The sequence below is a fragment of the Sorex araneus genome, chromosome 2 (genome assembly GCF_027595985.1).
Source record: "Sorex araneus isolate mSorAra2 chromosome 2, mSorAra2.pri, whole genome shotgun sequence".
NCBI classification, from domain to species: domain Eukaryota; kingdom Metazoa; phylum Chordata; class Mammalia; order Eulipotyphla; family Soricidae; genus Sorex; species Sorex araneus.
In genome coordinates this window covers 155960300-156032388 of record NC_073303.1, presented here as the reverse complement: position 1 = coordinate 156032388, position 72089 = coordinate 155960300, and positions in this window count along the sequence as shown.

Genomic DNA, 72089 nt, shown 5'->3' with positions numbered 1-72089 from the left:
GAGGGAAAATGTGCACTGGTGAAAAGTTAGCTGTCAGAACATTAGCTGCATGAACAAATTTGCAACTGTATATCTCATGTTGATTAAAAAAAAGAGATTATTTTTTATCAAATTATAACATATGATAGAGATAAATATATAGATAATGATTAGCACAATTTCCTAAAATTGATAGATAATAAACTTTGGGACACAAGTGCAAGGCTTTATGTAGATTTGTAGCATAAATACAAGTTGATCGTACAGAAATTTGGAAGATATAGTGAAAGTAAGTTAGAAATCTAATGATTCAAGTCAGTGCAATTTACTTCAGAGTGCTTTTTTAAAATAAGAATCAAGATTGTCAATAGTGTTTTTTAAAATAAGAAACAGGATTATGATAGTGAGGGGGAAAGATATGGTAAAAGTCTGAGTAAAAAACTCAGTGAATGGGAAAATAAAATCACTTGTATCACCTGTTATACCATTGATCTTTGATTTACGTGAGTGAGCGCCAGTAACATGTCCATCCATCCCTGTTGCATGCTAGTGTTGCCCAATGGTATCTACTCTCTCCAGAAACAGGAAGATCCTCAAACTATTTGTTCAGGGTTTTAACAAAGAAGTCTGACCATCTTGTTGGTAGGTGGCCAACAGTCTTTTGACATCCCATGGAACCCAGTCAGTATCAGCTCTAGTCCAGCAGTCATCTCTGAATCGCATTACATGTCTGGCCCATCTGATTTTAGATGCCTTGGCAACTGAGACAGCGTCCCTGATTCTTAACCATCGATGGAGGTCAGAACTCTGGATTCTTTCTCTCACTTGAGTGAAATGTGACACTCCAAACATAGCTCTTTCCATTCCTCTTTGGGATACCCAAATAGCATTCTCATCCTGTTTTTGTAGGGCCCAGGTCTCTGAGGTGTATGTATGTTAGTGCAGGAAGAACAGTGGAGTCGAAAAGATGTGCCCGGAGCCGGAGGTTCTTCGTCCTCTTAACAACTGCTTCTAAGCTCTTGAAGGCGTTTCGCGCTGCTCTCTTCCTCCTGCGCAGTTCTGGCGCCAAGTCTTTCCTCATGTTGAGTTCTTGACCCAGGTACACATAGCTGCTGCATTCGGAGATGTTCATTTCATTGAGAATAAAAATATACAGGAAATACAGTGAGTTTTCTTGTAGCCAAAGGAAACACAGGAGAAATTCCTTCGTGCAGAGCCAGATTAATACAGTATTCATTATGATGGAAAAATTCCTTCATGAATTGATTTGATAAAAGTCTAAAAGCTCACCTTAAAACATGAAATGTATTCTATTACTGCCTACAAGGGAACTAAATGAGGCATCTTCTTTTTTACTTTCCTCTACCTTTCACACTAGCTTAATTTCTGTTCTCTGAATAAACCAGAACTTGTTACTGCCTTGGGAATTTTATGCTTCAAATATTCCTACCCGAAATATATTTTCTCCGTAGATTTACATATCTATACCTTCTCATGTTTCAGGCCTCAGTTTAACTGCTTTATTTTTCACCCTTTTCTTTTTTTCCCCCCAGAGATATGATAAAACCGTTAACCTGTGCAAATATACCTAGTAAGGGGACAGACAGAAACTCTGAGGGAAAAGCTGCCCCCTTTGCATGCAGCTGATCTCAGTTTGATGCCTTTTCCTTAGAGCACTGCTAAGGGTTAACCCTGAGGCCAGAATCAGGAGTAACCCTTGAACTCTGCTGAGTGTGGCCCAAAATCCAAAACTACAAAGACTCCTAGCAAGCAACTTCCAATCAAGAGATGAAGCTGTTATTATAGATATTTATTGATGATATATCTACTCTATTAGTATATAAATTCATATTGATAGCTGCCACATTTACCTTGTTTATCATTAGAGACAAAGAACACAGAACAGTGCCTGAAACATTTTCTTTTCATTTCAGACTACATCACCCAGCAATGCTCTGGGGTTACTCCTGGCTATGCATGGTGGAATTCCTCCTGTGAGGACCTAGGTGACCATATAAGATGCTGGGGGTAGGACATGGGTCAATCCCACACAAAGCAAACATCCTAACTGCTGTACTATATCTCTGGTCCCTGAAAAAATAAAATATGAACTTAATAAATACCTGTGAGTCACTAGTGCATTGAATTTCCTTAACGTATATACAAATCATGATTAAGACTTTTCTAGGTATAATGAGAACAAAATTTGCATAACAAAATTTGCCCCCCTGTGCAGTTGAATATTAACACAACCTCAAGTAAACCAGAAGGAATGTCTAGATTGAAATCCTTTTGATGTTTGCAATGAAATCTGTAGTGCAGCAAATTTCTTTTCCAGGCTTTCTATAGTCCCTAGCTTCTTTAGCTGTGGATTGCAATACTGTACAGAGCTCAGTAACTAAATGTGGTGGTCCTGAAAACTTTGGCATCAGTAAAACGTTTATGAATGCACAATATAAAATTAATCCAAATTGATTCATGTAATTGATCTAAGATGTTTTGAGCAGTGCTTGTCCTTGTTACATTTCTTTTTTTAAAAGGAGGTAAAGGTAGAAAAAGCTTACAATGCCCTGTCAAAATAACTCACTTTTTAATGGATCTTAATGTGATACTTCCATAGTTCTAATGTTAGGAAACAGCCTAAATACTTAAGCAATTCTAATTACTTGCCGTGAATAAACCCTGTGGTGTAGAATGACCTCCAGTAATTGCTAGCATGACACAAACTGTGATTTTTTTCTGGTCCAGGAAACAGAAATATCTACTGGCATTACCCATCCATCATTTTCCAGAATCTGGGCCCCTGATTTTTTTTTTTTAATATAAGACTTGGAAAGACTTGATCTTACTCTCTCCTGGGTACTATCAATGCAATAATCTTAATGGGTATATTAACACACATGCCCAGCAGCCATGTCTTAGATTTCCTATTGCTCTCTGGCTCCATGCACCCTTCCCCCATTCACAGTGCTAACCTCAAACACAGTGTCATGTGACCTCATATTCTCTTCTCTGATTACCTGAGGAAAGTTTTGTTTACTTTTAGCATATTCTATTTTCATAGCTCTTCATTAGGAACACCTGGTATGACTATTATAACATCTGTAATGTGAGTTACAGTATAATATTTAAATATGAGATTCTGTTGCTTTTCCTTTTCCATGTTCTTTCTCTCTTTATTTCTCACATAATTTATCCAATGCGGGCTCTGTGCTAAGAATAGTAATAAGCATTTAGGACAGAGAGATGATTATTTGGGGATCTAGCCTTTCAGTTTACAGTTAAAGGAGAAGATAAATGTAAACAGACAATACTAAATACTATATCTTACTTAATATACAAAGGGATGTATGGGAGGACTAAACTGTGGACAATAATTCTGTGGCAAATTTGCACTTTAGCTGAGTGTAAGCCTGACCTGCCTTGGATTGACTTTTCTCATTAATTAGCAGAATTCATAGACCTAATCTGAAGCCTCCTTAAACTTATATGACACCTAATATTAATAAATTTCTTTCTTAGAGCATAAAGCCAAGCTCCCGATACCTCTGCATAAGTAAATTAGTAACATTTTATTTTATTACAATATGAATATCTTTATAGGAATAATCAATCTTATAGGGGTATCTTACCAGGCAATAGTAAAATGTCACTGTGACTTGAGCATGAGTCCTTCTTTAAGACGTGATTTTGAAGAAGGAAGAATTTAGAACCTATTAGGCGTAACAAAATAATTGAAATTTCTTTCTCAAGAAATATAATTCCCATAGATACCTCCCACCCTATTTTTTGTTGTTGTTCTTTTTTCTTTAAGAATGGAATCAATTTAGACACTTGTTTTGTCACTGATGCAGGTTGAAGACAGGAGTCCCAATAGCTGAGCCATAATTTTCCCCTATAGCTTGGAGGATAATGGTTGGTTTCCCCTTCCTCCCTGGCCACTGTGAACTTGTGTTTGTTGATTGCTCCCCGACCTGATAATTATCTTTGTCTCTTAATCAGACTGACTTGTAAATATTGTCTTTCTCTTCTCCTTAATGTCCTTTGCATTGTTAGCTATTTCAGAGCAATTACTTTATTTTTTACAATTTTTATACATTTTATTTTCATAAGGTACTTCACAATAGCTCATTATAGACAGTATTCAAACACCCACCCAGCCAGTGAGCATCTTCCCACCACAATAAGAGGAAAGTGTGTGAAAGTTGTTGATTTCATTCTGGGGCCATTTAAACCCATATAAGGGAATACAAGCAAGCAAGTTAAAGCCAAACACATGTGTGCTGCTTTAGGTACATCAGAGGACTAGAGTATAAGAGGTTGCATGGAGCCAATGCCACCACATGCTCCAAGAAATACAGCATTTCTCTATTCTGGGAGCTTTGTTTTATAGTCTCTGGATCTTGGCCATTGATGAGATTACATGACGCCTAGGGTAGTTTGGCAAAATACTGGAAAACTGGGGATCTGGGTAGAGGAGGCCCAGTCCCGATCGGAGCAGGTTTGGAGACCTCAGCCACGGGTCCATATACCTGAGTTCCTCTGCCGGTTCCTTCATATGTGAAGCTTATCCGAGCATGGGGAACTGTGGTTGGGGAGGTGTGCTGAGAGGATAAAAAAGAGCGGCTGCAGGGAGAAAGGGGGGATGGATTGATGATTGGAGAAATGAATTGGTTGTTGGATTGTGGAAGTAATTGATTGAAGGTTGATGCAGGGAGATTGAAACAGAGATAGCAGAGAGAGAGAGAGAGAGAGAGAGAGAAGACAGATATAGCAGAAAGAAAAAATTGCACTGTTAGACAGAGACAGCAGAGAGAGCGACACACAGAGAGAGAGGGTTGGAGAGAGCTGGGACATATGAGAGATTGAATAAACAGTAAGTAATCAGCAACCAACTTGGCTCTTGTTCTTCCTTTGTTTGTCCAAAGCAACAGCCTTCCCCGGTGGAGAAGTGGCTCGAGAGCACCAAATACCAATGGTGAGAGAGAGCCTCCTGGAGAGCCCACAAACATCCTTTAACATATAATCCCCGAGCACAGGAGTGCCTGGAATTTGCTTTTACAGTAGCTTTTGTGAAATTGGGAGGCATGAGAAGGTAGCCTGAAGAACGGTGTCTACTGCTTCCCTCCACCATCTGGTCACCCAAAGAAGTGCCTGGGAAAGCTAGGAATGCAGAGAGACAGCCACGAGCAGACTCAAGACACAGACTTCACATCACACCAGAACCATTAAGCAGTTCTGGAACCTCACCTGGGTTCCACCTGTTTATCCTGTATAGAAAATGTTCCCAAAGACTACCCTATTTCATGGGGAGCCATGTAATCCAGGCTGGAGTGAGGAATTGCTCTTTGCAGGGAAAGAAAGTCAGTCCTAAATCTTAACCAGACTTTCCAGATCCAAATTCGTCCTAGAAAATAATTTCAGAAGGATATGAATATTGAGATAAAATGAGTTTATTTTGAAAATCATATGTGTGTGATATGCATTCAGGAAAGAACACAGATTTCTTCAGAGTGAAAAAGGTGAAATGTTCCCTAAAGGAAGAAAGTAAGCATCTCAAAGGAGATGTTGCAAAATGTGCACACTTCTTCTGCCAAATTAGTTTATATGCAGTTTTATCAAGCAGCTCCCTAAAGTCCATTGCTAAGGTGCTTGCCAATGGGTAAGCTTGGAGTTGTTGATGCATTCTCTTTTGCTATTCTTAGCTTGGCTTGTATACTAGAGGTGCAATGTCTCCTTCTAGGCATCCAGCCATGGTCTGGTTCTGAAATTCTGCATCTCAGTGGTTTTCTGTACTTCTAATATGGGTACTCTGTCTTGGGTTTTGTACCTTTGGGCTGGTTTATGTTCACCACAATGTTTTTCTCAGAAGACATTACCAGGGCATCCCTATCTCTTCCCTCAACAGTCAGTCACCAAGAGTTAATTTCAGTAGATACTTAGCACATAGTAGGAATTAAATAAGCAAGTATTTGTTATATTCATGAAGGACCACATATTTTTATATATCATACTTTGTTACCTAAATTATTGTATAAATTGTTTTTACTTCAGGTGAGGATGCCTGTTCACTTTCTAAATCAAGATTCTTAAAAATCAATTTATTTTAGTGTCTGAAATAAAGAATGTGAACATAAAAATATGTGAACCTGGTCATTGACATTAATAAACAAGTCAATTGTACTGATTAACACACAAATAAAAATCTCAAATGTATATTGAGCTTTATTATTTCAAAATATTCAGATATTTTATCTCATTTTGTACTTACAATGATTCTGTAGAATTATTATTCCTAATGTATCACAGAAGGATCTAACTTGAAACAGAATAAAATTATAAATTCAGTGTAACAGCTCATCAATGACTAAAAGAAAAGTGGAATCAAAGTCTCAGTTCCAAATTTTTTATTAATTTTAATTTGTTTTTCTCTTTAATGATTACATTTTTCTAAAAATTAAATGAGATTTTAAAATTGCTTATTTTAAAGACAAGATCATTGGTTATACGAAGGGCTGATTAGGCAGTGAATCTCAAAATGGTAGTAAGATAACTAGAAAGATTTTTAAAGGAAAAGTCATAAGAATCAATTGTGTTCTTTCCTAGCACCACCCAAGGAAACTCTTCGAATGGCCTCTGCTATCTCTATTTTTATACTTCCTGCCGATTCTGTTAATCAAGTGAATATCAGATTCCCCAGGCTTTTTGTTGTTCCTGATGATTTTCTTTAGTAAAATTCTCTTAGTCTCTATACTTTTCAGGAGTGTCTTTTTTTTAAATTTATTGAAAAGAAACAATTAATAACTTTTCCCTTGGTCCATATTCCCAAAATTTGTGAGTTAAATTATATTTTCAATATAGGTTTTGTCAATTTTCACACATGTGCACTCGTATAACAGATAATCAATAGAAAGTCTAAAAAGGCAAATAAATCTGCATTAATCTTAGACATCAATTGTCCTAGCAATTTTGATGTTGTGTGAACAAAAGAGTATTCAAACTGGTGTAGTAAGTTAATATGGAAACACATTATTTGTTTGTAGAAAAAATAGAGGCAAACAAATAATTTGTCTCAAGCTATATATAACTAATTCAACACATCTTTCTGAGTTGGCCCATAGCAGAGTGTTAAGTCATGAAGAATCCTTTCTCATCCCATATGAAAGTTGAATTTATAACACAGAGAACTCAACTTGGCCACCAGTCTAATAAAATATTTTACAGGTGGTCTGTATATCTGACAAACGTTGGAAGTTACCTGGAAGCCAAATATAAAACCTGACACTGAGTCAGGTGTATTGTCTGTGACTCTGACACCTGGATATTCACTTCTGCCTGCAAAGAAATAACTGAATCCATTTATATTTCAAATAAAGTGTGTGTGTTAGTAAGAGCTAAATGGAAACTCGTAAACTGGTTCTCTTCACTAAAACTGTATTTTACCTTCAGTAAGGACTGGAACAACAGCACAGTGGGTAGGGTATTTGCCTTGCACGTGGCCAATCTGGGTTTGATTCCTCCATTCCACTCAGAGAGACCAGAAAGCTACCGAGAGTATCCCACCTGCACAGCAGAGCCTGGCAAGCTACCCATGGTGAATTTGATATGCCAAAAACAGTAACAACAAGTCTCACAATGGAAACCTTACTGGTTCCCACTTGAGCAAATTGATGAACAACAGGACAGTGCTACAGTGCTACCTCCAGTAAACCATTAGTTAAAATAATATTATAGGAACCAGAGATATAGAACAATGGGTAATGATTCATCTTGCACATGAACAACCAAAGTTAAAGCCAATCCCTAGCACATCATATGGACCCCTGTGTCCTGCCAGGAGTGATCCCTGAAAACAGAGCCAGAAGCAAGTCCTGAGCCCTTTTGGCTGTTTATGAGTATCATTTTTATAAGTAACTCAGAAAAACAGATCTTTAATCTGAACACAGGTGGGCATTGACTAACCTGTTGATTGCTGAAAGCAGTCAAAAGAAGACTTTTCCTTTTCTGCATGATGGCTGAGTTGGAACATCAGTTTTACTTGCCTTTTATTTGGGGCTTTTAGACTTGACCTGGTGAATCTCAGGTCATCAGAAGTGGTCTGGAATTATAGAACTAAGATTTCCAGCTAACAGATGACAGATCTGGGATTTCTCAGTTTATAGGCTATTTAAATGTCTCATAATAAATCTATACACACATACACACAATATCAATCAATCATTCAATCCTATTGCTTCGACAGAAATATCACTTCTATGAAATCAAATCACCTGCTATAGATTCTATTGGTTCTCAAGAGAACTCTTACACCATTCAAATGGTGTAAGGGTTCTCTTGCACAATTTTCAGGATAATAGATAGTAGAGTTAAGTTTTTTTTCTTTTCAGTGATCTCAGTGTACAGACATATTTGACAATCTTTCCCAAGGGGGGCTATACCATCTTCCCCAATAGGAGTGTGAAATTATAAGGGGGGTCTGTAGTAGCTTTTGACACATTTGAGAGCTATTTTTCTGTTTATTTTCTCAAAGAAGTTGGATTTTTAGAAGGTTCTAGTAAATTTTTTTTCTGAAGAGGGGTTAGTGATCAAATAATTTTGTTAAAATCTGTTCTATACTGTTACTCAGAAGAAACACAAGTATGAAAATTGAAGAGGACATCACCTATATTGCTCAAGAGAAAGAAAAAGCATTTCTTTACTAAATCAAAATCTAATTTGATATTGTATTTTGTTTTAAATAAACCTATATATCCTTTCTTTATGTGTTGCTCCATAGTTATTAAATTAAAACTGCTTACATTCTCTCAGTCAGATACATAAAAATATGCACACACAGTCATCATAATGAATGGAAGAATCAAGTAAGTAAATTCCTACATCCCAAAGTAACCTTGTTATTAAACTGAATAGTTTGTAAGATAAGGAGACATAGAATTATCTTAAAATAAATAACATCACATGATTTCTTTCATTTTTGTTCACTGTTGCTTACCTCAGAATAGAATATGGCATATAGCAGCCTTTCATTTTTTCTTTAATAAATAAATGAATCTGAGATGTAGTAGCACTTGAGCAGATATCTTGAGGCCTCTTGCATAATGATTTTATATGTTTAAAGACTAGCATTCTGGATGAATGTTCTCCTATTTAAACTTTAAGTATCAATAATAATTGCAATGGTACATTTGTTGTGTTATTGCCTTTAGGAAAATGTTTTCTTATATGGAACAAACATTAACAAACCCACTTATTTTTTTCTTCTTTTTAATCCCGAAAGTCATTCTTTGACTTATTTTTAGGTTATTATCTATGAAAAGAAATCATACATTCATCACCGGTAACGAAAACCAAAATTTCTGAAAGAAGCCCTTTATGTTGCATGTTCTTTTTGCAACAAAAACCACCCCATTCCAAGCTTCAAGCATAATGTTAGCCTAACATAAGTATTTCAAAAGCAAATGGATAGACTACAAAAGAGAAACATACAGAAACCATTAGGTTCTCCCTTCAGTTACGAGATCACAATTAGAAAAATGATTTCCTAAGAACATTTAAGGCTTTCCCCCTGCAATTCCTAGAAAATGCTTTTCTTATGGCACTTGTTGCCTGTTTGGTAATTTCAGTGGAGCCTCACATTGCTGCTTATGCAAAAGGTTTGTCATATTTTTCATTGTGAACTTCATTGTGTTGAATGTTTAAACATTTCCAATTGTATGAGCCTAATATTCTTCCCTGCAAATTTCCACCTGGAATGCATTTTTAAAAATATTAGAAATGGTCAACAAATCAGTTTAGCATATGTCCTCTCTGCAATTCAAATAACAACTCAAAATATAAATCCAGGCAGTTGCCTCATACACAAATGCACCAGACTCATGTGTACTTGTATATGACAGAAACACACATTTCATCTAAATTCAAGAAAAAAATAATGTGTGTGCTTATTTTCCTGATAAAAACAAAAGTGTTGTTAAGTTTTTAGGGAATTCAGTCATTTTTCAGGTCTTGTGGACCATGAAAATGTTTATTTAGTAAAAATAATGTTTTTATTGAGAACATAAGTCATTAAAAAGATCAATAAAATATATAAAATTTATATTAATGGTTTTCTTTTGAATATAGCTATCTTTTATTTTTTTAGAGTTCTACCAAGACTCTAATGACAAGAAATGTACAAAGAACTTTTTCTTCCTTGCCACACTGAACTGAGATAGTCTTCATGCAAGGCATATACTTTACCAGTGAGTCACTTCCCTGGCCTCAGAATACAACTTTTTTTCCATAAGCAAAATTCTTTCCTATAATGTCATAATATTCCAACATCCCCACAGTCAAAACTCTGTTTAGTCCTTCTTTAATCTCAATAGGATTAACAGAAAACTTTCTTCCTGAATGAAAACTTCACATCAAATATAAGAAATTGTTGCAATATTATGCAATTTCAGTTATAATATACTGAAATTATAGAAGCATAGAATAAAGGAAACATTGGTTTCTTGGCATTACTTAAGCTTGGTACTCTCCTCCTGATAGTGTAAAATAAGATTATCAGTCCTCTGTTCTTGATTATATGAATAATCACCACTTAATATTATTTTACGTGCATTAGTTTGAATTCAATACTGATTATTCTTTCTTAAGTAATTACTCATTTGATTTAATATGTTAGCCATATCATTTAATTCTGATGTTTCGACTCCTTTTGCATGAATGGCCTTGGGTAGGCTATGTAGAGTTAGTCAATTTCTGGCACTAGAAATGGATCTTCTGCACATTCATCACTGGTAATGAAAACCAAAATTTCTGAAAGAAGCCCTTTATGTTGCATGTTCTTTTTGCAACAAAAACCACCCCATTCCAAGCTTTAAGCATAATGTTAGCCTAACATAAGTATTTGAAAAGCAAATGGATTCCCCCTATCCATGAGCAGGGGATATGTCATGAACTTTGCATATAAGTGGATCAACATGGAAAGTATCATGTTAAGTGAAATAAGCCAGAAAGAGAGGGACAAACATAGAAAGATTGCACTCATCTGTGGAGTATAAAATGGCAGAGTAGGAGACTAATACCCAAGAATAGTAGCATATAATACCAGGAGGTTGGCTCCATGACTTGGAAGCTAGCCTCACACACTGGGGGAAAGTCATCCCAGATAGAGAAGAGAGCACCAAGTAAAATGTGATTGGAAATCCCGAGAGGGGAGGGAGATGTACGCTGAAAGTAGACTAGAGGCTGAACATGATAGCCACTCAATACCCCTATTGTTAACCACAACACCCAAAATGAGAGAGAACAAATTGGAATGCTATGCCACAGAGGTGGAGTGGGGTGGGGGGGATAGGATGGGGGGTGGGAGGGATACTGGGGTCATAATTGGTGGAGAATGGACACTGGTGGAGGGATGGGTTCCCGAACATTGCATGAGAAAAAAACAAGCACGAAAATGTGTGAATATGTAACTGTACCCTCACGTGACTCACCAATTAAAAAATAAATAATTTTAAAAAATAAAAAAAATTAAAAAAAATGGATAGACTACAATAGAGAAACATACAGAAACCATTAGGTTCTCCCTTCAATTACGAGATCACAATTAGAAAAATGATTTTATGTGCAAACCAACCAATCTGAATTTTTTATCTCCACAACTTCCTGAATTTGACTTTTATCGGACTTTCAAACTGCAGCCCACTATCTACCACTTTTTTCACTCAGAACCAGATGCAAGATCAGTAAGACAATTTTTTGAATCCTAGAGCTTACCAAAAGTATGCAAGTTATGCAGTTCTCCAACTTTATCTCCCATTTATCTCACACTGTTTTGTCTTCCTGCGAAAACCACAATGAAGTGCTTTTATCTTCTGTTTCTTCCACTCCTTTCTTCTGACTTACTGCCACTCCTATATATGCCTCCTTTCTTAGAAAATCTTACATTTTTCAATATTGTCAATTGTTTTACAATACCTAACTAAAAATAAAATAAAGTCTGTGATTTAGTGTACATGGTATGAAAGACATTTGATCTGGGATCACAAATAAAAACGAAAGTTTGATCTAGGATCAGAAATGTAATAAAAAATGTAACAGAATTTTTCAGGTCAAGAAACATTAGATAATTTTCACATAGCTGATTAGGAGACTTGAAATAAAATAAGTAGCAAAGACAAATATGATTCTTTGAAGACTTTATCCCTCAATTAAGATATAATTATACCATAGAGCTTATTATAAAATTTATTCTTAAAGTCATTCTTTCATAAAGTCATATTTGTCCCAAAAAATAAAGTGGAAAAATTGGACATGAGCAATATCATCTAAATATCTTCTCATAACAGACCATTCCTGAATATCAGTTAGTCCCTGCACATTAATTTTCTTATTTCTAAAACTGAAATAAAAATAATACTACAGGATTAAAGTGAAGATTACTTATTTTTATATTGAAGACTATGGAAAACTTGCTAATTATCTACAGATTTCCTCAAAAGCATGTGCCTTTTTACTAAAATTTTTTCTCAAACTTACATCTCTATAAGTTTTACATCCATGCCTATCTAGTCACTATAAAACCAACTTCCCATGTATTTTTAACTCAAAATTCAATTTGACTAATGGATATCCAGCTTCCAAATGGATACCCTTGGGTTGGAGAACATGTGTTAAGTATTCTTTTAGCAGTATTCAAATTGATTCAATTGCAGTTTTTGGAACACTAGATTTCTATTTACTTAAAGTAAAATAGATAAGCAAATCATCCCTAATCAACTTGATATGTGTATAGAAAATACACTTAGAAACTTAATAAGATAACCAAAAGTGACAGGCACCATTTGTGAACAAATATAACTATTAGGGAAATTGGTAGGTAACGCATTTCTTTCTCACAGCATACTCCCTGAACTTGACTTCTGTACAAGTAGGCTTACATATAATTGTTAGATTTTAGAAGTTTTATTCTTTTGGAAAGGAGATACTTTAGAAAGTAAGATAAATTATCTACAAAATAAGTTTTCTTGAAAGAACTATCAACATAATTAACTAACATTTTAGATACACTTTATTTATGAAAAACTACTTTCCTTATCTTAAAAACTTCATGTGCACTAAAACTCAGAGGCAAGGGACATGGAAGACACCCAGATACCCAATGGTGAAAAGGCTAGGAAAATCTTAGTTGAGCTTATGTTTCAATGAAGTAGGAAATAACCGTGGGAATCTGTGAATCACCACCATTATAAGAATTGTTAATAGATGGTGAGAGCTAATTCAGGACCTCTGGAAACATTTTCACTTTTTGTTCATTTATTTGTGGGATTTTCCTTGTTTATTTTTTGTGATGCCCAGAGATAGATGTAAGGCCTCACACAAGCAAGGCATTACTATTGAGTCTCAGAACAAGCCCTGAAAATATGTTCTTAAGATTGAGTAATAACATTGAAATAGAAAGAATCACTGGATGTTATCTGGGGAAAACAAAACCTAGCTAAAGGCAGTACAGCGTAGATGGACTCAGTAAAGCAGTATTTCTCAAACTTTTCCTAACTATATTCTTCTCTCAGTTACTCCTCTGCTTCCTTCACTTCTCACTTCTCTTTTTGATTTCTTATTTATGTGCTATATAGTTCCCCACTTATGGGGTTTTCACTCTTCTCTCCTTGGAATATTCTGGGATAGGGGTTGGCCATATTGTCTCCTATTGAAGAATTCTGATGTAAAGGATAGACGATGGTTAAGACAAGGCATGCATTATGGAGTAAATCATATACATTTTTTAACTTTATTATATAAGTCACCTTTCATTTTCTATGCAGTTGAAAAGATAGATCAAATATAAGCCCACATGTGATTTAATTCAATCTGCATATTTAAAATAGCACTCTTCTAGTTAATTATAAAATGATAAATAAGAAAAAGGTAAACCTAGATGAATTTACACTTGTTAAAATCTATTTGTGGACTTTATTAGCAGTCTTTGGAGGAAACATCATTTAATATACTAGTGAGAAGTTAGAGAAAATAACACAGTTAAAATATTTATTTAAGTGAATATAATAAAATTTCTTGTACTTTGGATCAAGAACTGAGACATTGGGGACCAGAGCGATAGGGCAGGGGGTAGGGCATTTGCCTTGCATGAGATCGACCTGGGTCTGATACCCAGCATCCCATATGGTCCCCTGATCACTGTCAGGAGTGATTCCTGAGTGCAGAGCCAGGAGTAACCCCTGAGCATTGTTGGGTGTGACCCCAAAAGAAAAAAAAAATAAAGAACTGAGACATAAGCTTAAGAACGAAAGATTTCAGGCCTGTGAAGCTGCATAGATTCATTGAAATTAGAATTGTATTATTGGGCTTATGTAGCTGTGCAAATTCACTGAAAGTGAAAATTGCATTATATAAATTTGGCAATGTGACGGATGACAAGATTTGAAGATGAAACAGATCCTAATTTGATTTTCAACATGTTGACTTGGGGGCAACTTTGAGTCATTTCAGTGAAGATATCTAGAGGATATTTAGATCTGATACTCAAAGAGTCATCTGGTCTGGGGATAGAAGTTTATGAATCATCTGTGCATAGGAAATAACTGAAAAGTAAATTCAATATGAATGTCAATGAAAGAATATAGAGTTCAAAGTGAAATGGGTCTTGAGGCAAACCTTTAAGAACTCCAAACACTAGTGTTAGAGAGAAAATTTAAAGATAGGACACATTCAAAGAGGTAGAAAAATTGATAAGGCAATTCTACTTAGAAACAAATAGAAGAAATATCATTTATTTCAGGAAGAGAGTGCTCAAGAGACTTAAGGCCATTGATACAATTAATCTCACAAGTTCAGGGTAAATACTGTGACACTAACAAATCCTAAGTCTAGATATGTTGCTCATGCCTCCATGTGATATATGAGATTTAGGATATGAATGAAAATGATAATAGTGTTTTTATATAGGTGGAATAATAATGTTACAACCAAAAAACTTATTTTTAAACAGATTTTAAAGCCATGGAGAGCCAAAGTCATATTGAACAGTGAATATAGTGATATTCCATATACTTGCTTCTTTCAATATTGTTGGGGGGAGGGTCTGGACACACCCAGCAGTGCTCAGGGCATAGCACTGGCTCTATATTCATGGAGGGGGTCCATTTGCAGTGCCCCAGGGAATTTAAGCAGACAGTGCTAAGGATCAATTGGTATTCTCAATGTGTAGGACAAGCACCTAAACCTTTCTACTATCTATTCAATCCCACGATGTTGTTTGATGAAATGTCTTATAAATTTCCTAAAAAGTATTAAGAGTAACCAAAAAATTGATTTTAAAGATTTAGTCATTTGTTTAGATTTCTTTTCTTATTCGAAGTACATAAAATATGTATCTATCTTTGCCTTTGTTTTTTTCCAAAAATGCAGCCTGTCCCCAAATAATATAAACATTACGTTAATAATTGATTCTCACTGTACACTACTCATTCAAAGTTCCTAGTGTTTCACCATGAACACCAACATATGCATTAGCCTGATTGTCTGTCACAGTATATATTGCAACATGTATTTAAAGGAAAATGATGTTCTATACTAGTGCCTATCATTCCCTGCTTCCTTGTTCTGGCCACCTATTCTAAGCACCTATAGAAAAGAGATATGAATAGATATGTCATAGTGGAGACAGTGTGAACATATTTGTCATAAGTTAATGCCAGTCAGAAACTATCCACCATAGAGGAGGCACTGAACAAGCAAGGGGACACATGCTCTCAGTCGGTGGATCTATGCCAAACTTTGTAAACTAGTCCAGTGGGCACATCAACAGAGTGGTTCAGAGAGCACAGATGGAGACTGCATATGGGTTCACCAGCATGAATTCCTACTTACAAAGTCAGTCTAGCCCTGACTCCTTCTGGACATTCACTCGAGAAACAGACAAAAGTTGTGAATTGCCAATGTGGCATTAAGATCAAATGTCAATTGGAGGTAAATGCAAATTTTCAGTATATGATTATTTTTATCCTGATCCAATGTCTCAGTGGTTGTCTTTATAATGATGGATATTTATTTTTGGTGTGTATTATATTAGCTGGACTGGAGCCATAACACAATGGGTAAGGAGTTTGCCTTGCACACGGCCTACCCAGGTTCGATTCCCCCATCCCTCTCAGAGAGCCCGGCAAGCTACAGAGAGTATCTTGCCCACACTGCAGAGCCTGGCAAGCTACCCATGGCATATTGCATATACAGAATAAAGTAACAAGTCTCAAAATGGAGACGTTACTGGCGCCCTCTCGAGCAAATCAATGAGCAACGGGATGACAGTGACAGTGACAGTGAGTATATTAGCTACCGTCAGATTACCAGAATTTACAGAAGACTGGATTTAAAATCACTGAATACCATATCACACACCACCAATTATGGAACCCATTTAGTAGTAAAAAATGTGGAAGTACTAGACCTAAGTAAATGGAATCTACTGATCTTACATCGTGATCATTTTACCACTCTCAGGGATACTGGAATAACCTTGCAAAGATACATTCAAAACACCAATCTAGGAAGGATGAGGTACCATTTGTAAGAATGCAATACTCATTAAGGCAGAACTCTGAAAGTTACCATTTATCAAGGAGATGTAGTCAAATTTCTGTTGTATTTAAATGGTTCATTACACTTATGGACTTGTGTGCATTAAAACATCCTTGCTTTCCTAGGATCAATCTTACTTGGTAATAATGTATTATCTTCTTGCTATATTGTTGGATTTGGTATTTTTATATTTTTAAAGGATATTCGCATCTATATTCCAAGAGATATAGGTCTGTATTTTTCTTTTTGTTATTAGGGTAATATTTGCTTCATTGAAACTATCTGGGAGAGTTTCTGTTTCTGTTGATTATCTAGAAGATCATGGAAAGGATTGGGAGTAAGTATTTGTTATTTTATTTTTGTTTTGTTTTGGAGCCATAATCTTATTGAGGTGTAAACTTGAAATAAATAAAGGAGAAAATGAGATAAAGTTGGAAAAAATGTCTGGATTGTCAGGCAATTTGAAGATATGGAAAATTTCTGTACTGTTCTTGTGTCAAAGGTGTTTTCCACCTTGGTCTTGAGTCTCCAAGAGTGGATGTATTTTCATATAACTACAGGACAAAATCATTTGTTGAGAACAATCCTTGGGAGCTACATAATCTACTAGAACAAATAAATTGTGAAGCAGATCCTCTGAATCCATGAGATTATTTTTCTTCCTGTCAGATAGATGTCTGCCAATATGTTCTCATGAACATACAATCAATATTTATTTAGATCACAATTTCTTTCAGGATTTAAAACATACTTATATATATATGAAATAGCATGATAATTTCTAGCAAAATATAAGATGCTCATTTTATGTTCTCCCCAAACCCAGAAATATTAAAGTAAGTCATTGCATGCCATCTAGAGTCATTCAAACATCAATTTGGTTCCACTGTACAGTAAAAAAAAATTCTTATATTTCAAATAATTTCATTAGTTCTTAATTGAATTTCAGAACCGGATAAATAGGTATTACAAAATCTTATCTCACCTTCTGGACCTTTTGACAAAGAACTGTTGCTCTAATCTCTCAAATGAATCAGTATATATTTCACTACTCTGCCAGAAAAATCTTAAATGTTCTTTACAATTAACCTGACATAAATGTCTGTCATTACAATACAAATTACTGGACTTTTCGATGCTAAGTAATGTCAGAAATTCCCAATATTTCCTCTATATAGCTTCTTCGATTTGTTTCCAAGATTTCTCATTTATGACATTTCCTCAAACAGAAATAGAAGGACAATGTCTCATTGCAACTATAATTTATTCCGAGGAGTTTCTTAGGTCAAGTTGGTTAACCCATGTATTTTTCACAGTACTATATAAATAATGTCTGATTCCTTATGATATTTATTGACATTTTCTTAAAGGTACAACCCATTTTGGGGAGTAAAAATGCAAATAGATACCATGACTTGAGTTTCAGACATCCAACACATAAATTTCTTAAAAGTAGACTGCATTATTTGTTAAGGGGGATGTAAGTCTTTGGGTTTCATTCTTTCATGATTAAGTGATCTTGACTTCATCTATTTACTAATCTTCAGCTTATCTATTCTGTTTATGTGAACTGAAACCTAGCAGATGGTATTTATCTCTAAGTCAGTGTTCTCTCTTGCACATATACTTCCTCTCTTTCACTCTTCTCACATTTTTCTAAATACATTTTATTCAATAAAATAAAATAAAATATATATTTTTTGTTTCACAGAGTCTCTTGACCCCATTCCTGGCTGTCTTTACCGGGGCCCTTCAGAGGCGGTGCATGGAGTCTCCCTCCCTACCCTGAGCAGAGCCCCAGTAGCTGAAGACCTCCTGAGCCCAATCACAGCCATGCTCAAGGCTACTCTCCACATGACAAGCCTCAAGCACGAAGGAACCAGCAGAAGAACCCAGGTGTGTGAGACCCAGGGTTGAGATCTCACGTATACTCGGATCAAGACTGGACCTCTTCTGCCCAGATCCCCCATTTTCCAGTAGCTAGGCGGTAATACCCAGAAACTAATCTCTTGTAGCCTAGTTCTTCCTCTAGGAGAACTTGGCAAGCTGCTGAGAGCTTCCTGATCACATGGGAGAACCTGGCAAGCTTCCTGTGGTGTATTTATATGCCAAATACAGTAACAATGATGGGTCCCATTTTCTTGACCCTTAATGAGTCTCTAATGCAGCACAGCTGGGAAGGATGAGTAAACAGGCTGCTAAAATCTCAGGGCTAGGACGAACAGAGAGGTTAGTGGGACTGCTCAAGCAAATCGATGATCAGTGGGATGATAGTGATAGTGTGATAGTGATAGTGATAGTGTTTCACAAAAAAGTACCATTAAAAATAAACAGATTAGGAGTCCCAGCCGGGGCCGGTGCTCGGCTCCGGCCAGGTTTCGGCCCAGGTGCCCATGCCTCTGCACAGCCGGTGGATGTGGAACGAGCGGGAATGAGAGACAGCTTTGGGATTTGGGGTTCCAGCAAGTGCTTGCACCCATGTATCGAGACTGTGAACTAACTTTGGCTACATGCTGTTTCAGGAAGGGAAATGATTCATTTTCCAACTTAAATCTCCACGGACTTAATTACTATAATACAGAAATGGTAGCGGCCGCGCGACATTTTATCTCTTCATTCTCATCAGTGGAAAACTTATCATCAAATATTTTCTTGTTAATAGAGCTGTATTCTTGGGGGATAAATTCCAACAAAAATAGTGAGTCTGTTTTGAAATTCTAACAATAGTGAGTTGTGTGTTGAAATCTGGAATGTAATCAAGGTAAAGATTAAAGGAAGTGAAATTATCACTCACAGATGGGGGGGTTGGGGGGTGAGGGGTGGGATGTATACTGTTTTTTTTTTTTTGCTTTTGCTTTTGTTTTTGTTTTGTTTTTGTTTTTATTGGTGGTGGAATATGGGCACTGGTGAAGGGATGGTTGTTTGAGCATTGTATAACTGAGATATAAGCCTGAGAACTTTGTAACTTTCCACTTGGTGATTCAATAAATTAAATTAAAAAAAATAAAAATAAATAAAAAATAAAAACAGAACCTTTAGTATTTTGGAACTGAAAAAAAAGTATGTTAACTAACATTATAAATCCTCTAAACATAATAGAACAAAGATGAAGATGACAAAGAGAGAATGAGTAAGTTTGAACACAAAGACCACATTATTATTCTTTCTCACAATTTTTTTTAAAATTATCTTACTACTTTCAAGTATAGTATCTTTTCCTGTTGTAGAAGTCCTTAAGTATTTCTGAGAGCTGGTTTAGCAGCAATAAATTCCATTAACTGCTAAAAAAAATAAATAAAATAAACAGATTAGGTAGACATATAACAGAATTGGCCAGATTCATGAGCATGATCTGATACAGAAGTTTATTGTCAATGAGGTACATAGCAAACCAAATTATAGACATGATTTAGGCTAAGATTACATTAAAGAATATGCAAGATGATGTTTAGCTAGTAAATAATGTCAAGACCAGATTTTTTCAATTAGAACAACTGTAAAATCAATCGGATCAATATAGTAAATAAAACCTTCTATAAACTAACAAATGCTCTTTGATTGTGGTTACCATGTTTTCTCTTTCCTGCTTCACTTTGGAATTAAGGGTGGAAAGGAATAAGTTAAGCATAAGATTTAGGTAAATTTGCAGTTTGAAATTGGTCCATGGTTGGAAGCTTGCCTCATATGCTGGGAGAGAAGGCAGTTAGGATAGATAAGTGATCACTATGACAAAGATAATTAGAAATGATCATTCTGAATGAGAACTGAACCTGAAAGTAGGTAAAGGAGCAAACATGTAACCTCTCAGTATTTGTATTGCAAACCATAATGCCCAAAAGGATGGAGGGAGAGAGAGACAGAGAGTAACAGATAGAGACAAACAGAAAGAGACTGAGACAGAGAGAGGTAAAGTGTCTGCCATAGAAATAGGCTAGGTAGGGGGGTGGTAGGAGGGAGAGTGGGGGGCATTGGTGGTAGGAAATGTAATTGTAAAGTGAGGGTGTTGGAACATCGCATAACTGAAACCTGATCATAAACAGCTGTAACTCAGCATCTCACGGTGATTCAGTTAAAAAAAAAAAAGTTTAGGTAAATTGATCTCCTGCCCCCAATCACAATCATGCCTACAGAGAAGGGGCTCAGCTTCACAATTCATCTCGTAAAAACATGACACAGTCTTCTGCAAAGGCAGACTTGGGGGGTCGGGGGAGGGTGAGGCAGAAGGAGAAAAACTGGGAACCTTTGTGGTGGGAAATGAACACAGTGACTGGACAGGTATTAGAACACCGTATGATCAATCACGAACAACTTTGTAACTATGTGCCTCATAGTTAATTAATTTTTTTAACTCTGGAGGCAGTTTTAAACAAAGCAGCCAACAGACTCAGTTTGAGAGATGAATGCTATGGCCTGGAAAAGATTTCACGAGAGAAAAGGGGGTAATATATATGGGGATCTACCACATTCCATAGGAGATAGAGATAATAATTATCTTCCATATTAATAAGTTTCCATCAAAACACAATAATAATTGTCAGTTTTACTATTATAGTCTACCTCTTTAGTTTGCTTTTGTCAAAAAATCTTCCTTTTGTCTTCAGTGCTAATGTACAATCTTTAGTAAGTTCCTAATCACTTCATTTGCATTTCTAGTAGAAACGCTATGGATAGGAAATTTTTTTAAATACCAGATGCACGTTTGACACTGTTTTATTGCATTTCCATAAATTTAAGGAGATCATAATTGTTAATTATGTTTTTTTTAATTTCATTCCATTTTACTTTATCTTTTTTTAAGTGATTGAGATTTACAAAGGTTTGACAGTTGAGATTTATAAATATAATATTTTAACACCAATCGCATCACCAGTGTCAACTTCTTTCTATCAGTGTTCCCATATTCCCTCTCTATTCCTAACCTATGCCCAATTCCCCACCTGTCAGCTGGACAGGGAAATTACAAAGTTCCAGTGGTTGCAGTTTAGATACCAATTTTTCTGTGTTTTTGAGTCTATGTTTTGAATGATTGCAAAATTTTAACTACTCTACCATAACCTTCCACTTACCACTTTCTTATGCACTTTATATCACAATACTCCCAGCCATTTATAAATTTAATGATGATGCGTTTTCTTGTGCTTTGTCTGATATATCTCCATCCTTCTGTGCTTCTAATATCACTACTGGTGTCTGTGTAGACAACTTTGACTACCTCAGATAAATTTAAAAACGTGCTTTTCAATGATTTAAATATATTTTCAGGACACCTTATAGAATTTGGAACAAGGACTCCTTATAGAATTTGGAACAAGGACACCTTATAGAATTTGGAACATGGTATTATTTTTTATGTGTCCTTTCATGCAGCCGACCCATGTTTAATTCTTACGCCCCTCTCAGAGAGCCTGGCCAGCAACTGAGAGTATTGCACCCACAGGGCAGAGCCTGGCAAGCTACCCGTGGCGTATTCGATATGCCAAAAACAGTAATAATATGTCTCACAATGAGAGACGATACTGGTGCCTGCTTGAACAAATCGAGGAGCAACGGGATAACAGTGTAACAGTTCTTTCCTGGCAAGTTCCTCATGGTGTATTCGTCATGCCAAAAACATTAACAATAATAACTCTCATTCCCCTGACCCTGAAAGAGCCTCCAATTGTTGGGAAAGATGAGTAAGGAGAGGCTGCTAAAATGTCAGAGCTTGGACGAATGAAGACGTTACTGGCACCTGCTCCAGTAAATAGATGAACAATGGGATGGCAGTAATACAGTGATACAATTCTTTCCTTATCACACTTTACTGTGAAGCATGTGCTTCACTCTCCCGTTGTACTGAATTCTAAAGTGAAATTCCAATTTCCAATGTGATAGTCTTTAGAGATGGCTTTTAGGATATGGTAGTTAGCTCATAAGAGTGGAATCCTCATGATGGAAATTGTATCTTTTTATATAGGTCTCCTATAGCATTTATAGAGATTGCTTTTCCTCTTCATTTTATGTTATAAGATGACATAGCAATCTATAAAAGCTAAAAATCAGGCCAACACTAAGATCTACAGGTACCTTGATTTTGAACTTCCAGCATTTAGAATGGTGATACATACCCATATGTCTATAAGCATATGCATACAGATATATATGCATATGCATGCAGAATTATATATTATAGGTGTATATGTGTACATTTTTTTGGTTTAAAACACCTAGTCATTGATATTCTGATAATTCTTATGTTAGTCACTTAGCCTTACTCACTTTTCCTTCCATTTAGTTAGAAGTAATTTAAAGGTAATTTTGTGCAATATAGTAATCCAAGAATGAAATCAAGCTATTTTTAATGAATATTTTGTGCATTCAATATAGGTGAAACATTCCATGACATAAGTAATAGAGATGCTTTTCTGGATACAATTCCATTGGTAAGCAAAATAAAAGTAAAGATGAACAATGGTAACTATATTGCTTTACAAAGCCTTTGCAGCGCAAAATAAAACATAAATCAAATTAAAAGTGAGCTTACTATGCAGTCAAAGGAACTTGCACACCATGTGTTTGATTGGAATAACTAACCAAGGAATATTAAGAATTCAGAAAATTTAACAACAAAAAGCAAACAATCAATTTTTAAAAATTGGGCAAAAAACTTGAGTAAGCACATCTTTGAGGGAAATATACAGATGGTCCAAAGGCAAATGTAAAAATGCTCATCATCACTGATCATCAGGGAAATGTAAATTAAAACCAAATTGAAATACTACTACTCACATGTGAAAATGGTATACATCAAAAGAAGCGATAACAAACTGGGCTTCTGAGAGTACAGAGGAAATGGGATGTTTCTGCACTATCGGTGAGAATGTAGAATTTAGAAGACACTTGAGAAAACACTGAAAGTTCCTTAAGAAACTAAAGATAGTATATTATACATTGTGTACTTTATTGTTATTGATTTCATTATTCAGTCCATGCTCAGTGGTACTCTGAATTTACTTTTGGCTCTTTCCTCAGTAATTACTCTTAGCAGTGTTCTGGGTACTAAACATGGTGTTGGGGATTGAACCACGGTCCACCACTGCAAGTCCTCAAAGAATTAGATTTACAAGAGGGAATGTGACTGAGAGTTATCTCTCTCCTGTCTCAGAACTACCATATAATATAATCATCTTACTTTTAAGTATTTATCTAAGTAATATGAAAATATCAACAAAGGACAGCCGAGCATGGCAAGCTCCCCGTGGCGTATTCAATATGCCAAAAAAGTAACAATAACAAGTTTCATTCCCCTAGCCCTGAAAGATCCTCTAATCATTGGGAAAGACGAGTAAGGAGAGGCTGCTAAAATGTCAGGGCTGGGGTGAATGGAGATGTTACTGGCATCTGCTCGAGTAAATCGATGAACAATGGGATGACAGTGATACAGTGATTAACAGAGGAAAAAAGCTACATTCTTATCTATGATTTATTTATTGTGTTGCTATATATATTTCTTTTCTTTTGGGCCCATACTCAGAGGTGCTCAGGACTTACTTCTGGCTCTGTGTTCATATTATACCTGGTGATGCTCAGGGAACCATGATGTGGTATTAAAGATAGAACTTAGGTCTTCCATGTGCTCTGCCCACAGTACTGTATCTTTAAATCCCTCAATTTTTTTTGTTTTTATTTCAGAGAAATTACAATAGCCAAAAAAGGGAAGAAACTGAAGTGTATTTTTTTTCTGTTTGATTTTTTGTTTGGGAGTCACATCTGGATGCACTCAGGGCTTACTCCCGACTCTGCGCTCAGGGATCACTCCTAGCAGGCTCAAGGGACCATCCCGGGTTATAAAACACTAGTTGGATCTATGCAAGGCAAATACCTAACAGGCTGAACTCTCTCTCACCTCAGAGTCTCTATCACAATAATATATGTAAATAAGATGCAGTAAAATTATATTAAGAAATATGTTGATTAATAAAAAGATCAAATTTTGATTTGCAGAAAATGGATGATTGAGGGAATTATAGGAAGTGAAAAAAATACAAAGATAAATAGGAATAGATTTATTTTGTAAATGTATCACTGAGATACAGTTACAAAGTTGTTCATGCTTGGGTTTCAGTCATACAATGTTTCAACACCATCAGTTAATAGTGTACACTTCCCACTACAATGTCCCCAGTTTTCCTTCCATCAACCTCACCTGCCCCCCCCACCACAAACACAGCATGCCTCTATTGTGGGCAGTTTTCTTCTTTCTCTCTCTCAAACTCTATTTTCTTTTGGGCAATATGGCTTGAAATAGAGGTACTGAAAGGTTACCACCATGTTTGCCCCCTTACCGACTTTCAGCACTCAGTTCTCGAGAATGATAATTTTTCAATTATCTTTGGTATAGTGTCCCTTTCTTTATCCTAGTTGCCCTTCCCCCACTACCATTTGTAGCAAGCTTCCAACCTTGGATGCTACTTCTGGCCCTTGTTTCCACTGTCATTGACTATTAGTCTCATACTATAGGTTTTTGTATATCCCACAAATGACCGAAGTTTTTCAATGTCTGTTCCTCTCCTAAGTCAGTTCACTCAGTATGCCTATCTATTTATAAGAAAATGTCATAACTTTATTTTTCCTGGTGGCTATGTAGTATTCCATTGTGTATTTATACCAGTAATTTCTTTATTTAACCCTCTATCCTTGGGTACTTGGCTTGTTTCCAGATTCTGTGTATGGTGAATAGTGCTACAGTAAACATATAAGTGCAGATGGATTTTCTGCTGTGTTTTTGTGGGCCCCCAAAGTATATTTCCAAGTTGGTATTGCTGGGTCATATGGAAGCTAAATTTCTATAATATCTAGCATTTATATTTTTGAGGATTGCCTATATTGTTTTCCAAAAACACTGGACCAGTCCTCATTCCCACCCAACAATAAATGAGAGTCCCTTTCTTTCCACAGCCCTGCCAGCACTGGTTGTTTTTCTTCCTTTTTATGTGTGACAGTATATGTGATATAAGATAATATCTTATGGTTGTTTTGATTTGCATTTCCCTGATGATTTAATGATGTAGAGTATTTTTCAGGTGCCTTTTGGCCATGTGTATTTCTTCTTTCTATTCCATTGGCTGCGGTGCTTTTGTATCTTGGTCACCATTTCATTTGAGATGTAGAAGCTTCTTAATTTAGTTTATTCCAATTTGATTATCTTTATTTCAAGTTTCTTGGTAAGTCACTGGTGTTTCATCTTTGAAGATGCTCTGTGCTTCAGTGATCATTTACACAGAAATATTTACTTTAAAATCATTCATATAGGAAGAATGCCTTTTAAAGATTTCCTCGTAATAGGACATGCATTTTTCTTCATTTTATACTAAGATATCACCAGGTTGAATTTAGGTTTGTTCCTGCTCTGTGTCTAATAATATCCATTTATTAAGTTCACAAACATAATAAGTGGTAAGAAGGTAGCTCAACAATTATGAATCTACCTTTTGGATTTACTGAATTACACAGGCATTTCCTGGGGGTTGCTATATTTTCACATCTATTTGAAAACTGATGATATACTTTATTGGAAGACACCCTTTTCTTATCTACATTTATAATGTAACTTAGATGCTCAGAGGACCATATGGGATGCTGAGGATTGATAACAGTTTGGCCACATAAAAGTCAAATGGCTATCCACTGTACTATCACTCTGCCCCTTATTTCTTATATCAGAGGAAGGAAAGATGTGACATTGCTTTTTCTCAGATAGTATACAGACTTATATTTTAGTTGTATCAACCAAGTATCTAGCTAATTATTTGGAAGTCATACTCAAACAAAACTGAAACATAAGGAAAATAACCTGAACAGAAGATGTACTACTAGTAGTCGCCTTATATAAGCAACCCAATATATAAGTTCTTAAGTAACTAGGAATCTCAACCTTTACCATTAACAAGCATAAAATTCGAAGAAAAATGGGAAAAGCTAAGGAACTAAGAAGAATTTACAAATAGAGACAGAGAACCATGAAAGTCCCTAAGCCCTTCAAAATGGTTGAACCTGGTTAATGAGTACCTAAAATCAAAAAGCACTGAACTGGAAACAGAAATTAAGCAGGCACTTGCTAGCAAAATTAAGCAATCACTAGATGAGAAATTCAACCTAAAATCAACACTCACTGAGCTGGCAACAGAAATTAGGCAAGAACTTTAGAAAAGTTTTAGCAATCACTAGATGAGAAAATCAACCAACTCAAAGAAGAACTTTTTTAGAGGATAAGAAATTCAATACAAATGGAATTGAAGTAACTAAAGTCCACACTAACAAGTCATTTTAGCAGAATCCCATAAAGGGATATGAACTTAAAGACAAAACATGGCATAGATGAGAAAGTTGAAAAAGCAAAGAGAAAGAAACGAATGTGAGAAATTGTAAGGTACTTAATGGACAAAGACCAGAAGAATAATCTCTTAATTATAGGAATACCATAAGGTGGGGAAAAAAGAGAAAGGGGAAGAAGAAGTGGTAGGAAATATAATAACACACATTCTCTGGAAGGAGACAACTGCACAAATTCAATAGGCCAAAAGATTACCAAATAAAACACACTGAATCAGAGCAACCCAAGACATATAAAAATCAAAATTGCAACAGCCATGTCCAGAGCGATAGTATGGACTTACCTTGCATGTGGCCTTGCATTTGGCCAGGTTTGATACCCAACATCCAATATGGTCCCTTGATCAACACCAGGAATAATTCTGAAGGACAGAGCCAGGAGTAATCCCTGAGCATCTCAAGGAGTGTTCCTAAAATTGAAACCAACCAACCAACAACAAAAAAGGCAAAAACCAGAAAGAGAGAAAAACTTCGTAAAGGAGCAAAAGAGAAGAAAAATCTTAATGACAAGGGACATAACATAGAAACAAAGCAGATCTCCCATATAAAATGGGAAAAGAGTAAAATGAAATGAGTGAAATGACATCTTCAAATAACTGAACTAAAAAAAACTTTCAACCCAGAGTCCATTACCCTTCAATACTCTCATTTATTTGGGAGGGAGAAATAAAAACATTGTCAGATGAATAAGAGCTGACATTTATGATATGAAACCAGCCCTGAATAAACTACTGAAAGGCCACATATATAAGTCAAATAACCAACTGTAGAAGCAAATACCTTATACAGTAAAATGGTAACATATCCCTTTATATCAATATTATCTCACAATGTCAATGGACTAAAATTTCCCCCCAGAGTAGCACAACATATCAGGAAACAATATCCCTCCATTTGCTGCTTACAGGAAACACATCTAGAATCACAGGACAGACATAGTGTCAGAATAAAAATATGGGAAGCTGTTATTAAAGATAAAAACAAACAAGCTTAGACAACCATACTTATTTCAGACCAAATTTCACTCATCTAAAGAAAGTAATTAGAGACAGATATAGATACTACATTTTTGATTAAATGAACTATAGACCAAGAAGAAATAACTCAAATATACACAACAAATGTTGGGTCAGAAAGATTTGTAAAGCTTTTACTCATAAACTTAGAGAAACACATGGATGGAAACATAACAATAATGAGAGACTTCAGCATGCCTCTGTCATCACTGAATAGATTCATTGACAGAATATTATTAAAGACACAACAGACCTAATTAGGAATTAGAAGAACTGAGACCAAAGGATTTATACAGAAGATCCCATCCTCAAAAATCATAATATCTGTTCTTCTCTAGTGTACATGATTGTTCTCCAGGAAGACCACAGTTTAGAACATAAGTCAAACTTACATAAATTCTCAAGCATAAGAATCATACCAAGAATCTTAGCAAACCATGCCACAGATAGAGAAATTAACCAAAGAAATATGGAGAGAAATTCTAACACCTGGTGACTGAAAAACATGCTGCTAGTTAATAGCTGCATCAAAGATGGAAATCAAGTAAGAAATAAAAAGATTCCTTGAGACCAATGGTAAAAAAGAAACTGATTGCCTAAATCTACAGGGCACAAAAAAGCAGTACTTAGGGGTAAACTCATAGCAATATAGGCTAAGAAAAGATAAATTAACATCCTAAATGCACACCATAATTTGCATCCATAGACCAATAGAAGAAAAGAAATAATAAAAAACAGAGTAGAAAATAAATAGTATAGGACCTAAGAAAGCAATACCAGGAATCAGTGAAATCAGAAATATGTTCTTCAAAAGAATAAACAATATAGACAAACCCTTGGCAAGACTCAGGAGGCAAAAGATAAAGTGCTCAAATTGCATCAGAAACGAAAGAGTACAAAATAAAACAGGAACCCCAAATCCAAGACATCATAATAATTTGCTTTGAACAACTGTACTCTATTAATCTGGAGATCCTATAAGAAATAGACAGATTCCTAGAAACATTTGATATCCAAAAACTGAATGAGGAGGATGTAGAAATTCTAAACAGTCCAACCACTAGCAAGGAAATATATACAATGATTAAGAACTTTCCCAAGAATAAAATCACTGATCCAAGTGGTATCACAGCAAATTTTATTAATCTTTCAGGGAAGACTTACTGCCATTGATCCTTCAGCTTTTCCAAAATATCAAAGAAACATGAATTCTTCTTAATACCTTCTATAAGCAAACACTATACCAAAGCTGACAGAGATACTACAAAAAAGGGAAAAATTTAAACCAATTTCATTGATGAACATCTATGCAAAAAACTTCAACAAAATCTAAGCAAGTCAAATCCAACAGCACATTCAAATATCAAAGACCATGATCAAATTGGATTCATCCCAGTGATGAAAGGATGGATCAATATACACAGATCAATTAATGTGGTATACAATTTCAGTATAAGGAAAATTAAAAATCATGATCGTATCAATTGATGCAGAGAAATCTTTTGTCATCCATTTATAATAAGAAAACCGTGAACAAAAATAGAAATACTAGTAACCTTCACAATACTAAAGGCTACTATAGCAAGCCCACAGCAAATATTATTCTTAGCGGTGAAAAACTGAAAGCATTTCCAGTGAGATAGAAAATGGAAATCAGTCCAATTGAGATTTAGAAATGGTTTTTCCTAAGAGAAATCAAGGGGTCAAAATTGAAAATGAAGTCAAATAAGCTCCATTTAAAAGTGACATGATATTGTACATAAAAGACTCAAAGAGTCGACCAAAAAGAAAAAACTTCTAGAAACAATAAACGAATACAGCGAAGTGGCCTGCTACAAGGTTAATAGACAAAAATTGGGGGCTAGAGTTATAGAACAGCAGGTAGGTCATTTACTTTGCATGCGGCTGACCCATGTTCTATTCCTGAAATCCCATACGGTCCCTAACCCTGACAGAACAGAGCTCTAAATACAGAGACAGAAGTAACCCTTTAGCATTACTGGATGTAGCCCCAAGACAAACCAAACATATTGGTTCATATTTTGTAACTAAACAATGAAGCAAAGGAGAAAAAGATAAAAAAATGTATTCCATTCTAAATAGTCTCCAAGAATATTAAGTTACTAGGAATAAACCTAACAAAAGAGGGAGGTCTTTAGCATGTAAGCTTCAAAACACTTAAATAAATAGAACAAAGGCGTAGAAAATCGAAAAATATTCCATCATCTTTGATTGGAAACACAGTATTATCAAAATGACCATCTTACCAAAACTACTGTACATAGTTTTCTTTGTAGAGATCTTTTACTTCCTTAATTAAGCTGATTCAAAGGAACTTAATTTTCTGGGGCACAATTGTGAATGGGATAGCTTTTTTCATGTCCCTTTCCTCTATCTCATTGTTTGCATATAGGGAGGACATGAATTTCCGGGTATTGATTTTATAGCCTGCAACTTTACTGTACAAGTCTATTGTTTCCAAGAGTTTCTTCGTAGAGGCTTTAGGCTTCTCTAGATATAGTATCATATCATCTGCAAATAGTGAGAGTTTGATTCTTTCCTATCTGGATGCCCTTAATCTCTTTTTCTTGTCTAACAGCTATTGCAAGTACTTCCAGTACTATATTGAACAGAAGTGGTGAGAGTGAGCATCCTTGTCTTGTGCGTGATCTCAGAGGAAAGGTCCTTAGTTTTTCCCCATTGAGGATAATGCTTGCCATAGGCTTGTGGTAGATGGCTTCAACTATCTTGAGGAAAGTTCCTCCAAAACCCATTTTGGTGAGGGTTTTCATCATGAACGAATGTTGGATCTTGTCAAATGCTTTCTCTGCATCTATTGATATGATCATATGGTTTTTATCTTTACGTTTTTTGAGATGATGGATTGTGTTGATTGATTTCCGAATGTTAAACCATCCTTGCATCCCCGGGATTAATCCCACTTGGTCATGGTGCATGACCTTTTTGATGAGTTGTTGGATCCTATTTGCTAATATTTTGTTGAGGATCTTCGCATCGGTGTTCATCAGGGATATTGGTCTATATTTTCTTTCTTAGTGATGTCTTTGTTTGCTTTTGGTATTAGGGAGATATGTGCTGCATAGAAACTATTTTGGAGAGTTCCTATTTTTTCAATTTCCTGAAAAAGCTTGGGGAGAACTGGCAACAGGTCTTTTTTAAATGTTTGGAATAATTCACCAGTGAATTCATCTGGACCTGGGCTTTTGTTTTTGGAGAGATTTTTGATTACAGTTTCAATATCCTTAATATTAATGGGTCTATTCAAGTATTCCAAGTCTTCTTGCTTCAGTCTTGGGAGGTTGTAGGAGTCAAGGAATTCATCCATTTCTTTTAGATTCTCTTGCTTTGTGGCATACAGACTTTCAAAGTCGTCTCTGATGATCTTTTGAATTTTATTGGTTTCTGTAGTGATGTCCTCCTTTTCATTCCTGATTCGGTTTATTAGGGTTCTCTCTCTCTCTCTTTCTTTGTGAGTCTTACTATCAGTTATCAATCTTGTTTATTTTCTTAAATAGCCAGCAATTGGTTTCACTGACCTTTCGGAATTTTTTTGGGTTTCCATGTCATTAATTTCTACTCTAATTTTTATTATTTCTTTCCTTTGGTCTAGTTTAGGTTTCTTTTTTCTGGTCCCAATGAGATAGCACCTCACACCACAGAGACTAGTGCATATCCAAAATAACAAAAGCTACCGCTGTTGCTGTTGCAGAGGATCTGGGGAGAAAGAGACCCTTCTATACTGCTGGTGGTAATGCCGATTGGTTCAGCCCTTTTGGAAAACAATATGGACGATTTTCAAAAAATTAGAAATTGAGCTTCCATTTGACCCAGCAATAATACTGCTGGGAATATACCCTGGAGAAGTGAAAAAGTATAGCCAGAATGACATCTGCATTTATATGTTCATTGCAGCACTGTTTACAATAGCCAGAATCTGGAAAAAACCCGAGTGCCGTAGAACAGATGACTAGTTGAAGAAACTTTGGTACATATATACAATGGAATACTATGCAGCTGTTAGAAAAAATCAGGTCATGAACTTTGCTTCAACATGGAAAGTATAATGCTAAGTTAAATGAGTCAGAAAGAGAGAGACATAGAAAAATTGCACTCATCTGTGTAATATAAAATAACAGAGTAGGAGACTAATATCCAAGAATAGTGGAAATAAGTATCAGAAGGTTGGCTCCATGGCTTGGAAGCTGGTCTCACATGCTGGGGAAAAAGGCAGCTCAGATAGAGAAGGGAACACCAAGTAAAATGTGGTTGGAGATCCCGCTCAGGAAGGGAGATGTGTGCTGAATGTAGACAGAGACTGAACACAATGGCCACTCAATACCCCTATTGCAAACCACAACACCCAATTAGAGAGAGAGAGATCAAAATGGAATACCCTGCAACAGAGGCAAGGTGGTGTGTGGGGAGATGGGATTGGTGGGTCGGAAGGGTACTGGATTTATTGGTGGTACAGAATGGGTACTAGTGGAGGGATGTGTTTGTGAACATTGTAATAGGGAAGAACAAGCTCTATAATGTGTAAATCTGTATCTGTACCCTCATGGTGACTCACTAATTAAAAAATAAATAAAAAAATAAAAATTAAAAAAAAACTACTGTATATAGATTTAATGCAATTCCTATCGAAATTCAGACACTGCACTTCAAGGACATAGGACAGTACATAGTAAAGATTGTATGGAATCACCTATTCCCACGTGCCCGCCCGGGCTTTCATTGTCCAGCAGCCACCCTGCCCCACCTTCGGTGACCCTGCCAAGAAGATACCGGGGGCGTGGCCCGTATATCAGGGGGCGTGGTCTCAAAAGTGGCTTGGCCTCCTACCGGAGCTATTATTTTTTGCTTCAGCATAATAGGTATAAGTCTGTTTCTTTGAAAATAACCCTAGCCATCTCAATCACGCTATGCAAACTAGCCAATTAGCTTATTCTAACTTCACAAAAACTATCAGTGAATAAGAGAAGCTGGGCAAAAGCTTCATAAAGAGAACATAGCCTTAAGCCTTCACTAGAGGCCCAACATCAATCAGAAAGGGCGCCTGAGAGTAAGGAAGAACTCTAGAATACGAACAAGGCTGCCATCAGCAATAGCACAACCAGAGCCTTCTTCCCACAGCAAGAGAGAATAGAAATAAAAAAACTACAAAGTTCCAACTCTATACTTCCATAACAATATGAAGAAGCAGCAAAAATCCCATCCACAAAGACAGGGAGAAGAAAAGATTCCAGAAACCTCAACAGGGGCTACTCATACCTACGACCTCTCAGATAAAGAATTCAGAGAGGAAATCTAGAGGAGAGTTGACATACTCCAAGCAACCATAGAATAAATCCAATAAATTAAAGGAGGATATGAATGAAGCACTGGAATGTTCTACCAAAAAAATGCAGGAAGAAATGAGAGCAGAAATTTCAAAGCTACGAACAGAAGTCACACAAATAAAGGAATCAGTGGATGAATTAAAAATCTCAGTAGATGCCCTCACAGTAGAATGACTACAGTCGAAGACAGAATCAGCGACCTTGAAGATGAGCTGCAGAAAGCTTACAGAAAACAACAAATAATGGCGAAAGACCTCAAAATGGCTATAGAGCAAATCAGAGTCCTTGGGGATAACATCAAGAGGAACAACATAAGAATCATTGGAGTACTAGAAGCACAGGGAAGTAACCCCAATGGAAAAAAACACAGTCAAAGACATCATTACTAAGAAATTCCCAGAGCTAGAGAAGGCAGGCATCCAGAACCAAGGAGTCCGAAGAGTACCAGCAAAAAGAGACCCAAATAAAAAGACTCCAAGGCATATCATAGTCAGAATGACGGAAGCTTGGATAGAGACACAATTCTGCAAGCAGCAAAGTCAAGGAAGGAAATCATATACAAAGGAGTACCCCTCAGATTTACAGCAGACCTGTCAGAGGAAACCCTCCGAGCTGAAGACAATGGTGGGACATAGTGAAAAAAATCAAAGAAATGAACGTGTCACCAAGAATATTTTATTCAGCTAAACTCTCACTCAAACTCAAAAAAACCATACACTATTTCTCGGATAAACAACAGCTCAGGAAGTTCATAGACTCAAAGTCAAACTTAAAGGAAAGTCTAAAGGGGCTATTGTAAGACAAGGAGGAACCCCATAAGAACAACAAACCCCACAGAAAGATGACACAAAACCCCAACACAATAATCTCTCTCAATGTTAATGGACTAAATGCACCTATCAAGAGACACAGAGTGGCAAAATGGATCTGGAAATTAAACCCAACATTCTGCTGCCTGCAAGAAACACACCTGAACAATCAGAGTAAATGCAGACTCAAAGCCAAAGGATGAAAAACAATCCTGCAAGCAAACAACTCCCTTAAAAAAGCTGGAGTGGCCATCTTAGTAACCAACAGCATAGATTTCAGGTTGAAAAAGATTAGAAGGGACAGTGAAGGTCATTTTCTATTTATCAAGGGATATGTACAACAGGAAGAAATCAAACTCTTAAATGTATACAAACCTAATGAACTACCGGCTAAATATTTAAAATAACTCCTAACAGACTTTAAAGAGGACATCACTAGCAGCACAATAGTAGTCAGAGACTTCAATACTGCCTTATCACCTCTGGGTTGATCAACAAGAACAAAACTCAGCAAGGAAACACTGACTCTGAAAGAAGAAATTGAAGAGAGAGGCCTAATAGACCTATACAAGGCTTTATATCCCAAAAAGAAAGAATACAAATTATTTTCCAGTGCACACGGAACATTTTCCAAAATAGACCATGTACTGGGCCCTAGAACATACCTCAATAGAATCACAAAAATAGAAATTGTATCAACCATCTTTTCAGACCATGAAGCGCTGAAGATAGAAGCTAACCACACACCGACACAGAGAACCAAATCAAACACCTGGAAACTAAACAACTAAATGTTGAACAATGAGTGGGTCAGGAAGGAAATCAAGGAAGAAATCAAAAGATACTTAGAAACAAATGAGAATGAAGACACGAGCTACCAAAATATATGGGACACAGCTAATGCCATCTTAAGGGGAAAATTTATAGCTCTCCAAGCACTCCTCAGGAAGGAAGAAAGGGCCCACACAGGTAGCTTGACTTTACAGCTCAAGATCTTAGAAAAGGACCAGAAAAAGGAACCTAAACCAGACCGAAGGAAAGAAATAATAAAATTTAGAGCAGAAGTTAATGACATGGAAACCCAAAAAACAATCTGAAAGATCAATGAAACAAAGAGCTGGTTCTTCGAAAAAATAAATAAGATTGATAAACCGCTAGTAAAACTCACAAAGGAAGAGAGAGAGAACCCTAATAAACCGAATCAGAAATAAAAAGGGGGACATCATAACAGAAACCAATGAGATTCAAAAGATCAGCAGAGACTACTTTGAAGGTCTATATGCCACAAAACAAGAGAATCTAAAAGAAATGGATGAATTCCTTGACTCCTACAACCTCCCAAGACTGAAGCAAGAAGACTTGGAATACTTGAATAGACCCATTAATATTAAGGAAATTGAAACTGTAATCAAAAATCTCTCCAAAAACAAAAGCCCAGGTCCAGATGAATTCACTGGTGAATTATTCCAAACATTTAAAAAAGACCTGTTGCCAGTTCTCCCCAAGCTTTTTCAGGAAATTGAAAAAATAGGAACTCTCCAAAATAGTTTCTATGCAGCACATATCTCCCTAATACCAAAAGCAAACAAAGACACCACTAAGAAAGAAAATATAGACCAATATCCCTGATGAACACCGATGCGAAGATCTTCAACAAAATATTAGCAAATAGGATCCAACAACTCATCAAAAAGGTCATGCACCATGACCAAGTGGGATTAATCCCGAGGATGCAAGGATGGTTTAACATTCGGAAATCAATCAACACAATCCATCATCTCAAAAAACGTAAAGATAAAAACCATATGATCATATCAATAGATGCAGAGAAAGCATTTGACAAGATCCAACATTCGTTCATGATGAAAACCCTCACCAAAATAGGTTTTGGAGGAACTTTCCTCAAGATAGTTGAAGCCATCTACCACAAGCCTACGGCAAGCATTATCCTCAATGGGGAAAAACTAAGGACCTTTCCTCTGAGATCACGCACAAGACAAGGATGCTCACTCTCACCACTTCTGTTCAATATAGTACTGGAAGTACTTGCAATAGCTGTTAGACAAGAAAAAGAGATTAAGGGCATCCAGATAGGAAAGAATCAAACTCTCACTATTTGCAGACGATATGATACTATATCTAGAGAAGCCTAAAGCCTCTACGAAGAAACTCTTGGAAACAATAGACTTGTACAGTAAAGTTGCAGGCTATAAAATCAATACCCGGAAATTCATGTCCTCCCTATATGCAAACAATGAGATAGAGGAAAGGGACATGAAAAAAGCTATCCCATTCACAATTGTGCCCCAGAAAACCAAGTACCTTTGAATCAGCTTAACCAATGAAGTAAAAGATCTCTCCAAAAAAAATTATAAAATGCTACACCATGAAATAAAATAGGACATGAGGAAATGGAAACATATCCCCTGCTCATGGATAGGGAGAATCAACATTGTGAAAATGGCAATAGTCCCCAGAGCATTATACAGATTCAATGTGTTCCCTATAAGGATACCCATGACATTCTTCAAAGAAACAAATCAAGAAATCCTAAAATTTGTATGGAACAACAAACACCCACGGATAGCTAAAACAATTCTTGGGGAAAAGACGATGGGTGGCATCACCCTCCCCAACCTTAAACTTTACTACAAAGCGGTAACAATTAAAACAGCATGGTACTGGAACAAAGGCAGACCCACAGACCAATGGAACAGGGTGGAATATCCCTACACACAACCCTAAATGTATGATCATCTAATCTTTTATAAGGGAGCAAGAGATGTGAAGTGGAGCAAGGAAAGCCTCTTTAACAAATGGTGCTGGCACAACTGGACAACCACATGCAAAAGAATGGGCTTAGACCTTGACATGACACCATACACAAAAGTCAGATCAAAATGGATTAAAGACCTCAACATCAGACCACAAACCATAAGGTACATCGAAGACAAGGTTGGAAAAACCCTCCACGATACTGAAGATAAAGGTATCTTCAAAGATGACATGCAACTGAGAAAGCATTTGGAAACAGAGACAAACAAATGGAACTACATTAAACTAAAAAGCTTCTGCACCGCAAAAGATACAGTGACCAGAATACAAAGACAATCTACAGAATGAGAAAGAATGTTTACCCAATACCCGTCTGATAATTGGTTGATATCAAGGGTATATAAATCACTGGTATATGCTGGTATATACGAATGGCCAAAAGGCACATGATAAAGTGCTCTACATTACTAATTATCAGAGATATGCAGATCAAAACAACCATGAGATATCACCTCACACCACAGAGACTGGCACATATCCAGAAGAACAAAAGCACCCACTGTTGGAGAGAATGTGGGGAGAATGGAACCCTTCTACACTGCTGGTGGGAATGTTGACTGGTTCAGCACTTTTGGAAAACAATATGGACGATTCTCAAAAAATCAGTAATTGAGCTCCCATTTGACCCAGCAATACCACTGCTGGGAATATATCCCAGAGAAGCAAAAAAGTATAGTCAAAAGGACATGGAATACTATGCAGCTGTTAGAAAAAAATGAGGTCATGAACTTTGCATATAAGTGGATCAGCATGGAAAGTATCATGCTAAGTGAAATGAGTCAGAAAGAGAGACAGACATAGAAAGATTGCACTTATCTGTGGAATATAGAATAACAGAGTAGGATACTAACACCCTAGAATAGTAGAAATAAGTACCAGGAGGTTGACTCCATGGCTTGGAAGCTGGCCTCACATTCTGGGGAGAGGGCAACTCAGATAGACAAGGGAACACCAAGTAAAATGTGGTTGGAGGCCACTCGAGGGAAGGGTGATGTGTGCTGAATGTACACTAGAGACTGAACACAATGGCCACTCAACACCTTTATTGCAAACCACAACACCTAATTACAGAGAGAGAACAAAAGGAATACCTTGCCATAGTGGCGGGGTGGGGGTGGGGAGATGGGTGATGGGATTAGGGGGGTGGGAGAGATGCTGGGTTTATTTGTGATGGAGAATGGGCACTGATAAAGGGATGGGTTCTCGAACTTTGTATGAGGGAAACATGAGCACAAAAATGTATAAATCTGTAACTGTACCCTCACAGTGATTCACTAATTAAAAAATAAATAAATATAAAACAAAAAGAAGTAAGTTCTGAGTTCTGGTGGGCGTGTCCAAAAACACACATCTTTTTCTTTAAGATCAGAAACAAGTTGACAAAAAAAGAAAAAGATTGTATGGAATAAAAAAAAAACATTGAACATCTAAAACTGTAATGAAAATAGGAAATTGATGGGTTTATCATTAACTAACATTAAGCTCTATTATAAAGCTAGAGACCAAAACAGTATGTACTGGAAAAAGGACAGACTCTCTGACCAATGGATCTGAATAGAATATCCAGGGACAAGTCTCCACATATGTGGTGAGCTAAATTTTTACCAAAATTGCATTATTTATGTCAATTTTTGTCATACTTTTTAATATAGCTTATATGATGTAGGATTGCCCTCTGTTCCACCCCTCCCCCTGCCTCTATGGCAGACAATCTCCCTCTTACTCTCTCTCTACTTATGGGTATTATGGTTCAGAATACAGATACTGAGAGGTCATCATGTTTGATCCTTTATCTACTCTCAGCACACATCTCCTATCCCGAATGATTCCTCCGACCATCATTGACTTAGTGATCTCTTCTCTATCCCAGCTGCTTTCTCCCCCAGCTAATAAGGCAGGCTACAGCCATGAAGCAATCTTTCTAATAAGTTATTCACAAATCTCATGGCCAGACATAAGTAGCTGTTCTAAATTTTAGAACATTAAATATATCAATATTAATAAAATTTCTATTTAAATACCATTTCTTAATCCAATTTCTATATAAAGTAGCTACAAACAAAAGTGAAGTTTTGGCTTATTTAGAGGACTTTAGTTGGTAGGCAAAAATTTGTTTCCAGGGATTCTTTCATTCCTCAGATACATTTATTTATTTATTTATTTTATTTTATTTTATTTTATTTTATTATAGAATCACCATGAGACAAAGTTACAGACTTACAGGTTTTCATGCATATGTTTCAGTCACACAGTGATCGAGTACCCATCCCTCCACCAGTGTCCATATTCCACCACCAATGCTCCCAGAATCCCTCCCACCACCTGAACCCTGTCCCCTTCACCCTACCCTGCCTCTATGGCAGGGCATTCCCATTTGTTCACTCTCTCTTTTTGAGTGTTGTGGTTTGCTACATAGGTATTAAGTAGGCATCTTTTTTGGTCTATAGTCTATTTTCAGCCTGTATCTTCTATCCCTAGTGGGCCCACCTAGCACCCTTTGCTTGGTGATCCCTTCTCTATCAGAGCTGCTTCTTCACCTAGCATGTGAGGTCAGCTTCCAAGCTGTGGACTACTCCTCTTGATACTTATCTCTACTATTCTTGGGTGTTAGTCTCACATTCTGTTACTTTATATTAGAGAGTGATTGCCAAGCACAATGTAGCCAGGAGAATAGCCTTAAATAGTAGTGGCTAAGCCCCACCCCCAAACAAAATAAAGAAAACCAAGAGTAACAAAAAATAAAATAGATTTAAATAAAGGAAGCTCCACTCTCTTTTCCTATTGATTGCTTTTTACTCCAGTTTCTTCCTTGGTATCGTTCTTCATGTCCATCCATGCTATCACATATTTTCTTGTATTCCTGATAATTTCAAAAAAGTTGTTTCTTTTCCTTTAGACAAACAAGTTGCCCACTAGGAAGCATATAATGACCACCCTGAGCATTTTGGCAGATACACCCAACAGAGAGCTAATCTTGATAACTGTGAATCTCAATTTGTATGGCTTTGGGGAACCTTTGTATTAAAAAGTGTTGTCACATATTTTTAATTTCCCCAGTGAGTTAGCTCTCCCTCCTTGCTTCTTCATCAAAAAAATTGATAATATCAAGATGTGAAAGAAGACATGATGTTCTGGAATTTACATTATTCTTTCCTCTGATTCAACAACAAATTTGTGAACATGGGGCATTGTGTCTCTTGAGCAAACGAATTACATTAACAAAGAATTAGGAACAGAATATTATATTCACAGCTAGATCACTTTCATGTAGGCTGAATTGTACATAACTATTCTAATATGATTGAATTGGAGAGATTCGAGCATGGAGGCTAAATCTGTATAATCCCTTTGTTCTTGTTGAAGCAGTTACTTTGTGTATTTGAGCATTGTCTTTTCCTCACTTACTTGATTCAGATTTATTTAAAGTCAGTTTTGAAAATGTGATTTTCTACTCAAAAAATACTTTAGCATTTAGAATTTTGATTAAAAAAATCACTTGGGAGTGTAACCTAAGGATAAGATAGGCTGAACATATGGAGTTTTATTGAGATAAATATAGAATGAAAAAGAATCAATGCATTTAATGTTTATGTTTAGAGTCAGATTAGTGCATTTAATGTTTCCATAGAGTCAGATCAAACTTATGACTAATCTCTTTATTTAAACCAGAAGCAATATGTAAAATAGAAATTTACAGCAAAAGCAAATTGTAAAGATGGCATTCAATCTCTTCTTGAGCTTTAATATCTATCCCATTAGGTATGTCTCTCCATCTCTGCTATGATTGAAGGATGAACTACTAAGGATTCAAATCTGCTCAGGCTATTTTCAAGTGAATTTAACATTAAATTAGAAGAAATATACTTGAGTTTATTTCCTGCTTTACTATTTATTGGTCAACTTTCTTGTGATGCTACCGTAAATGTATGTAGAACCCAAAGGGTTTAGAATCACTTTCTGCTAATTAAGTTTGACCTTGGGATACCCATTATATATAAGGATATAATTCATTCCACTGGGCCTCCTATGACTGAGTTTCCAAGCATTTCTTCATTTTTGATGTATCTTGAACTTGAGCTCCCATCTGGTTCTTGGTCTGAGTTCTTTATTTTTCATTTGAGTGGGGCTGCACATGACCATGCTCAAGGAGGATTCTGGGTTCTCAGGGATAAACCCTCACAGTGTTGGGAATCAAATCAAGGTTAATCCAATGAAACTCAAGTGTCTTAACCCCTGTTTTATCTATCCCTGATTTCTTATTGATAGAATAAATACATTTAGAGAATACAATTTATGTACTCTGACTGCCAAATTCCCTAGAATCTCGGTATTCTAACTTTGTCTTGTTATCATTTCTTCTTCTAATATTTATAGAATAGACATTCAGTCTCTAAAGATAGTAGTTGAATCAACTAAACTTATATTTTTCTAACTTTAATTAAGATTTCTATTTTAGCAGGATATTTTTACATCTTACTATTTCAGAGATAATTTTCATATCGGTGGTGCTAAATATTTTAAATTTAAGTGTCATTTAGAAAACTAGCTATCTTTATGCATTACATTGTCTAAAATAAAGTGCAAACTAAATATTCTGATAAATGAATTAATATGGGAAAATATAAAAATTTTATCACATAGAGAAGTATTAGGAGATGTAAATTTTCAATCATGGTAAAGGAAAGCATAGTGTTCATTGAAAAATGATTCAACTTTTTATAACATATCAAGCTATTTAGCTAAGTTCCATTGTATTTTGTTCTAAAACTTTTTTTCTCTACCATAGTAAATATAGAGATCTTTGGAGAGTATAATATTGGAAAACATATAAACAAAAAAATTAATGGTAGAATTCAATGTTTAAATAAGCTTCAAATAAAATAATTTGAAAGATTCCAATGGAACATTACCAAAAAAAACCCAGAAAATTGTTACCTTTTAAAAGTGATCAATATCAAATGAAGAAAACAAGCTGAGATTTGATAATTGTAACACTGTAACACTGCCCTCCATTGTTCATGGATTTTCTCAAGTGGGTACCAGTAATGTGTTCATTGTGAGACTTGTTGTTACTGTTTTTGGCATATCGAATATACCATGGGTAACTTGCCAGGCTCTGCCATGCGGATGGTACGCTCTCGGTAGCTTGCTGAGCTCTCTGAGAGGGGTGAAAAAATTGAATTCAGGTAGGCCGTGTGCAAGGCAAACACCCTAACTCACTGTGCTATTGCTCCAGCCCATGGATATTATAATATTATAAAAATACAGCAAATACACAAATGGATTTACAAAATTACAGTACAGAAGCCCCTCAATGGTTCAATGCCTCATCATGGCGGGGGAGTGATAAAGGTGCCAACCAGCGAAGAGTGAACCTATAGGTGCTGCCCAGAGACACAGGCAGGTGTGTGTTTGTCAGCATGCAGATCGTTATAAAATGCCAGTCGACCAACAACTTGCATTCTGTTGACTAGGACCACCTGTAAGGGCAATTAGAGGGTGATCTAAAAGACTCTGTTCCTCTTGGAAAGCCCGCAAGCTACTGAGGGTATCACGTCCACACGGCAGAGCCTGGCAAACTACCCGTGGCATATTCTATATGCCAAAAACAGTTAAAGTAATAGGCTGATTCCCCTGACCCTGAAAGAGCCCCCAATACAGAAGCATTGAGAAGTATGAGCAAGAAGAGGCTGGTAAAATCTCAGAGCCGAACTAGGCTGCCAAAACGAAGAAGGACTAAAATGACTGTTCGTAATTTCAATGCACATACACTGGCATCAGAAGCAACCATTGTGGATCTAATGGTGCAATGCAGAAGATCAAGTATGTTGTCATTGGGCTAACCGAGATGAGAAGATAGATCACATCATGCATTTTTGACTCTGGAGAAGAGTTGTTCCTTGGAACATGCAACAGTAGAGGTATCGGTGATGTCGGCGTCCTTGTAAACACACACTTGATCAAGAGCATCGATTCATTAGAATGCCCAACAACCCAAATTGTACACTTACGTTTGAATAGATGTGGTTTATTGCTGGCAGTATCTGTCTTTGTCGTCTACACACCAACATCCAACTACGATGAAGAAGAAATTGAGAAATTCTATATGGAGCTGGAGAAGTTCTGTAAGTAAGACCACACCTAACTACAAGGGCACTCTCAGTGATTTTAAAGCCAAAATAGAACCGAGAAGGTTGCCCAAAGAAAACCACATTGGGACTCATGTATTTATAATGGAACAAACAGGGTGACAAACTGTCTAAATTCATCATGTTGACCAAGATCATTTATGGTAACTTGCAGTTCTACAAGGCCGAATTAAACATTGGACATGTGAGTATCCCAGTGGACAGTCCCACAAAGAAATTGACCACATCATAGTCAATCGACGGTTTTGCCTGACCGATCTCACTGTTGTCCCAAAATTCCAAACAGGATCAGACCACTGTCTCCTTCATGCAAAATTCTACTTCACGAAGCATGGAGAAAGGGTTGCAAAGTTTAAGAAGAGAACTCCCAGAATGACCACCAACTGGGAGCTCTTTGGCACTATTGCAGCAATATGGGAAAATGCCATTGTTGACAACATCAACGAGGAATATGATCGACTGGTTTAGCACTCCATGTCTCTGCAAGGAATGAATGCCAAGAGAGAGAAACCCATAAAAAGACTCCTGTCTTCAGAAACTCTCAAGAATATTTGCCAGTGTGATTTGGCATGAGCCTAAGGAAATCACAAGCTAACATCTTAGCTAGCAATGCTGTGCAGAGAAGCAACAAAGGAAGACCTCAACAGGTCTGTGCAGAGAAGAGCAGCAGTGTTGGCTGATGCAGCAGAAGCCAGGAAAATTATTTACAACACATGCTTGTCCTTTTCCAACTATATGATCAAGATCACTGCCCTCCAATGACCTGATGGATCTATCACATCTTCCAGAAAAGCAATGGAGTAGGTTTTCCACATCTTCTATTCTGATCTCTTGGATAGCCATGTCCACTTGCCCACATCCCACATTACGCAGGAAGGATATGTTGTCCCCAGCATTCTCCCTTCCAAAGTCCAACACGCCATTTGCCATTTTGTCGGTAAAGCAGTGTACAGCACCTGGTCCAGACAAGGTCAGACGTGAAGACCTAAATAATCTGCTGCCAGTACACATCAATATACTGGCTCGGTTCTTCACATACTACCTGTATGAATGCAAGTTTCCATCCCAATGGAAAACCAGCAGAACCATTCTGTTGTACAAGAAGGGAGACATCCACGACATTATCAACTTTCAGCAGGGTGATACCTGTCTGTTGTCCATTGTCTACAAGTTGTTAACTCAAGTCATAATGAATAGGATAGGCATAACACTAGATGAAGGACAACCATGTGAGAAAGCTGGGTTCTGAAAAACATTCAGCACAGTTAACCATATCCACACAGTTACCAAGCTCATTAAGGTTTTGTGAGAGTTCAAGATGTTGCTCTCTCTATCGTTCATTGAGTTAAAGGCCTTTGATTCTGTTGAAACCAAAGTGGTCATTGAAGCCCTAGCCAAACAGGGCATTCAAACTCAGTACAACAGGATCCTCTAGAGCTGTATTATGGATTCACCACCAGAATCTCACCATTGTACAAGGAAGTGATCATCAATGTAACAAGAAGGGTTCAGCAGGGTGATACCATTTACTGAAACTCTTCAGTGCCACCCTCAAGAACATCATGCGAGGACTGGAATGGGAAGGAATGTGAGTGAAGATAGACAGTCATTAACTACACCACCTCTGCTTCACTGATAATAATGATCTAATAACACCAAACATTAGCCAAGCGTAACAAATGCTGGCCGACTTCAATTGTGAGTGTAGAAAAGTCAGACTACAGCTGAATCTCACAAAGACAATGTTCATGAGAAATGGACTAATTCCTGATGTTTCATTTGCTCTCAATAAAACAAACATGTCCGAAAGCAGCAGTTATGTATATCTGGGTCAAAAACTCAACATGACTAACGACTTGGTACCAGAACCACATAAGAGGTAGAGAGCAGTGAGAAATTCCTTCAAGAGAGCTGAAGAAGTGGTTAAGAGAAAGAAGAACCTCCGGCTACTGGCACATCTTTTTGACTCCACTGTTCTTCCTGCACTAACATATGCCTCAAAGACCTGAGCCCTACAAAAACAGGATGAGAACACTATTCAGGTCTCCCAAAGAAGAATCGAAAGAACTATGCTTGGAATATCATGTTTCATCAAGTGAGAGAAGGAATCCGGAGTTCTGAACTCCATTGACAATCAAGAATCAGGGATGCTACCTCGTTTGCCAAGGCGTCAAAAATCAGATGGGCTGAACACATAATGTGATTTGGAGACGACCATTGTGGTAGAGCTGTTACCAACTGCATTCCATGAGACCTCAAAACAATGCCTGGCAGCCCACCTACAAGATGGTCAGATTTCTTCTACAAGACCCTGAACAAATGGTTTGATGCTATTCGTGTTCCTGGAGCGAGCAGATGCCATTGGGCTACACTAGCACTTGACCGGGACAAATGGAGACTTTACTGACACCCACTTGAGCAAATCGATAAGCAAGGGATAACAAGTGATACAAGGGATACAATACAGAAGATTTTAGAAATAGATAAGATATATCAATGTGGTCTTAAAAATAACAAAACTATTGTCTAAAATCAACTGTTTAGATAAGAGATGATAGACTTCATAAATAGTTCTGGTATTTGTTTATGCATATTACAGTTTTCTTCCCAAGGCAAAGAATATCACCAGTATAGCTGATACATGTCTATTAATATTAAAGAAGGTAGATCACCTACAAAATAATTTCTAGATTTTTATCTAGAAAATCAAAATAAATAGATTCTAATTTTTTGGAATAATTAATTCTAGATACAGGATGTAAGAGATGCCTGACGGGAAATTTTGTATTAATCTCAAACTAATTCCATCACTAAACTTCCTGCTTTTGGCAAGTGATATAATCCCTTTTTTAAAGTTCCCATATTAATATATCCCGGAGAGGCAAAAAGGTATAGTAGAGATGACATCTGCATTTCCATGTTCATTGCCGCTCTGTTTACAATAGCCACAATATGGAAAAAACCAGAGTGCCTGAAAACAGATGATTGGCTAAAGAAACTCTGGTATATTTACACAATGGAATACTATGTAGCTGTCAGAAAACATGAAGTCATGAAATTTGCATATAAGTGGATCAACATGGAAAGTATCATGCTGAGTGAAATGAGTCAGAAAGAAAGAAACAGATATAGAAAGATCACACTCATATGTGGAATATAAAGTAGCTGAGAGCTTGTATAAAGTAGCTTGTACAGCTTACAATGTTGCGATTCCTGGCAGACATTTCTCTGGACTTAGTTACTAAAATACTAAAATACAGAAATCCAAAACTATGCTGCTGCTAGTGCGGCCTCCTGACCTCATATCTCTTCATTCTCAGTAATGGAAAACAAATTACCAAATGCTTTCTTTTCAGCAGATCGACTTTAGGGGGGAGTAACTCCAAATCAATAATAGTGATTTTTTTTGTTTAAATATTGAATGTAATCAAAGTAAAGTGAAAGTAAAGTGAAATCTACCAGTTATACATGCGGGGTGGGGGGCTGGGGAGGTGGGGGGAAGGGTGGAGGTATATCGTGATTCTTGGTGGTGGGATATGTGAACTGGTGAAGGGATGGGTGTTTGAGCATTGTATAACTGAGACTTAAACCTGAAAGCTTTGTAACTTTCCACATGGTGAATCAATAAAAGGATTAAAAAAATAAAAATAAAGTTCCCATATTAGTTAGGCTTTGAAATTTATTGACATGAATTTGATTATACTACTTTTATAAGTAGTATAAGTAGTTAGGCAGTCACACCCACAAACTGCCCCCCCTCCTCCAGCACCCTGTAATCCCATCAATGGTCCAAATTCAGAGACTATAAAACAAAGTTCCCGGAAGAGAGCGACACAGAGTCTCTTGCCTTTGTGCCTGGCTGTCTTCCTTCCTTCCCTGAGTGGAGTTCTAGCAGCCAAAGACCTCCAGAATCCAGCCACAGCCATGCTCAAGGGCAGTCTCCCCATGCTTGGATGAGCTTCATGCATGAAGGAACTGGCAGAAGAACCCAGGTCTGCAGGACCTGGAGCTGAGATCTCAAAGCCTGCTCAGATCAGGCCTGGGCCTCCTCTGCCCAGATTCCCCATTTTACAGTAGCTAGGCAGTCACACCCACAAACTGTCCCTGGAGCTGTGTAATCCCATTAACGGTCAGCATCCAGAGACTATAAAACAAAGCTCCTAGAAGCACACATACGCCATCTTCTAGCCTACTGCTCCATCTTGGAGAACCTAGCAAGCTACTGAGAGTTTGCTGCCCACAATCGAGAGCCTGGCAAGCTCCCCATGGCATATTCATATGCCAAATACAGTAACAATGATGGGTCTCATTCTCCTGACCCTGAAAAGGCATCTAATGTGGCACCATTGGGAAGGATGAGTAAAGAGAGACTGCTAAAATCTCAGGGCTAGAATGAATGAAGATGTTACTGGGCCTGCTCTAGCAGTCGATGATCAATGGGATGAAGCTATAGTGATAGTGATAATCCAGAGTTATTTTACATATGTCTATGATTTTGCTCTCATATTTTGTATTTTTCTTCATGCTTCTTTAGTTCTTTTTTTCATTCTCTTAAAAATTGCATGACACTTTTAGATCTTTGTAAAGAGCCAATTATTTATTTTATTGCTAGGGTATTGTTTTGATTGCATTTATTATATTACTATATAATTTCATTTTGCATATTATTTACGTTCATTTATTTTTATATATTTGTAGTGTGAAATTTGATAAATTATTTCATTAATGTTTTGCCTAGATGTTTCATCATCTTTATATTTGTGTGTATATATTGCAGTTTTCTCTTTTTTTACTGCAGCTGCATTTAAAAAAGAATTTGAGAATAATAAATATAAGATATAAAATTGTATATAAAATAGAAAGATTGATTAGATATCATTAGCAGTAGGAATAATTATGGTCTACTGTAGTTAGTTCCACATGATTTCATTGTATCTGTTTAACGCACAAATATGGCAGCTCTAATGAATGTCCCATGAATATGTACTTAAGGATAAAAAAAATCATATTCATTTCACAGAAGAAATATGCTTTCTCAGATGGGGATATATTTCCCTTTTATTTCTTTGATGTTAACTTCTACTTAAAACATTTGAATTGCCTCTATAGCTTAGTTATTTTGAATAGCATGGAGATGAATGGAGGCATCCTTTCAATATAGTCATCTTTGGACCTGAGGACACATACCAAGGAATGGAATTGTTGGGTTATATGGGATCTTCATTCTTAACTTTTTAAAATCTCCATATTATTCCCATAGAAACAAAACTAGACAATAATGCCAAGGATAGTGGATGCGGGTTCTTTTTCCTTATGTGCCATCAGAATTAAATTTTTCTTCTATATTAAATGTAATCAGATATTGTAAACTACATTATAAAAATAAAATAAAATTAAAAAATTTTCTCTTCTTTTAATATGGGGCAGTCTCACTGGTGGGAGGTCATAGTTCATTGGTGTAGTGTTTCCATTTCATGAATCATGATGAAGAGCATTTTTATATACCTATTGTTCATCTGTATATTTATTTCAGTGTTATTCACTATAGCTAAGAAATGGAAACAACTTACATGCCTGAGAACAGATATTAAATTTTAAAAAAGAACTGTTTTATATATGTGTGTGTGCGTGTGTGTGCACGTATAATAGACAAAATTTAATACTACTTAGGTATAATCAAAGATGAATTCATGCGATTTTCTACTATGTGTAGGAACTAGAGGCTATCATACTAAGTGATAGCAGTCATAAAGACAGGGACAAATACAGAATGATCTCTCTTACATGTGGTAAACCATAGTAGGGGAATAACAAAAGGTCAGTAAAATCAGACAATGACAGTTGGCCTAAAAAACGAGTTTACCAAAATGTTGGCGTTGGGAGTTAGTAATTGGAGACCTTGAGACACTGGTGAAAAGTCTGGTGGTGGATGTGGATGGAATACTGAAGAAAATTGTATACCAGAAATTTTACTATTAACAGTATTGTAATTTATGATGTCAATATAAAAATGTTTTCTTTTGGTTTTGGTTTGAAGCCAGCTCTAAAATCAAGTATCAATTCTAGCAGGGCTTGAAGGACTATATGCAGTGCTAGGGATGAAACCTAGGTTGGCTGCATGCAGAGCAAGTCCTTATCTGATTTACTATCTCTCTAGCCTTTAAAAACTTTATAAATAAAAAAGAAAGTTTATTTGAAAACTTCTGGTAAGTTTGATCATTACCGTTGTCAGAACTGCTTCACAGCTCTGGTTGAACTGATCAGCAATTACTCAGTCTTTAAATGCAATTGGCATCAACCTTCCATTAATATCTTCGCTAGTCATAAGCTTAGATTTTACAACTCTTCACTCAGATAGATAGATAGATAGATAGATAGATAGATAGATAGATAGATAGATAGATAGATAGGTACGCGATAGATAGATTTTTGCTGTGAGTATTATGGTGGGAGGCATACCCAACTGTGTTTAAAGCTTACCCCCGATCTATTTTTAGAAATAATTCCTTACTGAACTTGGGGGACCGTACCACAGCAGGTCCCAGGAATCTAAATCTATGCTAGGTCAGGAATGTGCAAGGCAAGTTTCCTTCCTGCTTGCTGCACTATCTCTTTAACCCATGAAAAATAAAATGTTTAAGTTTCACTATTTTAATTATAAATAGGTAATTCCTAATATGCATTAAATTTGGCAACATTTTCCTCAAATCTATGATTCTCTTTTTTATTGTATAGTATTCTCATTTTAGAATGTGAACAATTAAAAGAATCTCTAAACGGTAATAGAATATCTAATTGTTGGCATTTCCATTAATCTATTTTTTAAAATTTTTTATTAGTGTGGGTACAGTTACAGATTTATACATTTTTGTGCTCATGTTTCCCCCATAACAAGTTCGAGAACCCCTCCCTTCACCAGTGCCCATTCTCCACCACCAGTTAACCCAGTATCCCTCCCACCCTCCCCAGTCCCATCACCCCCCACCCCACACTGCCACTAAGGCAGGGTATTCCCTTTTGTTCTCTCTCTCTGATTAGGTGTTGTGGTTTGCAATAAAGGTGTTGAGTGGCCATTGTGTTCAGTCTCTAGTCTACATTGGGCACGCGTCACTCCTCCCCCGTATGACCTCCGACCACATTTTACTTGGTGTTCCCTTCTCTGAGTTACCCAGAATGAGAGACCAGCCTCCAAGCCATGGACACAGCCTCCTGGTACTTATTTCTACTATTCTTGGGTGTTAGACTCCTAGTCTATTATTCTATATTCCACAGATGAGCGCAATCTTTCTATGTCTGTCTCTCTCTTTCTGATTCATTTCACTTAGCATGATACTTTCCATGCTGATCCACTTATATGCAAACTTCATGACATCATTTTTCTAACAGCTGCATAGTATTCCATTGTATAGATGTATCAAAGTTTCTTCAGCCAGTCATCTGTTCTAGGGCACTCAGGTTTTTTCCAAATTCTGGCTATTGTAAACAGTGTTGTGATGAACATATAAGTGCAGATGTCATTTCTACTAAATTTTTTGCTTCTCTGGGATATATTCCCAGGAGTGGTATTGCTGGATCAGATGGAAGCTCAACCTCTATTTTTTTGAGAATCGTCCATATTGTTTTCCAAAAGGGCTGAACTAGTCGGCATTCCCACCGGCAGTGTAGAAGGGTCACTTTCTCCCCACATCCTCTCCAACAGTGGTTGTTTTTGTTCTTTTGGATGTGTTCCAGTCTCTGTGGTATGAGGTGGTATCTCATGGTTGTTTTGATCTGCATCTCTCTGATGATTAGAGAGATAGAGCACTTTTTCATGTGCCTTTTGGCCATTCGTATCTCTTCCTTGGGAAAGTTTCTGTTCATTTCTTTGCCAATTTTCTGATGGGGTTGGATGTTTTCTTCTTGTAGAGTTCAACCAGTGCTTTATACACCATTGATATCAACCCCTTATCTGATGGGTATTGTGTAAATATCCTTTCCCATTCTGTAGATAGTCTTTGTATTTTGGTCACTGTATCTTTGCGGTGCAGAAGCTTTTTAGTTTAATGTAGTCCCATTTGTTGATATCTCTTTCTACTAGATTGCTTAGTTCCGTGTCATCTTTGAAGACAACATTATCTTCAATATCGTGGAGGGTTTTGCCAACCTTGTCTTCGATGTACCTTATGTTTTGTGGTCTGATGTTGAGGTCTTTAATCCATTTTGATCTAACTTTTGTGCATGGTGTCAGGTCGAGGTCTAAGCCCATTCATTTGCATGTGGTTGTCCAGTTGTGCCAGCACCATTTGTTAAAGAGGCTTTTTTTGCTCCACTTCACATCTCTTGCTCTTTTATAAAAGATTAGATGATCATACATTTGGGGTTGTGAGTAGGGATATTCCTCCCTGTTCCATTGGTCTGCGGGTCTGCTTTTGTTCCAGTACCATGCTGTTTTAATTGTTACCACTTTGTAGTAAAGTTTGAGGCTGGGGAGGGTGATGGCTCCAATCGTCTTTTTCCCAAGAATTGTTTTAGCTATCCGTGGACCTTTGTTGTTCCATATAAATTTTAGGATTTCTTGATTTATTTCTTTGAAGAATGTCATGGGTATAGGGATCGCGTTAAATCTGTATAATGCTTTGGGGAGTATTGTCATTTTGACAATATTGATTCTCCCTATCCATGAGCAAGGTATATGTTTCCATTTCCTCATGTCCTCTTTTATTTCATTGTGTAGTGTTTTATAGTTTTCTTTGTAGAGGTCTTTTACCTCCTTGGTTAGGCTAGCAGTTTATCAATCTTATTTATTTTCTCGAAGAACCAGTTCTTTGTTTCATTGATCTTTCGAATTGTTTTTTTTGGTTTCCATGTCATTAATTTCTGCTCTAATTTTTATTATTTCTTTCCTTCGTTCTGGTTTGGGTTCCTTTTTCTGGTCCTTTTCTAAGGTCTTGAGCTGTGAAGTCAAGTTCTCTATGTGGGCCGTTTCTTCCTTCCTGAGGAATGCTTGGAGAGCTATAAATTTTCCCCTTAACACGGCTTTAGCTGCGTCCCATAGGTTTTGATAACTCGTGTCCTCATTTTCATTTGTTTCTAAGAATTTTTTGATTTCTTCTTTGATTTCCTTTCTGACCCACTCATTGATCAACATTGAGTTGTTTAGTTTCCAGGTGTTTGATTTGGTTCTCTGTGTCGGTGTGTGGTTAGCTTCTATCTTCCACGCTTCGTGGTCTGAAAAGATGGTTGATACAATTTCTATTTTTGTGATTCTATTGAGGTATGTTCTGGGGCCCAGTACATGGTCTATTTTGGAAAATGTTCCACGTGCACTGGAAAAGAATGTGCATTCTTTCTTTTGGGGGTGTAAAGCCCTGTATAGGTCAATTTGGCCTCTCTCTTCCATTTTTTCTTTCAGAGTCAGTGTTTCCTTGCTGAGTTTTGTTCTTGTTGATCTATCCAGAGGTGATAAGGGGGTATTTAAGTCTCCGACTACTATTGTGCTGTTAGTGATGTCCTCTTTGAGGTCTGTAAGGAGTTGCTTTAAGTATTTGGCCGGTCGTTCATTGGGTGCGTATACATTTAAGAGTGTGATTTCCTCCTGTTTTACATATTCCTTGATGAATAGAAAGTGGCCTTCGCTGTCCCTTCTAATCTCTTTCAATCTGAATTCTATATTGTAGGATACTAGGATGGCCACTCCAGCTTTTTTAAGGGAGTTGTTTGCTTGGAAGATTGTTTTCCATCCTTTGACTTTGAGTCTGTGTTTACTCTGTTTGTTCAAGTGTGTTTCTTGTAAACAGCAAAATGTTGGGTTTAATTTCCAGATCCATTTTGCCACTCTGTGTCTCTCGATAGGTGCAGTTAGGCCATTGACATTGAGAGAGATTATTGCGATGGGGTTTTGTGTCATCTTTCTGTGGGGTTAGTTGTTCTTATGGAGTTCCTCCTTGTCTTACAATAACCCCTTTAGACCTTCTTTTAAGTTTGGTTTTGAATCTATGAAGTTCCTGAGCTGTTGTTTATCCAAGAAATAGTGTATGGTTCCTTCGAGTTTGAGTGAGAGTTTAGCCAGATAAAGTATTCTTGGTGAGGCGTTCATTCCGTTGAGTTTTTTCACTATGTCCCACCATTGTCTTTGGTCTTGGATAGTTTCCTCTGACAGGTCTGCTGTAAAACTGAGGGGTGCTCCTTTGTATGTGATTTCCTTCTTTGACCTTGCTGCATGTAGAATTGTGTCTCTATCCATAGCATCTGCCATTCTGACTATGATATGCCTTGGAGTCTTTTTACTTGGGTCTCTTTTTGCTGGCACTCTTCGAACTCCTTGTATCTGGATACCTGCCTTCTCCAGCTCTGGGAATTTCTTCGTAATGAGTCTTTGTGTTTATTTCTTTGGGGTTACTTCCCTGTGGTTCTGGTACTCCAATGATTCTTATGTTGTTCCTCTTAAAGTCATCCGCAAGGGCTCTGATTTGCTCTATAGCCATTTTGAGGTCTTTTGCCATTATTTGTTGTTGTCTGTAAGCTTTCTGCAGCTCATTCTCAAGGTCGCTGATTCTGAATGACTTCGGCTGTAGTTAAGGGCATCTACTGCGATTTTTAATTCATCTACCTATTCCTTTATTTGTGTGACTTCCGTTCATAGGTTTGAAATTTCTGCTCTCATTTCTTCCTGCATTTTTTGGTAGATCATTCCAGTGATTTATTCATCTCCTCCCTTAACTTATTGGACGTCTGTTCCATGATTGCTTGGAGTAGGTCGACTCTCCTTCAGATTTCCTCTCTGAATTGTTTATTTGAGAGGTCATAGATGTGGGGAGCCCCTTTTGAGGTTTCTGGTATCTTTTCTTCTCCCTCTCTTCGTGGAGGGGATTTTTGCTGCTTCTTCATATTGTTATGGAAGTATAGAATTGGAACTTTGTAGTTGTATATTCCTACTCCCTCTTGCTGAGAGAAGGAGGGGCTCTGGTTGTGCTATTGCTGATGGCAGCTTTGTTCCTATTCTAGAGTTCGTCCTTATACTCAGGTTTTTTTTCCTGCTTCATGTGGGGGCTTTAATGAAGACTTAAGGCTAAGTTCTCTTTACAAAGGTTTTGCTAAGCTTCTCTTATTCACTGATAATTTTTCTAGAGTTGAAGTAAGCTAATGGGCTAGTTCGCATAAGTGATTGAGATGGGTTAAAGCGATTTTCAAAGCAAGAAGACTATACCTAATGTGCTAAGGTAGGAAATACCTGGGCCCCAGCGGCAGGAGGCCACGCCACTTTTAGGCCATGCCCCCTGAGATACAGGCCACGCCCCAGTTTCTTCCTTACAGGGGCTCCCGTGACGTGGGGCGGCTAAGTGGGTACGGGGGGGGGGGGCACCCGGGAGGCATAGCTGGGAGTGGCCTGATTACCTGTGAAATGGCCGGGTTGGAAGGAGCCGGATGGACGGGAAAGCTGGGGCGACTGGATGCGATAAGGGGCGACGGCTAAGGGTCCCTCCATTAATCTATTAACTTATTTTATTTATCATATCTGCCCCTACATATCTAGTAGTAGAAATTTGACATTAGAAATCAAACTCCTATTTGATACCTCCTATTTTTAACTAAAGTACTATCTCATGCCTGAAATTAGTGGTCCTCTGCCTGGAATTAGTGGTTCTCCAGTGTTACAATTAGATAAGTTAATTATTTGATTGTAGAAGTTGGAGCCTAGAAATATACATTTTTAACAAACTGCTGGTCAGAGAGTTACAGTTTGAGCAACTTCCCTAGACAATTTCTTCTTATCTGTCTAAATAGATAAATATTCTCAAATTAAACCGCTGAATTCTGGTCTTAATTAAGCTGCAGATGTAATACTTTGTTGAAACATTCATTTTCCGATGAGTAAAGTTAGAATCAGTAAAACCAGGAATTTGCACAAAGCTGGTTGATTGGCTGATTCAGGAAAACTCAGTAACACATTTGGGCAAGAGATAAGTTAAGTGACCTGGTTTTCTTTTTTAAGGAGGTTCAATCTTAAAAGGGAATTTGAAGTCAAAGCCTTCTTTTAAATTACATATGGTTGTTGCTTTGTTCTTGGTCCATTTATTTGCTTACTCATGTCTCGGAGCAACATACAGACATATCCGTGTCCGTGCATTTAGTCTTCATGCTTAAGATGTATCAACAAAAGCACATGTACTCTTGCTCATTTGGTCCTTTGATTTATTTCCTTCCCATTTCTAAAAAAGATTTCCTTATAATGTCTGTGTAGGTCACAGAACTTTTCCATTTTCATTGTGGTCATTTAATTGTCAATTTAAACTAGATTATATTTAAATATTGCACATACAGCTTATCATTAAATTATAATTGAAGTGAAATTTAAGCTAGAATCAATATTAAATGTCTACCCAAATCTTTGCATTCAACTTGATTAATGATTGCAAGTGACTGATGTGAATGAATAATGACAGAGCATTTAAAAGCATTACAATGATCAACTACATTTAATTTTCACTATCACACCCTCTTAGAATGACTTACATGTTAATAATCCTAGACTCCAGTGGTTTATACCAGATTCTATAAATAGCAAACATAATTTAGGGCAATAGTGTTCAACCCATTGCTTTAAATGTCCAAATACATCAAACCTATTTTAATTCAAATAGCCAAATATCCCAAATCTCTTCTTGTTATGATTAAGTGATAATGTTTCAGAAAGGAGAAAGGAGTATGTACAGAAATGTTTAAATGACCATCTATCAACTAATCAGGAGGAAAGTTCATGTTTGACTAAACTTCTCTATAAATAAAATGAATGACAATTTATAACTATGCTTTCAAATTTGTACTGCACTTATCTTGTCTAATAAACAGAGAAGAAAAATGAGTGCAAATATTTTGTAGCTTAAGACTTGAGATAGACATCAGAAGGTGATATATCTCTCTACTCTCCCTCACCCTTTCTGCAAATATATACATACATACATATATATGTGTGTTTGTGTGTATGCACATGTTTTATTAATTAGGCAAATTAAGTAGTTTTTAAACTTAAAAACCTTTACAAGAAAAAATTAAGTAAACCAAAATTCTCTCAAAATGAAGTTAGAGTTTGGCGATTATAAAACATTTTTTCATATGTATGAAAAAGTTAGATTTATGTGTTTTTATAAGCCTGAAATTTACCCTAGTTTCTTAAATAACTCTTGTTTTGGCTCATATCATATCAAAAGTGGAAAATAGCCAATTGTAGAGCAAATGTTGATGGTTTTGCAAGGTACAAGAATGCTGTTTAAAGCTTAGCTATGTACAGTCAGGCTTTTCTATGCCAAAATGGATAAACCTCTCAGTGAACCTCTTAAGTTCACCTTTAAGTTCATGGGGAGTCAATAGAACATATAAGCACACAAAGAGAGCAAAGAAGAAGTAAACAAATTTTCACCAATCAGAAGATACAGTTGAACATTACTAATTCTAAACCACTGAATTAAGACTTTGAAATGTCAGTCTAAGTGTATTCTTTGGATAGAAGAATGAAATGAGCTGTGTTTAATAGACTCAAATATTTACCAAATATTCACAATATTTAAAAATGTTTATGTAGTACATTCTATTACTTATTGAGGAAATTAAGCTATTTTCATATTTTTCAAATATATCAACAGCATTTAAGAAACAAAGTAGTTCGATAATGTTTGGTGTGTTTCAAAACACTTTTAGCTTTTTTCTCTCTGATCGTGTCTGTGTTCTCTCTTGGACAGTATGTCTCTTTCATTCTCCCCTTACATTTCTTTAAATTTCTTTCAGTGAAAATTAGTTTCCTTCACCATTTTGTCTTGTCCTGAATTTTACTTCTGTGAGGGGAAGGTGGCCCAGCTGACCTAATCTATGCTCAGTTTAGGACTGTTTTTTTCTGTCATGTAAAGAACAGTCCTTTACTCTTTGCATAGAGGATTTCTGATGTGGCTTGACAGCTATTTTGCTCGGCTGATGGGACACCAACGATGGTGCACAATAAGTGCTCATAGCAACATTTACCAGTCCTGTCCCATGCCAGCATTTCCCTGGCTGCTGGGTTAGATTGAGCAGAGAGGAGGAAACACTGTTTTCTAAAGGCTTCATCTCTTATTCCCCACTTTACTCAACAAAATAGGGGACCCATTCGGGAGAAACGTGAAGATACTGCCTGAGAAAATCATCAGGAGAAGGGCGGTAACCCAGTGAAAACTGTAGCTATGTTATCTGCAGCTTGGATGGAATTAGTTCATGTGAAATTTCACTCCCAGGTCTCTATCTCACCCTCTTTCCCTTAACTCTCCCTCCCTTTCTGGGAATTAAGGACCTCCAGAGAGGAATTGGGATGCTAATGAGGCCAGGGAAGAGGCTTAGCTCAATTACTCTATTGCAGAATCTCTAGAGAAGAGATGCAGCTCCCACCCAGAGAGGCAGAGCATTTGGAATCCCATGGACCCAAGGCAGGGCTCTGCAAAGCCAGGTCTCTAGGTCCTAGACATGGCAAGCAGAGTGGCCCTGCAGGAAGGAAGTCAGGTCATACCTTGAGAGATTCCTATGGAGTGGAATGCAGAGGTCCCTGATGGAGATGTCTAGACCAATGGGCTCAAACACAAGTTTGGGCATAGAGATCCCCAACTGGAAGGGATGTGTTTGAGGCTCTTGGCTAAGCAGAGATCACTGTCCCTGTCTGAAGCCATATTGCTTCTCTCAGTATGCCTGGGGTGGGGGCGGAGATCTGGGTGGACGTGTCCAATGTAATGATTCTTAGGCAAATTTAGGGTTTGATGTTATAGCTGTCATTTGGATTCCAGTCAAATGGGACTGATATTGTGCATGTAGAAGTCACCCTATTCTAACATTTTTTTCACTCTTCATAAATTGCTATTGCTAGTAAGAATATACATTATGAGAAGAACAGATCTCAGATCCATAACACTCCTCTTAAGGGTCCTCCAAAAGTCGCTGATGGCACTAATGCCTCAGGCTCAGAGTTTACCTGGGAGCAATAATTTGGAGACACTTCTTTTCCCCCTCCCTCCTGGAGGAAATATGCAGGAAGGAAACTTTTTGTCTGATTGCTATTTTTTTTTTGCTTTTTGGGTCACACCCAGCAATGCTCAGGGGTTACTCCTGGCCCTGCATCTAAGGAATTACTTCTGGTGGTGCTTGGGGGTCCATATGGGATGCTGGGAATCAAACCCAGGTCGGCCTTGTGCAAAGCACGCCCTACCTGCTGTGCTTTTGCTCCAGCCCCTGATTGCTAATTATATGCTTGAGCCAATGAAGAAAAAACAATGAGGGGTTGGAGGTACACGGAAATTTTAAATGCAAGCAATAAGAAAGTGTCCACACGAGACATAAGTTGTTACTGAAAATGCAGGATCCAAAGAAAAAATGGGAAATGAATGTTATCAGTTTTTTTCAGTTTACATTGCTAGTCTAACTAGTATATGGAGAATACATGTCCATGTTAAAATAACTTTATTTTATGGTAGTTTTGCTACCAGGTCTCTATGTAACCTAGTCTTGCTTTAGAAAGAATTAAATTTTATCACAAATGTGAAATCCTCACTTGCTCTATTGTAATCTTTGTATTTTAAACACTTCAACATTTCTATTTCACCAAAAATCAGAATTATAAAGATGAAACACTTAAAGAAAGGTATTTTCTGGTTAATTCATAATGTGGAGCAATCTTTTTTGGCAAGTGTATTTAATCTTTGGTTGTGAACGTTCTGAACTCCTTTGCAGTTTTGGTAAGTGTTCTAATGTTGTGTACTCAGATAATTCTGCAGGAAAAAGTCTTAACAAGTACTTGTGTACCAAAAGTAGCATACATTTGTTTGGGTTTAGCATACATACTTGTAATCTCTTATACAAGAGCTTCAATGGCTCCAGGATGAAATACAACAATCTTCGGGGGCCATAGCGATAGCATAGTGGGTAGGGCGTTTGCCTTGCACGCGGCCGACCCGGGTTCGATCCCCGGCATCCCATATGGTCCCCCAAGTACCGCCAGGAGTAATTCCTGAGTGCAAAGCCAGGAGTAACCCCTGAGAATTGCTGGGTGTGACCCCAAAAAAAGCAAAAACAAAAAAACAAAACAAAACAAAAGACAAAATACAACAATCTTCACATACTTTCCCCTTATGTGGTGGGAAGGTGAATGGTGGTGGGATTGGTGTTTGAATATTAAATGTCATGAACTATTGTGCACAACTTTATAAAAACAAAATAAATTTTTGAAAACATAGAGTACTTGTGTTAGTGCAAAAGTGGATTTTCCTGCTCTGGTGGATTCTTGAGAATTGTTTAAAATATTTGCATACAACACATCCAAAAGAACAAAAGCAACCGCTGTTGGAGAGGATGTGGGGAGAAAGGGACCCTTCTACACTGCTGGTGGGAATGCCGACTGGTTCAGCCCTTCTGGAAAACAATATGGACGACTCTCAAAAAATTAGAGGTTGAGCTCCCATTTGACCCAGCAATACCACTGCTGGGAATATATCCCAGAGAGGCAAAAAAGTATAATCGAAACAACATCTGCACATGTATGTTCATCGCAGCACTATTTACAATAGCCAGAATCTGGAAAAAACCCGAATGCCCTAGAATGGATGACTGGCTGAGGAAACTTTGGTACATCTATACAATGGAATACTATGCAGCTGTCAGAAAAAAGGAGGTCAAGAATTTTGTAGTTAAGTGGATGGGCATGAAAAGTTTCATGCTGAGTGAAATGAGTCAGAAAGAGAGAGACAGACATAGAAAGATTGCACTCATCTAGGGTATATAGAATAACAGAGTGGGAGACTAACACCCAAGAATTGTAGAAATAAGTACTAGGAGGTTGACTCCATGGCTTGGAGGCTGGCCTCACATTCTGGGGAAAGGGCAACTCAGAGAAGGGATCACCAACTATAATGTAGTCGAAGGCCATATGGGGGAAGGGAGTTGCGGGCTGAATGAGGGCTAGAGACTGAGCACAGTGGCCACTCAACACCTTTATTGCAAACCACAATAGCTAATTAGAGAGAGAGAACAGAAGGGAATGCCCTGCCACAGTGGCAGGGTGGGTTGGGGGGGAGATGGGATTGGGGAGGGTGGGAGGGATGCTGGGTTTACTGGTGGTGGAGAATGGGCACTGGTGAAGGGATGGGTTCCCGAACTTTGTATGAGGGAAGCATAAGCACAAAAGTGTATAAATCTGTAAATTTGCCCTCAGGGTGATTCACGAATTAAAAATAAATAAATTAATTAAAATAAAAAAAATAAAATATTTGCATACAAAGCTCAGAAGACTAAAAGCTAGAGTTTATTGCATAGTTAAAGTAGATGGCTCCCAGTCCCTCCCCAAATGTTCAGGCCTTTCCTTTACCCATGAACTCTGTCACCAGTCCTGTCCCTGATGTTGCCCATCAATGACCTACATAACTTGTCCCACCAGTCTACTCTCACTTCGATGAATTAAGGCCAGGTCAATGCCTGCAGCACTCTCCATCCCGAGTACACTTTCCTCCATCTCTGGCCACAGTCACTTGCACACGGATGAGATCTATGTTCCCTTTACCTGTCACTGGGCCTCCCAACTGTACCCAAGCAGTTCCTGTCATACTTTCCTGGCTTTCTGAGACTGCAGTGATGGTCACATGCAGGTGGGTGAGACTCCTGTGGTCAATATCTGTCACTGGCTGGGAATCTCAGCTCTGCCTGAATCTGAGGTTTGGGGGGCATCTGAGCTGTGCTGGTATTCCGCTTCTCTCTGGGTCTATGAAGCCTGCTTATACACGACCATCTGTCTGGGCATGCTATCCTACTTGATCTTGCAGTCTGCTGTGAACAAGACAAGAGAGAGTGGGAGTGGGGGAGAGGTTTCCTTTTATCTAGCGCTATATCTCACACCCAGCCACTCCATTATGCATTCGATTGGCTACCTGTTCTCTGGGGAAAATGTAATTGACCACCTAAGTTTACCTGGTACACTATCTTCCCCTCCAGCTGCACCATTTTCAGAGTACTAAGTTTTTACATTTTCAGAGTACAAAAAATGAAAAGTTATAGGAAATCAACTGTGTCCGAATGGGGCTAAATGGACTAAACAAAAATAATGTTGTGGTTAAACTATATGTCTGACCTCTAAAAATTTTAATATAGCTTCTTTTGACCTAAGACTTAAAGCAAATAGGAAGATTGCGTCCTATTGTGAGCAAAGTAAGCATGTTTTTTTAATGCTATAATGGCAAAAATGTTATATGAATCCAGAAAGGAAGTCTTTCCTCTCTGTGGTTAGAGTCAGTCCCTAATACAGATGGGTAATCTTAAAAGCTAGTTATGGCACTCCAAAGCCATATATGAAGAAAATTGAATCCAAAGTGATGGGTTTAAATGTAGGAGCTGGTCCAAAGTTTACAGTTATTGTTATTTAACGTCCTGCAAGTCTCAGAGATACCCAAATGACTAGCTAGCTCAAGAAAGTACTGGAAAACATCGCTCCTGTAGAAAATTAAGGAATGTTCAGATCTGAAAACACTGCCTGTGTTCTACCCTCAGGGTTAATAAAAAAAATCTCTGAAAACTACAACTCTCCCAGCCCTAGAAAGGGACAGAATAAATTCCTGCATGCTAAGTCACTGATATTGGTGGTGGGGTATGTGCACTGGTGGAGGGATGGGTGTTTGATCATCGTGTGATTGTAACCCAGACATGAAAGCTTATAACTATCTCACCATGATTCAATAAAAAGTTTTTAAAATGATGATGATAGGTCTCAGTTCACTTCCAGCTCTTCATGCTGATCTGATCTTTTTATCACCTGATTGACCAAAATTTGATAGTCACCTACTCTGTTCTTAACTGTTCCTCTGCATCTCTTATCAAATGAGATGTTTCAATTTGAGAATTCTCAATTCTTTCTCTGTTTATGCAAAATCCATAGCCCATTTTGTTAGAAGCAAACAATTTCAGAGTGGAGTGATAGTACAGCTAGTAGGATGCTTGCTGTGCATGAGGCTTAGCCAGGTTGGATCCCAGCATCTCATATGATTCCTGGAGCCCCCCGAGAAGTGATCCCTGAGGGAAGAGCCAGGACTAGGCTTCAAAGATCACCAGTTGTGCCCTAAAAAACAAAATGAAACAAAAACATCAAATGGTTTAGTAACGGAATGATGACACAAAAGCTTTCAGTAACATATCTTTTTGTAGAATTCTAGTCCTATAGAGATGTCAAATTTTCCAGGAGAATTTGTATATAAAATATGCCCTTCTAAGGTACAAATTACCAACTAAAATGCTAAATATTTAGCATATGTGTTTCTTCATCAAAATTAAGTTCTGTTCAAAGTCTGTAAGAAAGTTATGTTTAAACTCACAACATCTCAAACAGGAAGCAGTTAAGGACTTTTAGGGCTAATGGCTGCATTCTAAAAACTTTGAATCCCCAACTAAGAAATTATAGCAAAACCTTTTTATGAGATGTTAAAGGGGCATGCTTTTTATCCCCTATGTAGAAGCTATCAACTAAAATGTCTTGAATGGTCTTAAGGATATTAGAAATATTTAAATATTACTTATTTCAGCTCAATATTGGCAACAGCTAATATAGAAATAAAAAGCCATCAAGAGTTGGCAGTGAGAGACTGGCAAAGTTTCAAGCCCTATTTGAAGTAGTTCTTAAGATTTGTCAGATACTTAAACCAGCAGGAAGGAAACCCTTTCCCCTTCCTGAGAAAATCTGTGGAAGTGCACATCACATGTGCATAGAGGTAATCGAACAAGTTTATTCTAGTAAGTCTGATTTTCAAAATAGCCTTCTAGACAATTAGATTACAGGTGATTTGCAGAAGGCAGTAGTCTAGTTAGAGATATAGACAATTCTTCAAAAACTAGAAATTGAGCTTCCATATGACCAGTTCGGGAATATATCCCGAGGATGCAAAAAAAAAAACACAGTAGAAATGACATCTATACCTATATGTTCATTACAGCACTGTTCACAATAGCCAAAATATGGAAACAATCTAAGTGCCCTAGAACAGATGACTGGTTAAAGAAACTTTGGTACATCTACACAATGGAATACTATACAGCTGTTAGGAGAGATTAAGTCATGAAATTTGCTTATAAGTGGATAGACATGGAGAGTCTCATGTTAAGTGAAATGAGTCAGAAAGAGAGGGACAGGCATAGAAAGACTGAACTCATTTGTGGAGCATAAAACATAAGGCTGACACCCAAGACTAGTAAATATAAGGGTCAGGAAGATTGTTCCATAGCTCAAAGCCTCCCTCATGAGCAGAGGGGAGAACACAGCTGGAATATAGAATGAATCATTAAAGAAATGATGGCTTGAGGAATAGTTTGGGATGGAAGATGTGTATTGAAAGTAAATAATGGATCAAACATGATAAATTCTCAGTATCTATATTGCAAATCACAATGACCCCAAATAGAGAGAGTATGGGGAATACTGTTTGCCATGGAGGCAGGGAAAGGGTGAGAAAGGGGGGAGGTATATCGGGAATATTGGTGGTGGGGAATGTGCACTGGTTGAGGGATGGGTGTTTAATCATTGTGTGATTGTAACCCAAACATAAAAGCTTGCAACTATCTCATGGTTATTCAATAAAATTTAAAAAAGTTATTCAATCGAGTCATCCTGAATTGGACTGGCAGAACACTAGATGAAGGACAACCATGCAAGCAAGCCGGGTTCTGAAAAGGATTCAACACGATCAACCATTTCCACATGGTGACCAAGCTCATTAAGGTTTCCAAAGAGTTCAACATGTTGCTCTGTTTAAGTTTCATTGATTTAAAGAAGGCCTTTAATTCTGTTGAGACTGAAGCAGTCATTGAAGCCCTAGCCAAACAGGGTGTTCAAACTCAGTACATCAGGATCCCCCGTAGCTATATTATGAATTCACTACCAAGATCTCATGATTCTACAAGGAAGTGATCATCGACATAAAGAGAGGGGTTTGGCAGGGCAACACCATTTCACTGAAACTCTTCAGTGCCACCCTCGAGAACATCATGCGATCGCTAGAATGGGAAGGAATGGGAGTGAAGATAGATGGTCAGCAACTACACTACCTCCACTTCGCTGATGACATTCTAATAACACCAAACATTAGCCAAGCGAAATGAATGCTGGCGGACTTCGATCGTGAATGTGAAAAGGTCGGAGTACAGCTGAATTTCATGAAGACAATGTTCATGAGAAATGGACTAGCTCCTGACATCCCATTTGCTCTCAATGAATTAACATCTCTGAATGTAGCAGCTATGTGTACTTAGGTCGAGAACTCAACATGAGGAATGACCTGGCACAGGAGCAAGAGAGCTGTGTGGAATGCCTTCAAGAGTGTTGAAGAAGTTGTTACTAGGACAAAGGACCTTCAGCTCTGGGCACATCTTTTTGACTCCACCGTTCTTTCTGCAATAGCATATGCCTCAGAGACCTGGGCCCTATGAAACAGGATAAAAATGCTATTCAGGTATCCCAAAGAGCAATCGAAAGAGCTATGCTTGTAGCATCAAGTTTCGCTCAAGTAAGAGAAGGAATCCAGAGTTCCGACCTCCATGGATGATGGAGAATCAGGGATGCTGTCTCTTTTGCCAAGATGTTGAAAATCAGATGGACCTCCAAGACATGCAATTTGGAGATGACCACTGGACTAGAGCCATTACTGACTGGATTCCACAGGATGTCAAAAGAACACCTGGCCACTCACCTACAAGATGATCAGATTTCTTCGTCAAGACCCTGAAGGAACAGTTTGAGACTCTTTGTGTTCCTGGAGCGAGCAGACACCATTGGGCTACACTAGAACGCAACAGGGACAAATGGTGATGTTACTGGTGTGACAGGGACATATGGATACATTACTGGCACCTGCTCAAGCAAATCTACGAGCAATGGGATGACAAGTGATACAAGTGAATTTGGTACTGACAAAGGACTTTTGTTAATATATGGTATTTCTACCTTATGTGAGCTGCTATGACATAAATTTTATTTATAGGAGAATGAGATGTTCAGAACTCAAATATATGCAAACAGGGTAAAGTACTTTAAATATAATAGAGTATTCATTAATTATACAATAAATTCAATGAGAAAATTATAAAGATAAATTCTCCATAATACTTAGATGGCTATTATTTTTAATATGCCATTTATTTCCTACATATCAATGTTGTATAAACGTTAGCTGTCTCTAGACAAGATTTTTTCAAATAAGTATTATAAAATATTTGCATAGTATGATGTTGAAGAAAAAAATAGGAAATCATCTTATATGTGTATTACTACAGAACTCTGGCAAAACTGAAGGAAATTAAATGCCTCGATTTCAAAATAAAAGCTGTAAAATATAACTTTGCTGGGTATGTCATGTTTTTATTTCAGTACTTCACATGTGCTCTTCTTGCAAAACACATTCATGTTCATGGAACAAATATTCAAATACAATTCAGGATGTTAACCACTTTCCTTTTAACGATGTACAAAGTTATAAACATGATGTGGGAGATAACTATTATAGAGGCAACAGCTACCATATTTGCAAAATAACTAACAGAGGATGTTAGAACTGTGTTGTGAACTCTGTTGCATTCCCTAGTTTGAGGGATTCCAGTGCTGAGAGCTGAACCAGTGTAAGCTGGTCTTCAGGCACCCTGTGAGGTTTTGTAACCTGAATGTGGCTGTCTGTGTCCTGACCTTCAAGGCAGTTAACGCCCATTGTTAAAAGACCTCAGCTACACTCAGCCTTACAGTGTGAAGAAGTAAGTGCCTCAGGTGTATCTTTCCCTAATATAAATGCTAGATTAAGTTCTTTGAAAGGCAGTCATCTGTAATTCTTGCAGAGTGAATATTTACAATTCATTACAATTCACTTCATTCCATACAGTTCTTATTTTGGCAATATTTAAACGCATTTAGGCATAAATTATAAATGACAATATGTTTCTATTTGTTGATAACATACTAGTTAATCATAATTGACTGATAATACATGAACTTTTGCATTCTTTTATTAAGATCACTACAAATAATAGAATTAGTTTAGAGGTTAATTACTTTTATCTGTTATACTTCCATTCTCCATGACAAAGAGATACTGTGTTTTGTATATAATCATGCTAAAATATTTTTGTCAGTCAGAATATTTACTATTTTAAGTACCCAGCACTAAAATCAGTTTTAGACTTGTTTCTTAAATCATTTCCCTCTTTCTACAGACTACAAATTATTTTTGTTCATAAAAAGGAATACAGCCTTTAGGACAGACAATATTTCAATGTCACAGCAGGAAAATGCTTGATTTCACATGAAGAAAAACATGTATATTCTTGGCATTAAATGTGCATTGTATTTTCATCATTTGTTTTCTCTGATATTTTGCTACTTGAATAGATTTCATAAATAATCATTTATGAAATAACATATAGACACTAAGCAATAAAGCCAATTTTAAGAATTAGTTTTCTTTATTATATTCTTTAAAAATATTTGAAAAAAATTATTACCAGAAACAAGAATAAATTCTATATAGGATTTAGATCTTGCAACCAAAAATTAAGGTTAGGCATATATCATCTTGTATGATAATTTTGAGCAAATTCAAATACTCTTGAATATGTATATATTTAAGACAGTGACATAATTTTTTAAAATTTTACTTAATACTTCTATGCTAATTATAGCTATTAAATGGCAACCAAATAGTTGGGAAGTGGGTTTAATTATAGTTATCTGAGAAACTATTCTTTTCTAAAATTGCTTGAATTACAAAAACTTATTTTTCCCCTATGATACAAATGCAACATTGCTCTACCAGTCATAGAGAAATAATAAAGGAATAGCTAGCAATTGAGGTAGTAATTATTAAGAGTGTATAAATTATGTTTAGAACAATAATTAATTATTGTTTGAGGAACAGAGTGTTAAAAAGTGAGAGAAGATAAAATGAACTTATCTACAAATTTTACTTCACTATTCTCCGGTAATAAAAACTTGAAAGTTGAATAAACAAAAAATGAGGTAGTTGGGTGAGGAAAGTATAAACACACGTAATAATTTCTGTGACATTAGGACACTAAACCCACAAAACTTACTCTGTAAAGTCAGATTAATTCATAGATGGAATTTCAGAACATCTGTCAGTTATCCTAAACTTTATAATAAAATAATAATATGCCAAGAGAATAATGATGGTTAATGTTTTCAAAATGAAGGGAAGAAGATAATGCAGAAATGACAGGTAGATTCTAAGAAAATTCTAGAATGGATTATATGTTTATAAAAGTTTCATTAGCATAATGTTACAGTTGCAATTTAAGACCTATATGAGAGATATTTATGATTCAATGAGATGTCATTATAATGAATATAGAATTGTTGCCTGAAGCTAAAAAAGAATTGCAAATTCCACTGAGGAATCAGTAAAGTTTGCTAAAAAATGGAGAATATTTTCATTTTCCTTTATTATATCAAGGATGCCAGTTAAATAATGTGCAGAGATGGAAATAATTGCTTATAATATAAGGTATGGTCAGAATGACTACTGCTGTCAGGAGGAAACAACTCCCAAAATGTCTATTTCTCTTAGATCTTTATCTCTAATTTTGGATAAACAATACATTCCCTTTCACATAGAAAGACTCTACCAATAATATTTAATGATTTTTATGAAAAGTTATTCTTATAAGATTTAGTATATATTAGTTACTGGATCTTCCATATGACCCAGCAATACCAATTGTGGGATTATACCCGAGGGATGCAAAAAAGCACAGTAGAAATGACATCTGTACCTGTATGTTCATTACAGCACTGTTCACAAAAGCCAGAATCTGGAAAAAACCTGAGTGCCCAAGAACACAGGACTGGGCAAAGAAACTTTGATACATCTACATAATGGAATACTATGCAGCTGATAGGAAAGATGAAGTCATGAAATTTGCTTAGAATTGGATGGATGAATGTGGACAGTATCATGCTAAGTGAAATGAGTCAGAAAGATAGGGAAAGACGAAGAAGCATTGTGCACATTTATGGAATATAAAATAACATAATATAAGACCAAGGACATAATATAATATACAGGACATAATAACATAATATAATATATAATATGAAGGGCATAATATATAATATAAAGGACATAATAACATAATATACACCCAAGGACAGTAGAAACAAGAGCCAGGAAGACTGCATCATGGTTGGAAGCTTGCCTCATGAGCTGGTGGACAAGGCAGCTGGGATAGAGGAGGGATAACTCAGTAAATGGTGGTTGAAGGGATTGCTCGGGATGGGAGATATGTGCTGAAGTTAGACAAAAGAAACAAACATGATGGTCTCTCAATATCTGTATTGAAAACCATAATGCCCAAAAGTAGAGAAAGAGTAAGAGGGAAATTACCTGGCATAAAGGCAGGGGGAGGGGTGAGATGTGGGGGGAGGGATACTTGAGACATTGTGGGTAGAAAATGTACACTGGTGTAAAGATAGGTGTTTGATCATTGTATGACTGAAACTCAAACATGAAAGCTTTGTAACATATCTCACAGTGATTCAATTTAAAAAGAGGAAAAACAAAAATAAAACTTCAAAAATATGATATTGTATAATATTTGTTCTTCAAATTTATATTTATATTAGCACTGTAACACTGTCATCCCTTTGTTCATCAATTTGCCCGAGTAGGCACCAGTAACGTCTCCATTTCAAGACTTCTAATTACTGTTTTTGGCATATCAAATACGCCACAGGTAGCTTGCCAGGCTCTGCCATGCGGGTGGGATATTCTGGGTAGCTTGCCAGGCTTTCTGAGAGGAAGAGAGGAATCGAACTTGGGTCGGCTGCATGCAAGCCCTACCCACTGATGAATTAGTCTTTTAAAAAGAACTCAACATGACAAATGACTTGGCATCAGAACTGCACGGGAGGATGAGAGCAGCGTGGAACACCTTCAAGAGCGTCAAAGAAATTGTTAAGAGGACAAAGAACCTCCAGCTCCAGGCACATCTTTTTTACTCCACCATTCTTCCTACACTAACATATGCCTCCGAGACCTGGGCCCTATGCAAGCAGGATGAGAATGCTATTTGGGTCTCCCAAAGAGGAATTAAAAGAGCTATGCTTGGAGTATCACGTTTCACTCAAGTGAGAGAAGGAATCCGGAGTTCCGACCTCCATCCACAATCAAGGATCAGGGATGCTGCCTTGTTTGCCAAGGCGTCGAAAATCAGATGGACCAGACATGTAAAGTGATTTGGGGATGACCAATGTGCTAGAGCTGTTACCAACTAGATTCCATGAGACGTCAGAAGAACGCCTGTCAGCCTCCCTACGAGATGGTCAGACTTCTTCGACAAGACCCTGAATGAACAGTTGATGTTATCCTTGTTCCTGGAGTGAGCAGACATCATTGGGCTACACTAGCATGTGACAGGGACGAATGGAGACTAAACTGGTGCCTGCTTGAGCAAATCTATGAGCAATGGTATGACCAGTGATAAAAGTGATATTAGTCCAGATTCATTTATGTGTAACTGAAAAGTAAAATTTTAGAATATGTAAAGCAAATATAAATACTTCAATTAAAAACAATGTGAATAAATTATTTCTATTGAATTATCTACTATTTCTATTATTTTTGTTTGTATTTTATAAGAATATTTAAAGCTATCTAGAATAGCTTAATGATACAGTGCATGTTTATCAAATATAGTTACCATGTTAACCATTATTTCCTCAAACCATATCCATCTTGTAACTGAAAAGTTGTTTCTTCTTCCAATCTCTTACTATTTCTTAATCCAGTATCAGGCAAGTCCTTTACAACTTATGTTTCCGTGAATTCAATTTATTGTTCAGGTTCTACATTTAAGTGATGCCATGAGGTAATTGTCTTTCTCTGTTTGATTTATTTCTTATAGAATATGCCTTTCAGTTTCCTCTACGTTGTTACAAATGCATTTCTTTTTTAAAAGCTGAATAATTTGCAATTATATATGAATATATCATTTGCATAATACATGCCACAATTGCACAATGTGTGGTGTAATTTGCATAATATTTTCATATTTTTCTAGCCTGTGTACAGACACATAGGCTGTTTCCATGCATGGTGCTGTAACAGTGTAAGTGCACCCTTAGGATTTATGGTCTATTCCTTAGTTGACCAAAGAGAAAGAGCCATACACCATGTCCCTCTATGGCACCAAAGATTTAACCATGAGAGAGCTGATAGGTTGGTGGTCTGTCCTTCACCGAATGATTAACGAAGAGGACCAAGGCTGGGGAAAGGTAAAGAACATTTATTAAAGGATAGGTAATCTCACACAAGGTACAGGTGGACAACAGACTGCTCAATTGTGTTCAGAGGTGAGGGTTCTTATATTCAGTGCTTAAATTTCTAGAAGAGGAAGGGACTGGGTGTCAGCATGAAAAAGTAGCCATTGGTGCATTGTTTCTCTGCTTGAGCCTTTTGGTGGGCAATTATGCTGTGCACCATGTCTTAGCACAGGAAACTGCAGGCAGGTGAAAAATACGCAGGCCCTTGCAATTTTAATGTTAGTGAGATCCCTTTTGTCTGCCCCTGCCTATCCATACCCTGTGCCTACTTTCAGGATTTGGGCTGAGAGGTACAGGAATCTCTTTGAGATAATGATTTCATTATATCATATTTGTAGCAAAAGTGGGATTGGTGGGCCATATCACAGTGTTTTTTTTTTAATTTCTTAAGGGGCCTCCACAATGTTTTCTATGGTGCCTTGTATACCAGTTTACAATACCCATTACACAAGGAACACATCTTTTCTTTTTACAGTAATTTTATTTTATTTATTCTTTATGCCCTATTACCTTTCTTTTTCTAATATAATGAATCATCATAAGATACAGTTGCAGACTTCCAGACTTACATACTTTCATGATTGTGTTCCAGTCAAACAATGTTCAAGTACCCATCCTTCCACCAGTGCCCATTCTCTACCATCCAAGTTCCCAGTACCCCTCCCTCCACCCCCACCCCTTCCCACCCCCTGTCTCTGTGGCAGGCACATGCCCTCTTACTCTCTCTGTCATTGCAGGTGTTATGGTTTGCAATAGAGGTATCGACAAACCATCATGTTTGGCCCATAGTCCATTTTTAGAATGCATCTACTATCCCGAATGCTCCCTCCAACCGTTATTTACTTAGTGCCCCTTTCTCCAGCCCAACTACCTTTTCCCCCAGCACATGAGATCTGCTTCCAAGCGATGGGGAAATCCTTCTGACCCTTATTTCTACTGTTCTTAGGTTTTAGTGTCCTATTACGTTACTTTATATTCCACAAATGAGTGCAGTCATTCTATGTCTGTCCTTCTCTTTCTGACTCATTTCACTTAATGTGATACTCTTCATGCTGATCCGCTTTTATGCAAGTTTCATGATTTCATCTTCTCTAACAGCTGAATAGTGTTCCATTGTGTAGATATACCAAAGTTTCTTTAACCAGTCATCTGTTCTCAGGCACTCGGGTTTTTTTCCAGATTCTCTCTATTGTAAATTATGCTGCCACAAACATACAAGTGCAGATTTCATTTCTACTATACTTTTTTGCATCTCTAGGATATATTCCTAGAAGTGGTATTGCTGGGTCAAATGAGAGCTCGATTTCTAGTTTTGTTGTTTTTTTGTTTTTTGCTTTATGGGTCACACCTGGCAATCCGCAGGGGTTACTCCTGGCTCTGCACTCAGGGATCACCCCTAAGCGGTAACTCAGAGGACCATAAGGGATGCTGGGAATTGAACCTGGGTCGGCCGCATGCAAGGAAAATGGCCTACTCTCTGTACTATTGTTCCAGCCCCATCAATTTCTAGTTTTTTGAGAAATGTCCATATTGTTTTCAAAAAACCTGGATCATTCGGCATTCTCACCAGCAGTGAAGGAGAGTACCTTTCTTCCCGCATCCACGCCAACACTGGTTATTTTTGTTCTTTTGGATGTGTGCCAGTC